The sequence below is a fragment of the Homarus americanus genome, unplaced genomic scaffold (genome assembly GCF_018991925.1).
Source record: "Homarus americanus isolate GMGI-L3 unplaced genomic scaffold, GMGI_Hamer_2.0 scaffold56009, whole genome shotgun sequence".
NCBI classification, from domain to species: domain Eukaryota; kingdom Metazoa; phylum Arthropoda; class Malacostraca; order Decapoda; family Nephropidae; genus Homarus; species Homarus americanus.
In genome coordinates this window covers 5651221-5723309 of record NW_024739542.1, presented here as the reverse complement: position 1 = coordinate 5723309, position 72089 = coordinate 5651221, and the positions used below count along the sequence as shown (strand labels likewise).

Genomic DNA, 72089 nt, shown 5'->3' with positions numbered 1-72089 from the left:
GCCAAATGCCACATACACACACAGATCAGTCGGCAACACTTAGTTTTCTTTGTCAACTTTTACAGGCTCGAGAACTCGACTGGAAAAAGTTATTGCCTGTGGTCATGTCCTAATATAGTTAAAACAAAAACAAAAACAGGAATCAACCACTCAAAACAGTCATGCGTAAATAAAAGCTTTTAAATTCACATCAGATTTTAACTAAAAGCATTGGTGCTTCATGGTCCTACAAAATCCCAAACCAAAGTGTAGTGTTATGTTGACGACAAATTTTGCTCAGCTGGTTTTATTGTTTTTTAAGTTTTGTGTATCCTTCCGAGTATATTTCGTCGTGTTTATCAATAGTGATATATTTTCTGTGTTTCTCGTGTCTTGAAGGACAGAAAGCCGTGAATAGCAATTCAATGCGTATTTCTTACAGACGGTAATCAGTTACCACAGTATTATTTGTTCAACTAAATCTCTCTCTTTATGCAAACCCATGTCTGTCTCTATCTCTGTCGCTCCAACAGTATGTGTGTGTGGTTGACTGTCATGATGAAACGGATATACATTTTTTAAAAGGTCTCTCTCTCTCTCTCTCTCTCTCTCTCTCTCTCTCTCTCTCTCTCCAGAGTTTGACTGGACTGTCGATACAGAGTTCACTCAACTTATTTCAATATTGCACCGAATTTTGTGAGATGAATAGTTGCCGCAACGTGAGAGAGGGAGAGAGTTTTTACTCATTTGGCGATGTAGTTGAGAACAAGGGGAGGGAGAGAGGCAGGAATGGCAGACAGGCAGACAAAAAGACAGACAAAGACACAAATACAGACAGACGGATAGACAGACAGAGATAGACAGATAAAAATAGACAGTCAGACAGAAAGACAGACAGAGAGGAAAAGTAGGAGAGGGAGAGAGAGTTGAAAAGCAGGAGAGAGAGAGAGAAAGACACTTAGGTAACACGGTATAGAAAGTGAGAGAAAGAAAAGAAAGGACAGAAAATCTAACACAGTCAAAGTGTAAATCTTGGACATTTTTCTTTTTCTGAATGATACTTAAAAGTTTCTTAAGTTGTCTCCAAAATTTTCACCTGAGTGTGTTTCTTTAACCAAGACGTCTTATAGTCGTCCATAAGTGTCTCAAGATGTGAGTCTCTCTATCTCTCTCTCTCTCTCTCTCTCTCTGGAAACATTAATTTATAATACTGAAGGCTTGCGACTTAAGAAATGGTGTTGCCACTAGCACCTGAGAGCCAGTATAGATAAACAAATGGATGGATGAATGGTTAGATAAAGAGGCTGGTACTGTATACTGTACATCGATTGGATGGTATTAAATAATTAGTTTTAAGATCACTGTCCCACACAGAGCAGAGATAATATAATATAACTTAAGTCATTTGAAATATTAACCTATTTAATCCACATATCTTAAACTATTTTTTTTTTTATTAGAGAATTTTACTCATAAGAAAAACTTTTTATATCCATACGCCATACAGTCACTCCACCCGACAGGAAGAGGACTCTCCAATTGAGATGTCTGATTGGCTTGTCTCTCAGCTATTGCGCTTTAACAAAATATAAAATACGAAAATAAATTCTTTAGAGAAGTATTTTTCCATAAGCAAGAATCCGTCCTGTACAAAAACTCGAATTATATGATGGTCATTATTTTGTTTTAATCTAGAGCGCTAGGGGGACTAAATATTAGACAACAAAACGGTTTGATGAAAATGAACAAGTTGTCAGAAAAAGCAAACTAATGATTACCAGTACAGAGTAGGTCTCCAGCTGTAGTGTGTTCCAGATAATATTCTATGCCTTATCGACCCTTGCTGTACCGTACCTAAATGCCTGGAGATAGTTACACTCGCTATCAAATCTACCCTTGAAACATTTCTTGGTGGTGGAGTGTCCTGGCGTATCAGCTACGGGCCTTTTTTTTTCTCCACACTAACCAGAGAATGGTAGGCTACTAATTCTACTTCCATAGTAATAGATTCTTGATTTTCCACTGTAGTATGATCATATCTTTACTTACACCACCTACGGTACATACAAGCTCAGAGTCACATCGTTCTCACTGTGTTTCTCTGTTTCCTGAGGAGTGTTTCTCAACCCTACGACGATTCCAAGTCAGCGTGTTTGTTTTATATACATGATCGTGGTGCTGAGAATATCGCCATTGGGTTCAGGGTTTAATGTTGTTTCACATGCTCGCCGACCATTAGTGATTATTTAAGAGCGTCATTTAATTCTCGCACCGTACTAACTTGTGTCCGCCAGATGCCACTGATTAAGTATTGTATCTCCGCGTTGTGTTGTACTATAGTGATCGTATATATGTTTGTTACTGATGGTGTCATACCTGGGAATGTTTGTTGTTTTAAATGTTTACCACCTGTGTGTTTGTGTGTGTTGCTGATGGTGTTAAGGAGGATATATTTGATGTTTAAATGTTTAATATGTGATTATTTGTTTATGTTCAAGTATTTGTGTTATTAACGGAGAGCTGTAGATGTTGTTTAATGTTTGAATTTGTGTTTATTTACGTTTTTTTTTATTCATGGTATCATGCAGGAGATGTTTAGTGTTTGAATACATAATGTGTGTTTTTTGTTCATGTGTGTTAATGGTGTCATGCAAGGATATTTATTTGTTGAATATTTCACACGTGTTCAAGATCTTGTGTTTGTTATTTATTCGGTTAACGCCAGACGATTTTATTCAACAGGGGTCAAATGTATAAACCCCTTCACATGTTATTATTTCCCACATGTTTCTTATTGCTTCGAACATTTCATAATGTTTACTTTTTTTTAAATGTGAAGAAGAATGTACAATACTTGGCTATGTTATCTTATGGAGAAAACCTTAATATTAGAAATAAAACCTCGCCATTAGCATTCTAGGGATCACCTGTAGATTAGACACTCCAGGTTAGCTTAAGTTTGCGTTAGGTACATACATACATACATACATACATACATACATACATACATACATACATACATACATACAGTACATACAGTACATACATACATACTAAAAGAGTCACATACAAATATAAATACACATGCATGTTAACGTACAGAAATACACTCATACAAACATACTAAAATAAATAAATACAAACATACAGACACACAACCATCCCCTCATTCTGTATTCATAGGTTAGGGGGCCATGCGGATTTCTCACTTGCCTGTAAAACGTGTCGCGTCCTTGGAGGGTCTGCCATAACATATTTAAAGGTATTTCAGCATTTTTTAGGTTTTTGGAGTAGAATGGTACTGGAGCAGAGGTTTTGGAGTTAGTGGTATTGGAGCAGAGGTTTTGGAGTTAGTGGTATTGGAGCAGAGGTTTTGGAGTTAGTGGTATTGAAGCAGAGGTTTTGGAGTTAGTGGTATTGGAGCAGAGGTTTTGGAGTTAGTGGTACTGAAGCAGAGGTTTTGGAGTTAGTGGTACTGAAGCAGAGGTTTTGGAGTTAGTGGTACTGAAGCAGAGGTTTTGGAGTTAGTGGTATTGGAGCAGAGTATAAAACAAAGAAAAGCGACACCATTGCAGTAATTAAGGGAAATGATCCCTTAATGACCCACATATTTAATTACTCAATTCTGTACCGTAATATTAACAGTATTCCTCCTAGCTATAGTTAAGTGAGCCCCCCCCCCCACCTTGGTCACAAAAAAAAACATCCATTTTCTTCAATAGCTTCCAGTAAATATTTTCCGACGTCGCTAGATGGCGTCAATAATACCTTGCTCATGACATCACCGCCATTCGTGTGTTAAACTGCCTGAGTTTCACGTCTTCTTATCAGGGAATTCTCGACTTTACGGAGACTAACGAGCCATTGGGACCCTCCGCGGGCGCACTTGGAATGGTTCCAAACCATTTTAAACGAAATATAAGATTTCAACCAGACACCCAACATTTAGATTATGTCCTTCGTGTGAAATAGAATATCAGAGGCAACCATGAGCGGGAGAGAGGCCGAAGGAGAAAGAGAGCCGAGGGGGGAGAAAGTGAGGGGCTGAGGGGAGGAAGTGAGGTGCTAGAGGGAGAAAGAGGTGTTAGAGGGAGAAAGTGAGGTGCTAAAGGGAGAAAGTGAGGTGCTAGAGGGAGAAAGAGGTGTTAGAGGGAGAAAGTGAGGTGCTAAAGGGAGAAAGTGTGGTGATAGAGGGAGGAATTTTGGGGAGTGGGGTGCTCGTAAGTAAAAGTGGTGTGATGTAAACAAGAGTTATTGATGTTGTTGTTTTAATCGAGTCATATTTGAGGTTCAGAGATGATTGTGGTGTATCTATGAACCTAAGAATAAGTGTTATGAATACTTAAACATGTGCTTCAGTTCAGGTTTAATTCATGGGGAAATACATAACACTTCCGAAAATAAATAAATAAATAAATAAACATATATATATATATATATATATATATATATATATATATATATATATATATATATATATATATATATATATATATATATATATATATATATATATATATATATATATATATATATATAATAATAAAAAGTTTTCATGCACATTTAAGACTTGGGGTTGAATGTTGGCTCGATACTTTTTTAGATACACACACACACAATAAATGTCTTTTTTAGACATACTGTACACGCATGCAAGAACTCATATAACTTTGTAAGCACCGTTCATTAGGTCATAGTTTATTTACGAGAAAAAATTTTAAACTAATACAAACTACTGTTTTGATTCGGTGAAATTAAACAAAAATTAGTAGCATAAATTACCTTAATTAAGATACTATAAATTAGTTCTCATTCTTGTGTAAAAGGGTTGTGGATGACCTGATAAAACTTGTTCACATGCTTTTTTTGTTCTTTTTTTTTGTAGAGAAGAAATATAAAACTAGAATTAAGTTTCCTTGTAAACAGAGGTCAAGTTTATGGTCTGGAAGATATTGGCTGCCAGTAAAATTTTACTTCAGTCAGCTTACGGACTCATGTTTATAAACCTTTCAATTTTGGTGCAAATATTATTGTGACCACCACGAGACAGGTGATTAAATCTGTTTGTTAATACACATGTGTTATTGATGGTGCCATGTAAGTCGAGTGGAAACAACGCCCGCCTTTTGTTCTGGGAGTTGGTAGTTCGATTCACGGGCACTCCTAGTTCACCCAGCTGTAAATGGGTACCAAAGATTACAAATTGGGGAAGTGCATGCGATCAAGAGCAGTACCGGCCAACCATGCCTATGGAACCCACTTTCAGTTTTCAATGCAACTAATTTTTATGAGCTTATCCAGTACAGATGTAAGGAGCTTTGGTCATATGGTGTCGTCTAAGTGCACTCTACTTTAAATTAATAATAAGTCATAATAAGTCATATTAATTTTGTGTAATTTGGCTGTAAAAGAAACCATTCCTCTATATGTTACCTCTAACTCTGGTGAACACTCTGGATCATTATAACAGAAACTATATTTGCAGGGTAAAACCTCTTTCATGACTAATAATGAACTTTAATCAGAAAGTACTTGACGTTGATTGAATACTTCCTGGATAACCTGTAAATGACTCCTCGCACTGTAATTATTTTTTTACCGCCCTCCCCCCACTTCTCATGTAGGTGACTGTCGGTAAGAAGATAAGAGTTAATGTGCCTTTTTTACACTTGTTTAATGCATTATTTGAAGAGCTTACCAAGAAGCTTTGTTAATTTATTATCTCCGTCTTCCTGATGTCAATTAATATACAATTTTATTCTGGTACGCTTCCTTTCTGTCTCTGTTCCTTTCTTTATTAACCCTTCCTCACTCGTTTCTCTCCATCCATCCTATCCTATCCTATCCTATCCCATCCCATCCCATCCCATCCCATTCCATCCTATCCCATCCCCACGGGCTGTCATGGTCTCGGTCTTCCCCTTCCATCTCGTAGCATTTTGCGTGAACTCCCAGGCGTTATATAGGCAAAGTTCCTGACGCTCTTGGCTAACAAACTCCCATTGAATAAATTAGTTCAACTTTCTCCCCGGATTAGCGGGTGATTCTCCGGGAATTTACGGACCTTTCATCGGGGGGGGGGGGGGAGATGCCTGGGGTTGGGTGCAGACCTCTTGTGGTTAAAGGGGAGGCGAGGCTGGAATATTCGTAAAGATGTAATGTCATGGGGTACCGCAAAGGGGTTAGTAGTGTCGTGAGGTAGTTTCATCGGGTACAGAATTGATACTCTATGATATACAGCACAAGAAAGAAAAGGAAAGAAGAGGAAGAGAAGGAAGAAGCGGAGGAGAAAGACGAGAAAGGAAATGAAAATAAGGAGTAGGAGAGGAGGATGAAGAAAAAGAGAAGAAAGATTGAGAGAAAGAAGAATGGAAGGAGGAGAGGAGGTTAGAATAGATCATTGTTTACTAGTGCTATGCCCAAAATAACCCCCCACCCATCCCTTCCCTCACCGCCACCTCTGCCATGGGGAGAAATTCCACACACCACTACCTGGTTTAGTAAAAGTTACCAACCAGTAATTTTGTCTTTATTAAGAACTGTATCCAATTTGCACTATCTGTTAACTACTGGAGTAAATATGAAAAATAATATGAACTTCACAGATATCGTTCTTTATTCTTGTGTGTGTGTGTGTGTAAATTTATGTTTAGATTATTTCATGTTTGGGAGAAGTTAAGATAAATTAGACTACGTAATGGAAGGTTAGGTTAACTTGGTTAGGTTAGATTAGGATCACTTCCTGTTTGGAGATTAGACCATTCACTTTATGAGTCGTTGCTGTAGTGAGTTCTGAGTTCACGGTGGAGGAAAAAAGACTATGTGCAGTGACAACAGGTAGTAAAGTGACCACAACCTCAACAGTGACAACAGGTAGTAAAGTGACCACAACCTCAACAGTAACAACAGGTAGTAAAGTGATCACAACCTCAACAGTGACAACAGGTAGTAAACAACCTCAAGAGTGACAACAGGTAAAGTGACCACAACCTCAACAGTAACAACAGGTAGTAAAGTAATCACAACCTCAACAGTGACAACAGGTAGTAAAGTGATCACAACCTCAACAGTGACAACAGGTAAAGTGATCACAACCTCAACAGTAACAACAGGTAGTAAAGTGATCACAACCTCAACAACAGGTAGTAAAGTGATCACAACCTCAACAGTGACAACAGGTAAAGTGATCACAACCTCAACAGTGACAACAGGTAGTAAAGTGATCACAACCTCAACAGTGACAACAGGTAGTAAAGTGATCACAACCTCAACAACAGGTAGTAAAGTGATCACAACCTCAACAACAGGTAGTAAAGTGATCACAACCTCAACAGTGACAACAGGTAGTAAAGTGATCACAACCTCAACAGTAACAACAGGTAGTAAAGTGACCACAACCTCAACAACAGGTAATAAAGTGATCACAACCTCAACAGTGACAACAGGTAGTAAAGTGATCACAACCTCAACAGTAACAACAGGTAGTAAAGTGACCACAACCTCAACAACAGGTAGTAAAGTAATCACAACCTCAACAGTGACAACAGGTAGTAAAGTGATCACAACCTCAACAGTAACAACAGGTAGTAAAGTGACCACAACCTCAACAACAGGTAATAAAGTGATCACAACCTCAACAGGTAATAGTGATCACAACCTCAACAGTAACAACAGGTAGTAATGTGATCACAACCTCAACAGTGACAACAGGTAGTAAAGTAATCACAACCTCAACAGTGACAACAGGTAGTAAAGTGATCACAACCTCAACAGTAACAACAGGTAGTAAGTAACCACAACCACAACAGTGACAACAGGTAATAAAGTGATCACAACCTCAACAGTAACAACAGGTAGTAAAGTGACCACAACCTCAACAGTAACAACAGGTAGTAAAGTGACCACAACCTCAACAGTAACAACAGGTAGTAAAGTGATCACAACCTCAACAGTAACAACAGGTAGTAAAGTGATCACAACCTCAACAGTAACAACAGGTAGTAAACAACTTCAACAAATCATGAGAGTAACCTAACCTAACCTGACTCATCCTAATCCACATTGGGTCTTAGCTTTGCCTGACTTAACTATTGTAACCACACTTTAGCCTAACTTAAGCAACATTAACCCGACCTATTCACACTTAACCATCCTGAACCTCTAACCGATCCTGACCGAGATCACATTAACCTAACCGAATCAAAATATAAAGTTCACACCGACAACTTACTTTTGATTTTTGATTTTTTTTTTAATGTAGGTGTCCCTGTGTGTCTGTTTTTATTAATGTTATGTTTTTTAAATTTATGTTTTACTTATTTCCCTTAAGTTTGGTATAATGAATTAGAGATGGAACGAATAATTATTCATATAATATGCAGTTACAGTAAAGCGCAGACTCGCATCAGTACTTCAAGAGTTTAAAGAAATCATGAAATCCAGGAAAAATGTAACATTTGGTATCAAAGGACAAAAACATTCGACGGGTTGAGTTCATGAAAATTTGTGCCTCCATTTGTGTGTCTCGAGAATTTTAGGTCAATGGTTCATTTTTATTCTCGCAAAGTTGGTAATTAATGTATTTAAGTGGATTAGAAGCTCGATTCTTATAGCAGAGTGAGTAAACAACAGTCTGGGAAAGCTACAGGAAGCGGATAATTAGCAGGTAAAATCAGGTGAAATTATCTCAGTCATTAGCATGGCTAATCAGCCGAATTACAACTTTTTTTTATCCCAGGTCCCTAAACAGCGTACTGGGGAACACCTGCGGTGAAATTTTAAATGGAACCGACTTAGATAAAAAAAAAATGGCAGCCAGAACACAAGGAATTTTGTATATACATTTTATACATTTCGGTGGTTTTAATTACAGGTTGACTAACATGTAAATGTGATAAACAAAGTATATGTAATGAACGTGAGAGGGAGGTGAAGTTATGCCAAAGGTCGCTTAGGAAGATTGTGTACTGCACCTCAACTGTGGCTTATTATTATAATTATTATTACTATTATTATTATTATTATTATTATTATTATTATTAATATTATTATTACAATAAATACCAACAATATTTGAACATCACCAACAAAGTTTTCTTATGATTTTAAGTTATATTACAGACAAATATAGTATTATTATTATTAACAACTAGAGATACTATTATTATAACAGAGGCAGGAGTGTTGACCGACTCCCTGCAGGCACCAGCTGTCAAGCCAAATCACTTCACAGTTAATTACATTCTCCGTCAATATTCCGCTGCCGTGCTCCGTCCTTACTTCTCTCCAGGGGCGGATCCAGGGATATCAAAAGAGGGGGTCCAACAAGTTGTGGGTGGGGTAACATGGCGAGCACAGGGAACCCACCCAGCAAAGGGGGGCTTTGGATGGGCGCTGAGCCCTTCTCCCCTAAAAAAATTTGAAATCTGACCAATATCATAAGCATTTTGAAGCCATGTGCGCTTGATATTAAGAGGTATTCTGGGGTCGACAGTAATTACTTTATACTATGCAAAAACGCCTGATTACAATACTGCATTAACGAGGTACAGTACTTGTTGCCAACGATATAATTTCACTTTTTCCCGCGTTCATTTGCCAACAAACAATGCGGAACCACCCAAACATACACATCGCTCTAATTGGTTGAAATGTGTGTGTTGGGACCCTTGTGGAAGCACTATTTATTACAAGGGGGGGGGCAGCACTTATTTTACGTTTATGTAATTAAGGACCAGTGCAGTATTCATAAATCACCATTTAATATCACAGATGAATAAGTCCAATACACGTGGACTGTATCAGGTATACTCTAACAATTATAGATATTGTGCAGTCAGCCCAAAGAGTCCGTGTTCTAGGCAATTAGAATGAACGGCTGAAACGAACCCTGTGAGTCCTCTGGTTCAAATTTTGATTTTCAACCCATAGATGGAACTTCTTACAACACGAGTTAAACAACACGGCGCCTATACTATTTCCACGCTAACATGACCCTTGTAGTGGACGTCTCCCCTACAAACTGCGTAGCAGCCCACCACCTGCTATCACATTCCAACGTGCCGTTGCCTAGCAACGAAACTATTCACCGGCGACTTCTCGGGTTTTCCCAACATGACTCATAGCGGCTGCTGGGTATATAAGCTCTGTCTCTCCAGTGACCTGGGCGGGCTCACTAACTCCATATAAAAAAAAAAAAAAAAAAAAAAAAAAAAAAAAAATAATAATAATAATAATAATAATAATAATAATAATAATGTGATTACCCTCCCAGCTACATCAGCCAGGAAGAAGTAATTGAACCACCTCCTGCCTCAATATACACATAAAACATTAATAGAGAATAAAGATGAGAGTGACCAACCAGCTCCACTAAGAACCTGGCAGGCCTCTCCATACAGTGTACCTTTAGACTAACACAACTAACACTTAACTAACACCTCAAAAAAAAAAATAAATAAAAATGTGACTACCCTCCCAGTTACACAAGGACCTGGGCGGGCTCACTAACTCCAACAATAATAAAAATAATAATAATAAGCAGCATTATATAAATAAACCAATATTAATACAAAGGTCTGACGACCTAAGGGAGCAGAACAAAGACAAAACACCAATAAGAAAGATGAAGCGATCTGGTTGAGCCCAGATTCTTTCTACTCCTACTGTATTTCAGTTTCACCACTTTTCCTTCAACCCCTAATAATCTTCTTTCACCTCTTAACTAAAGACTTCGTATCATATCGAGATTCATTCTGACCATTCTTCTTGAACAAGCAACACCTCCTCCTCCGCCGCTGCCTGGCAGCCCTCGCATCTCCTCGCCTGCCTGGCGGCCCTCGCTCCCGCCAGCGAGCATGGCGACCCACCAGCTGTCCTTCTCTGAGCTTCCTCACCAACCAACTCTCATTCTGCCCATTTTCCTGAACAAGCAACACCTCCTCCAGCAAGCTCCTAGCTGTTAACATTTATTCAACCAGGAGGCCAGCAACAGGCAACATCTTCTCTAACGAAGCTCCTGCACATCTACCTCCTTCAACACGCTACTCACCAAACGTCTTCTACTGAGCAGCTCCCCACCACACGGCATCTCCAGCACCAGACTGTCTTCATATAACTTATATATTATACAAGGAAACCACAGAGTTTCCTTCCAACCTGAGTGCTAGACAACATTAATATCTCGATACCCCTACACCCTCGTCTATAGCTACAAATAGCTGATTGGTTCATAGGAAATGTTCGTGTAGCTGTCCATTTATTGAAACTAAATGTGTTCACATTTGGTAAGCAGATCAGCTATTCTCTGGAGTGCAAATAATTTTAAGGCATTAGTACATCAGAGAGGATGTTAGAAAATTTTAAATATTTATCATAAAAGGTCGAAGTCGAAGATGAAATTTTCTTTCGAATGAAGTCTTTTCCTTATATCTTGTTTTGTATCAAAGTAAACAGAAACAAATGATGCAAAACATACAGCACAATATGTAATGAAATACAATTTGTACAGATGGATGTATCCCAAATCATCTATATAACTGATAAAACTATTTAACTATGCGCAGTCAGTCGGGGGGGGGAGTTATAGGCTCAGGGGAACAGCCACATCGAAGGGATAATCAGCAGACAGCATTAGAATACTATGACAAATTAATTACACCTCTTCCATCATTCGCCGAGATTTTCATTCATTTGCACCAATTTCTTGATACTTAATGACCAAGGAAACTACTAAAAAAAGTGGGGGTTTTTTGTGTGTGTATTGTCTGATGTTTCAAGCGAATCTGACCTTAATTTCCCTCGCAAATGAGCCAATATAGAGATATAATTCCCCCTCCCCCAGTTACCAACAACGTTGGTTGCACAAAGTGGACAGGGCTTTGAAGTAGAGGGAAACTTGGGAGGGGGGGTGGGGGGGTTAAAAATACGCAAAAAAAAATATAAAATAAAAATGACGGAGCAAAACCAAAAGAAATTTCCTAACCAAAGAAATCAGATGGTCCTGACCTAACTTCCGTTGTGTAAAAAAATTACCTTAATTAACAGATGCCAGAGGATGAAGTGTTGCTACTTATAGGAGGAAGTGGTGGAGTATAGTCTTGTCGTCGTTGTATTCTGCTTGGACCATGTACAGAGAGAAATATTATAGGTAATGTTCCTTCTCATTGCTGGCAGGAAGCACCCAACTTATGATATCCTTCCACAATCGTTCTATATTTTGCGTATGAACGTCTGTAGCACTTCACAGAGGTTGGCAGAATACCATGGACCTTAAAAATGTCAATAGCAGCGGCTACACTTTCAAATAAACGATGAATGCAGAGAGAAGCCATCTTCCAACTAGCCAAATTCAACTCTGAGCATGCGCAGGAGTATCAATCACGTGATACCGACAGCAACGCTGATTGGTTAGACATGTCACTTACGGTGATTGGCAAAGACTATAATTATATGAAAGATTGGAAAACTCGAGCTTTTGGTGTCCGCGTTAGTTACGGGCCTCTGAGGCAGATGGCGTTGGTATAGCCTCTTTGTTTAACGAATACGTGACCTTCGGTGGCCCCACTTGGCCCCACCCGTGTTCCTGTGCGGGACATCCAAAGAAACATCCTACTTTGATATTTCATCGATTCCCTCGGCATGAGGAACAGTTAAGTGTATATATAATGCATAATTAATTCAATAGCTTTCGTACGAATTTTCCTATCTTTCATAATTGGTGATTGGTGCGTGAGTTATATGGAAGTCACCCATTTGAGGTGAGCTCGGGAAACGAAGCAGCTTTTCATGTTCAGGAGAACTTCTCTACGGAAGGATGAAAGCTAAGGCAGACGGACGTCTTGAAAGGGATAAGTCCTGCGGGTGAATGGCGGTCATGCAGGGTGCGCCTAATGCTCCACCAGTTCAGAAACGTTCTGAACTGCGCACGTTTGTAACTTTTCTCATTTAGTAATGGAGAGCAAAGGGTCGCCTGGAGTGTACCAAGGGACGAGTGGTAGGTAAAATCTTGCTCAACTTTGGTAAACGAAATGTTTTTTCATGATACTTGGTCGAGCTGGAGGCGAAACAAGTTTTGTTTGTCTGAAATGCACAGTGTCCTCGCCGGTACCTTCTGGCCGAGTTGATTTTATTGTTTCATCTTTTTTTTTCTTTTTTTTTTTTAAATAAGTATAGTTTTTCAAATAATAGACAGAAACAAATCCTCAGTCAGTTTATGTTTCTCATCAGGTGAATGACGTAAGTACAGACATGCGATGTAGAATGTTTCAACTTGGTGTTTTAACTAGGATAATGTAATGTGGTAGTGTACACCGGTAATGGGTGAGAAGCCAGGAGAGTTGGACACCTTGGGAACGAGGAAAGTTGAGACAGTGATCACGACGACGACCCGTACCACAAGAAACCTCACATGTTTTGTCTTGCTGTGGCTTTTCTTCTTTCTTCTTCCCTCTTAACCAGATTTTTTTCCTTTGGCAAGACTCGAAAGTTTTTCGTACAATTTCATTACCTAAGTCTTACAGCTTCGCCTCTCTCTCTCTCTCTCTCTCTCTCTCTTGACGTTTCTTTTATTTCTCTGTCTACCCTTCCTCTTCCCTTATCCCCTTCCTTAACTCTCCAGCCTCACCCATTTTCCATTTTTCACCATCTTTACCCATTGCTCCTCTCCTTCCCGTTCCCCTTAATCCCTACTCTTCAATTTTTCCTTAGCTGCTCCTCCTAGGCGTCTTACAGATACCACAATATTTTCAAGGCTGTGTCGCATTTTCTTCATCTGTTATGATGTGTGTGTGTGCAGTAGTAGGGTACAGTGGTAAGGGGACAGTAAGGGTACAGTGGTAGAGGGCAATAAGGGTACAGTGGTAAGGGGACAGTAAGGGTACAGTGGTAGAGGGCAATAAGGGTACAGTGGTAAGGGGACAGTAAGGGTACAGTGGTAGAGGGCAATAGGGGTACAGTGGTAAGGGGACAGTAAGGGTACAGTGGTAGAGGGCAATAAGGGTACAGTGGTAAGGGGACAGTAAGGGTCGCGTATTAAACTCAGGGTGACAATGTTGATGAGAGAATTGTTAAACCTCATTTTTTGCCACGCTCATAATGCTTCACTTACCACATAGCGACTACTGTCATCACTAATGCCTGTGACGACTCAACCATACAGTCTGGAAATTAAAATCATGTCTTTTTTAGGGTTCATTTCACATTGACACGACAGTGAGGCGTCAAAAAAAATAAAGTAGAGAATGAGAGAAAATGTGTTGGCTAGCCTTAAATTCCAGGAGTAACTATGCAATACTTATCATACTTATACAGATGAGGGCTTATCACACAGGGGAGGACTTACCATACAGGTGAGGGCTGATCATTCAGGTGAGGAGTGATTGCATCCTTCCTTCAATTCTTTGGTCTCTCTCTCTCTCTCTCTCTCTCTCTCTTCTACCATTCACATCTGTCTAATACGTGTTATAACCATTTTTTTTATCCTGTTCTCAGTATAACCATACAGCCTAAGCAAACCTGATGGGCACTCTTGTCATCTCAATATATTTCCTCTTTCTTTCTTTCTTTCTGAACCGTAATTTTCTATTTGTTTCTATACTAGATAACAAAAGTGGTGTACTGTACCCGTGTTCAGCTCATCCTCTTCCTCATCGGCACCATGCATCTTCTTGGGAACCTGAGGAGCCTCTTTCACCATCCTTCTTGTGACCTTGTTAGTGACCTCAACCTGTAATAAAGCTGTACTGTACAGTCGCCCACATATATTCGTATACACCACAAAGATTATACTGCGCCCTAATTGGTCTGGTAACACTGATCAAAGAAAACACATCACAAGATGAATGAGAGAGAACGAGAACAACAGGAAGAGCAGGAATAACTCCAATATCTCATGTGTTGTCATCTTGAAGTGAACGAGTGTGGAGAATGCAATGGCCGTCCTGGTCGCTATAGCAAACAGTGTAACTAACGTGAGATATGCAGGTTCTTCATCTGCTCCTCCTCCTCCTCTTTAACGTCTCTGTTTCAGGGTCCACAACGAGGATAATGACAACAAACAATGCATGACTTAACCTCCACATATTATGATGCCTGCGGGTATTGTTTCAATCCTTGGAAGTTCCAAGTTGGAACCATTGTGTTATTTACCAAGAACATGTATATACTGTATGTATCTTCAGTGTTAACCATACTCTCTTCAATCTCAAAGGGGTATATTGGCTAACAAGGGTATATTGAAGACTGAGTATACCCTTATTTCTATCAGACTATTCCGTTAAATTTATTCTCGAAAGAAAACGAACCCCTTCATATAACAGGGATGCCTTAAATAGAGTTACTGTATTTGATGTTGATAAAATCACGCGGGAAAAGGGTAACAACGGAGCACCTTAGCTTTCGTCTTTATTCGAGACATCTACATGAAATTGATGTATAATATGATGTATAAACTAATAAATGCATTTTAGATCATCATAATAGAGTACCAATATATTTCAGCTTCTTCACAGAGGAATATTTGCTTCTTAACAACGGAGCACCTTAGCTTTCGTCTTTATTCGAGACATCTACATGAAATTGATGTATAATATGATGTATAAACTAATAAATGCATTTTAGATCATCATAATAGAGTACCAATATATTTCAGCTTCTTCACAGAGGAATATTTGCTTCTTAAAATGGTATACTGTATTAACCTCAACTTTCAACAGGGTATGTGAAACCTTTCGGTATTATAAACGTTATTAAACACACCAAGAAGATAATATATCATATAGCTTTTTGAGTTATGTGCAGCACGGTCTTGTATATAGCCACTTCCACATTTTAATTCATCAACCAATACAAATTAAGATGCATCTCTATCTGCTGACTCCATGTGTGGATATCAACCAGTAGCTGGTAAATTATTTCGTATATATTTCGTCACTAAGGTTTTCAACTTAAATACAAATTTACATAACATTTCAGTAAAATTTGTTCCGTATAATAACTGAGGAGATTGCAAAAGCGACAATCGGCCGTGGAGTGAATACCTAGTTGGCCCTGGAGTGAGTGCCTAGTTGGCCCTAGATTGGGTGCCTAGTTGACCCTGGGGTGAGTGCCTAGTTGGCCTTGGATTGGGTTCCTAGTTCGCCCTGTAGTGAGTGCCTAGTTGGCCCTGGAGTGAGTGCCTGGCTGGTCCTGGAGTGAGTGCCTAGTTGGCCCTGGAATGAGTGCCTGGCTGGCCCTGGAGTAAGTGCCTAGTTGGCCCTGGATTGGGTGCCTAGTTGGCCCTGGAGAGTGTGCCTAGTTGGCCCTGGAGTGAGTGCCTAGTTGGCCCTGGATTGGGTGCCTAGTTGGCCCTGGAGTGTGTGCCTAGTTGGCCCTGGAGTGAGTGCCTAGTTGGCCCTGGATTGGGTGCCTAGTTGGCCCTGGAGTGAGTGCCTAGTTGACCTTGGAGTGAGTGCCTGGTTGGCCCTGAGGGGGCAGAAATTGAGTATGAATAGTGTGAGGGGTTAGAGGTGTTTAATTATTTGTTCCAGACCATTAAGTAAGGAAAAAGAGAGTGCCTCAGCTCCACCTGGTTCATCCCTTGCAGAGAACCAAGTCATTCTCTGTAATGTACATTGAAATCCCCTAGGTACAGGAGCTCGGTGTTGGGGTGTGTGGATAACAACAACTTATGGCGAGAAGTGAGAAACATACGTGCTAGGACCCCTCATAACAACATACGTGCTGGGAACTTCATAACAACAGACGTGCTGGGACCTTCATAACATATGTGCTGGGACATTTGAGCTAGCAGGGCGGCAGAGCTAGTAGGGTAAGGTCTAATTCTTCCTACTTCTGCAAGGCCATCCAGATGTTTACGTCTGTATGTGTGTCTGGCAAATAGCCAAGTGAGCCAGTCGGGGAAAGAGGCCTGCTAGAGGGTGCGTTTCCTAGTGATGGGTGTGTTATGATAGAATTCGATACTGAAGTGGTCGTCGAGGGTGATAATCATCTCGAGGTTATAATAGTTCTCGAGACTGATGGACTTTTAAAAGATAAGGCTGTCCTTGATGTTTATATCTATCTATCTCACAAATGAAGTAGTAGCTTGTTGTGGGGTGATGTCTCTCGGGGATGAGGTTATTGATTCACATACTGTAGTTTTTGCGCATTCCTTCTCTCCTCTCCCCTCCCTCCCATCCACCCTATACCTTCCCTCCCTGTCCCCTACCTCTCTTTCATTCCGTCTGTTCAAACAAAAAAACCTTGACAACTCGGCTCCATAGTACCTAAGAAACATGGGTTGGCAACTCACCTGGTCAACCTTGAAACCGTTCCTCAACTGAGAAGTAATAGCCGACTAGTGTGTGCTGAACCAGTGTTAGCATCAAGCTTCTGTGTGACTTCTCCAACGTGTTTCAAATAGAGGTGAAATGTTTATATGTGAATTCTTCCTCATCACTTCCCCCTTTGTTGTAATGATGTTATTACTGCGTGTAGATTATTAGTGTCTTTAAGCGCGTAACTTGGTCAGCAATTACACTATTCCATCATCAATTAAAAATGATGAGACATAAAACACTAGAGGTTAAGTACATATTTTGGTTCACTGATTGGCGAATTTTCGAAGCTTTCTCACTGTGAGTCTCTACTGTATGTGTAAGCTGATCTAGCATGATTTTAGTGCTACGCACACATACATGCCCGTTCTGTAACACACACACACAAACACACACTGATAACTGTAACACCCTATACCAGTCACAGTTTCTAATGTGATTTATTTTATCTTTAAATCGTGTTCAATGCTCGGACGATATTATTCAACGACACAGAGAAGAACAATAAGATCATAAGAATGTAGGAAACTGCAGCGGGTCTATTGGCCCATACTGGGCAGTCCCGTTTACACCCAATCCCTACCGCTCATATATCCATCCCACCTATATTTGAAGCTATCCAGCGTGTTCGAGTTAATGATGCTGTTTGGTAGGAGGGAAGGGCGAGTGGAGAGCGATGACGGGAGGGAGTGTGGGGGTATGAGATATTGGTTCACACTCAGGATGGGATGGAGAAAGGAAACTCACAATGTGCTCACTGTATATGTTACCGCCACAGTAAGATAAGCTAGAAGAGAGAGAGAAAGAGAGGGATAACCATAATGAGATATGAGGTAAGAGATATAGTGTTGACAACGAATTTGCTGACCAATCTGCTGAGGTGTTTCAATACGAAAACATATTGCCCTCGCCTCCGGGCTGAGATTGCCCTCGAGGGTAGTCTACTGATTTCTACAGGCCAGACAACACGTTGGTTCAGACCACTAGACCCTAAAACGTGAGTGATCGTGAAGCAATAGAATCTGCTAAGAAACTCTAAATAACTTTAATAAGTATATTTGTGTACTGTAATTTGATCATATTATACCAATTGTCTCCTGTATCAATAGTTATAACATGCGAGTTATATTTAAGATGTTAACAGGCTATGTATTGTATATTGATTGTATTATTCATATGATGTGTCCTGAGATAACAGCATTTGTTATATGAGAAATGTTCTTTAACAGGTTTTGACCGAATTATATGGTACGCGTCAACGTTGAGGGTTTATTTCTCCAGCAACAAACCAATAACGCTCCTATGAGCGTTAACAGTATACATATTGTATTGGGTGTACAATGCAGCTGGTTGCTGGGTAGGTAGCATGGTAATAAGCGTTGAGTCGAGAGAGCTGGGTGGTGAGGGTGCCCAGAGTGAGGGAGCGGCAGCCGCACGGGCTGGCGCGGAGGGAGGAGGTGTTGCTTGCTGGTGGCACTGGGTAGAAAAGAGGCTGGTCACAGCGGTGTCAGGCCTTATAAGGCGGGGGTAGGCGTGGGTAGATAGTTGACCCCCGCCCCGTGGGCGGCGCTGGAGGCGTAGGCTGGGGAATTCGAGAAGGTTCGGTGCTTGTAGGGGAGGAATCCACTACAGGAGAATGGGATGGGAGTGGGGGAGGGGCCACGGGAATCATCCAACCAATGGTGACAATCGTAGCCTAGTAATTTCTCTCTCTCTCTCACCTCCCTCTCCTTCATCTTGGAGTAGAATTTGAAGAAATGAAAGCCACCTTCTACTTCAAGCTCATGTGGGTAGCCACTTGAGCGTTTGTCATAATTTACATGTATTTTGAAATGTGTATACTGTATATGTATTGTACAGTTTGTGTAAATAGATGTGTGGTGATGGTGATGACGATTACAGCGGCAGTGGCGGCAAGGTGGAGATGCTTGTGCTGGTGGTGGTTGTGATGGCAGTGTTCATGGTGGGGATGGTAATATTAGCGTAGTGGTGTGTGGTGTGGTGAAAACTTTCACCAATGCAGTCTACGTTCCATCCTCATAGTTCGCTGGGAAGACAAGAGAACAAATACCAGTATTCTCGTTGACACCAACTGTAGGAGCATCGAGGCTACCATTATCCATAAACAACTACACTGAACTGGCCATGTTACCCGCATGGACGACAATAGACTAACAATGCAGCTACTTTACAGTCACCTAATGAATGGTAAACGTAACGCTGGCGGACAACTGAAAAGGTATAAGGATATTCTTAGCTCGATTGCATACAGAGGCAGACAAGCACCCGCGCCGGAAAGACGCTGCTCACAAGTTCAACTTCTGTTGACGGACCTGCCAGTCCCGTATCGGCCTTTCGAGTCGCCTCAGCGCTCACCAACCAAGGTGACATTGTCATACTCGATTGCAGGTGACAGCAAAGTAGTGTAGTGTAGTTGGGAATAAAACTATGTTAGTTTTACTTGGTGTGTTACTTCTATATTCATATGATTATTTTTGTGATATGTTCAATGGCGTGTTGTTGTTGTGGTGGTTTTGATACAGGCTGGTGGTGATAATTGCTTTATTTTTAACACTTTTATTTACATTTTGCAGGCACAATATGATAGATAGCAGCGGAACGAAGATGATGGTGGTGGTGGCGGTGCTGGCGGTGGTAAAGAGCACAGTGCACTCAGCCACATGCGACAATATCAAGGTCCTGGCTAAGTGTGACAAAGACGAAGGGCCGAAGGAACCGGTGGACGGTCAGGTGGTGTACCTTGGACATGAGAATGGTGATGGCTACTGGGTTTACCCAAGATGTAAGACGTGATGTTCTGCTTATTGATGCACTATAGCCTTACCATAAGGACACATCCACACTGTATATACACAAAAATATCATCACACTTATACTTGTATTAACTGAACTCACATGAAGATGCACAGGCATGAACGTCAACTATGTACACAAATATTTCTGATGCCAATTAACCTTAACAATTATTGAGTTCATTGGTGACACTTGGTCAAAAAAAAGAAGCCTTTAATGCCCTGGGAGATTTACTCCAAAGGGGAATCATTATCAAGTTAAGGATAAGATTGATGAAATGCTATATGTTTTATCAGTATTAATGTATGTATCAGAAACGTTAACACTCGACTGATTCAACGAGATTTCTGAAGACATTTGAGGGTGTGTTACAGAAGAGTGTTGAGAGTAAGTTCTATGGATAAAAAAAAATAAAAAGGTGATAACCTTGCCGTTGGAAAAAGAGAATAACTTTCTACACAGAATTAGGAAGAGTACGTATTTTGGTAACATATAATTAGAGCAGAAGGGGCTTTAGCAGAAGTACTGATGCATATAAGTGAAGGCGAGGAGACTAGAGGAAAGCAAAGTTGGAGAGGATGGACGAGATTAATGGGATGAATGAGTCATTGAGAAACACTAGGGATTGGTCGGAATGGCGGGCCATGGTTCGGCCCTCAGACACGTGTAAGGTATTCCGATTGATTGATTAAGTGGTAAGGTTGATAAGGAGAGCTGTGCCATCGGCCGTTCCGTCCTATAGGCGGCTGCCCCCCGTGGGTAACTGGGAGAATAATGACTGGCTCCTCCATTCCATTGACTATAGGCTGAGTATATATTGCACATGCGCTGACGTCTACCCTCGTAGGATAAACGGAAGCGCATCATTATCATTAGTAGTAGTCGAGGATATTTAATTTTAAGGTAATGAAATGGCGAAGGTGTAGCTATCTGAAGGGGCTGGAGGCCACGTTAAAAAATAAATAAAATAAAAAAACAATAGCAGTGATTACACAGAGGTATACTTCTTATATTTAGTTTTGTAAAAGATACACTGAAAAATGTGAAAAATTAACGCAAGGGAGATGATCCAAAAGACAGGAGAGACAGTTTATGTATCTAGCGTTTATTTTACTAAGTGCTGACCTTACTCTTTCAACAGTTAGCGGTTATGTGTGGAACTGGGAATACCCGACCAAGGACATCACTGATCCTGAAGCCGAGTGGGCCAAGTGGATCTGGCATGACTGCGGCACCGACCTTGTGTGTCTGGAGTCTGTTAAATACCCGAATAACTATCTCTACACCCACAATTTCGTGGGTTACTCTTATTCATCATCTCCGAAAACCGAAGACTGGACAAAACTGAAGATCAGCCAAAAGTCTTATACCTCAAGGGGAATCCACATGTTCCTGAGCGACCAAAGGTGGATTGACGACGGTTACGACCAAGGCATATATGTATATGTTTACATCCCTCCGAGATGTTTTGGCTATAAGATAGCCGACGAACTCTATAACTATCATAATGATAAAGCAGAGTTGAAATACGAGTACTCACGTGGACTGACTCGATCTGATAAGAAAACCATAACTGTCACTTTAGAAAGTAAAATATCAGTAGGAACTGAGGTCACCAATGGCATTATCTCGGCTGCTCTGTCTATTGAAAATTCCCTCACCACCAGTTGGGCGCATGAAACACTAGCCTCAGAGACGACTTTACAGAAGACTACTACAACTGTTAATGTTCAGCCGAACACAAAACTGGTGGTGTGGCAGAAGGTGGCGACCTATGGGCCTTATGAATGGTATTCGTCGAGCGCAAGGTTCTTATGCTCGGAACCCGTTTGAAGTGAATGACAATAGTAATGGCCTGACCGGAACGAGGTAATTACAGACACTACTGTAGATCAAAGAGTTCGGGTATACAAAACTTCATCCAGTGGTTCCCAAACATTATAGATGTAAGCAATGTGGTTTCTGGAAAAGTACTCCATTAGTTTAAAAAATAAATAACTTGAATAATTGCACAAAAAAGAACAAAATATAATGAAATTTAAGACGAGAACTTAACCAGTCATGCGTACAAAAAAATACTTTCACTGAAGAATACAGTAATTAGTAATTTTCCACCAAACACAAAAATGAAAGCTAACACAACACACCCACAATGGAATGTAATAATGCTTCCAAAGATAAGACTCATCCACACGTCCTTTCACAGTAGCGTTCTACGCTATGGCCGGGCACAAACCATTCTAAAATGAAGAGTCCAGGCTTCCGTAAAACAGAGTTGATTAATTATCAATTGATTTGATAGACTGGGCAAACACAGCTGCACCAGACGCAAACACCATAAGTAGTCACTGACAAATTAAAGACAAAAATAAGAAATAGATAATAACAGGTATACAGAAAAAAAAAATATCTCACAGGGGTCTGCTAACTTCCGTGGTTTGTGGTTCAGGGGGAGAGGCGAACGGACTTTAGTAATTGTACAAATGTCCTTTAAACTTGCTCATACTGCAATGAACGGGGAGGATTTGCATTCTTTTGCAACTTAGGTTTGTTTTTAACTTGCTAATTAATCTTGAGCTTTGTTCTTTTTTTTTAGACTAAAACGTTGAAGACATTACAACACGGCCAGTCTGTGCCATGCGAGATTTATTGCAACGTCTATTAAGGTTTCCAGACCAACCACAGCAAGTTAGACTACAAAAACAGTACTCTCCAGGTCACGATTAATTTTCTTAATTGTCACACTGGTAATGACCGAGGACATGAAGTTCCGAGTGTGACGTGGCCCAATTGTGGCGTGGCCCAAGTGTGATGTGGCCCGATAGTGACGTGATCCGAGAGTGACGTGGCTTGAGTGAAACATGGTCCAAGCGTGATGTTGCTCGATTATCATGACCTACAGTAAGTGCCATGTGGCCTAAGTGTGACGTGGTACGAATGAGACGTATCTGGAATGTGACGCGGTCCGATTGTGACGTGGCCCGAGTGTGACGTGGCCCAAATGTGACGTGGTCCAAATATGGCATGATTTGAGTGTAGCATGTAACATAGCTCGAGTATGACATGGCCAAAATGTGACTTGGCCCAAGTGTAGCGTGGCCCGAGTGTGAAGTGGCCCAAGTGTGAGATGGCCAGAATGTGATGTGGCCCGGTGTGTGATGTGGCCAGTGTGACATGGCCGAAGTATGGCGAGGCCCGAGTGTGACGTGACCCGAGTGTGACGTGACCCGAGTGTGACGTGGCCTGAGTGTGACGTTCGAGTGTGACATGGCCCTTCATCCCTTTTTGCTATAGCAATATAATCATTTCAGTCAATTTCGTTGGCCCAGGCACAGTGGGTGGTGTTAATGATACCCAGGACTTCAAATAGCGTGGGGAACAGACTGTCAAGACGTACTGTACATCTCTCTGACGGTCTAAAATTAACAAATAACACAACGATCATTACCTGCTAACAGCAAACAGACTGGAACGATCCTGTAAATATCTTCCGTGGTGGAGGGATGATATATAAAAAATATCGTTTAACTGTAATTAGCGTCCCGAACTTTGTTGTCATGGGTTGCATTAGGCTTACCCCTAATACCCCAGCAACCAACTCCAAAGTTTGTTTTACTAGAGATAAGGCACCCGGCGAGTCATGACTGCGACATATATTTTCCATTAGTGGTATGTTAGCCAGTCTATAGGGGGAGGCCAGTGAGACAGTGTTGTACTGCTCATCGCCTCACGCCCCAAAACCTCATTCTAAGTAGTATCCCCTAGGCCATGGGTTAGTTAAGATGTCGTCCCCATCCTCTCCCTCCTGAAGGGTATGGGATACCACACAGAGTCCTCCACCGCCACCCTGTCCTGTGGACCGTCGTCAACACGAGATTAAGAGTGTTAACCTAGGTTCGTTATCCCCGTGAAAATATCAGGTGTGGATGCCTGGTTGCAACAAGAGCAATCCAGGCTGGCCTATCAAACGTACAGTAAATGGTTAATCAATTCACGCTTACAGAGTTCTCCTGCGCGACACCCGTCTACAGTGACCGTGATCGACACGAGACTAAGTGTGTTAACCTAGGTTTGTTATCCCGTGGAAATATCACGTGTAGAAGCCTGGTTGCAACTAAAGCAATCCAGGCTGGCCTCTTACACCTAAATGGTTAATTCAAGTAACTCTTACCAGTTCTCCTTGCCGCGACAACTGTCTATAGTGACTGTCAGTGATGCGAGACTGTGTGGTAACCCAAGAGTACTTCTTTTTGTTGTTATTCCCCGTGAAAGAAGTGAAACCTGGTTGCAACAAGAGCAATCCAGGCTGGCAGTAAATGTATCACTTGAATAATTAAGGCTCCGTTAAGTCATACCCATAGTAGAGTAATCACATGTGTCCCCAAGTTGAAAATTCCCTCTTTTAGAAGATTAATTTTATTACAGCGTGAACGTGAGTGACTCATATATCCATGCAAATTGTAAATCATTGTATGGAAGCTTGCCAAATAAATGTAAGTGCAATTATCTGCCCGTATCTGTGATCCTATCTTATTATTACTAAAGGTAATGACTGATTGGTTACGAAAAAGTATAACCAATAACTTAGATGGATGTTGGAAATTAATGGAACTCATTAAATCATCATTAGTCAAGTATAAATCATGGAATGTCGGGTGGTGGAGTGAATTTCTAAGTAGATACACCATAATCTCCTGTAAGAAACCAGTGTGAACGTATCAAACTCTACGGTAAGAAATATAAGAAACACCACATATTATAATCTTTATATAATATAATCCACTCTTACACCACTACGATATCAAAACTATGACATTCTTCTTTACTTACTCATTAAAATCTTATATCTATCTATATAGTGGGGGTTTTTTATTCTCTACAACCATTTGACATTTTGCATGTGTACATTGTCACGCACATATTTATATTTAGCGGTTGCTGATTGTATTTAAAAAAATTGTAAGCTTTTTCATTTTTTAGATGTTAACTTCATGCAGCCTACTCACTTATTGCTGAAAGCAACACTAGATATCATCTTTTTATTGAAGCCTAAAAGTTAAAAAATCTTCAAGTCCTAACACTCGACAGCTGATCTGTCATAACCAGATGGTCCTATTCCTACTGTTCAGTTTCAAAAGTTAAACGTCGCTGGGTGCCTTGTCACCAGGTTCTGACAAGGATGCTGCAGCAGAAGCTACAAAGTTGTCAAACAAGCTACAGTTTTTCAGGTTTGTTGTTGATCTTCAATTTGCAAATCAAGTTCTTCGTACTTCCAATAGTCTAGCAGATAAATTTCAGTCACAAATATTCTAATTTCTTAAGCATGTTCTCTCACTGAGTCAACCAGGAATGTACAGTATTACTGAGCATGAAAAATGATAACGTTTTCTTAAGTGTGTTTGATAACTCTGCTAAGTCATTTAACATTTAAGCTGAGGTATAAGGTTAATGATGACAAGCCACAATCATTGCTGCAACTTGCTTTATTAAGTATTTTCCATAAATCGTAATACAGATTCTAGTTCCAAATCATAAAATGAACGAAACGTGGACAGATCAAAGGTAAACCTCATAAATTAGCTCTGGGTTTATAATGTATGAAAAATAAACAAAGAAATTGGTAAAAGAACCCGTGTTCAGAGTTATCATGTGTTATTAAGGAAATGTTATCATCTTGTCTAAGGATGATCACAAAACAGTTTTATTCCTGAAGGTGCAATGAAACAAACAAACAAACTAGCTAGAATGCAACTTTTTTATAGTTAAGATTATATTGTAATTTTCTTTAACTGGTTTGTGATCAGTATTTTAGAAAGCTTCAAACAATAACTTTCAGTCTTCACTCATCATTTTCTAAGAACACTATTACATCAGCAGCGGTAACATCGGTCGTAAGAATGCCGTGGTATACTTTAAAATTCCTACCGGTTCTTCGCGCTGAGCCAAACTGGCTATAGCATGTTGTGAATTACTACGTCTGTGTTTTATAAATGGGGCTAATCCCCGCTAACAAATTATGTACGAATGGTGAAGAATTAGAATCAGTTTCTATAGATGTTGTTTATGATAGGGAGAGGGAGAAGGAGATTTTAGGCAGTACCCATAGTCCTCAGCTTGCGAAGTAAGTGGGACTGTGAGCGGGTCCTTCTTGGAGCAGTGTCGTGGGTCCTTCTTGGAGCAGTGTCGCTGGAGATGGGTGACTCTGACACGCCTGCAACAAAAAACACAAGAGAATTTGTCAGTAAAATGTAGCTGGTCTCACCCATAAATAGATCCCCAAAGGCAACACGGTTAGTTCTGAAATGATGGGTCCTAATGGTAACCATATTTATTTTCGATCTATGATTCAGTTAGTACATATAACTCTTCGCATGAGCTCTACAAACAAGACCTAGAGAAGAATTTATCGATTTAACTGACAGGCTAGCAGAATTAGGTACGTTGGAGTAATCTAAAGCTTTTCATTACTAAGTTTTTTCTTTATATTCTGATTTTGCAATTAATATTAACAATTAAGTGTTGATCAAGAATGATATCTGAAGCCGGTGAAATAGAAATTAGCACATGAAGACACATTCATAACGTATATGGCTTAATGTGAAAAACGATCAGCGACGCCCAACTTTATCACCACACGAGCTTCTTTTTATTTGGCCCAGTTGCAAGTTTGGAGTGAACAGAGATGTGTGGATCAAGTGTTTACGCTACAGAGCACAAGAGCAAAGTTCTGGAGAAGCGTAAAAGTTGGGCATAATATTCTTGGATCTAGAACAAATAATAAAACAACTAGAAAAGGAATATGGGAAGTATGTAGATACATAGGATCTTTGAGTAATAACTATATGTTGCTCAGTTTTTATAAGGAGAGTGAAGCAAGGTTCGAACTATGTCAAGACTTTCTATTGTAGTCAAGAATGTTTACCGACAATGGGATGAAAAGGAGTTTGGAAGTGTGCTTGCCAGGAGAGATAAAGCAGTTAATGTGAAAAAGACAAACTGATGAAAATTATCAATGTCAATTAGACATAATGGAAGCAGAGTGGAGGTATGGGGAAGAGGATGTGTTATTATATGGAACAGTGAGTCAACTTAACCACAAAGTAGTAATGGGTGGCTTAAGAAATGTTTGGAGAGAAAAAACTGCATCGCAACAGTAATAATGTGGTCCTGCTGGAGTCGTTCAGTTTATATTTTAATGCATGAAATGTGTATAAGGGTGCAGCGGCCGGGTGGATTTAGTGTTGGTCTCCTGTTATGGGGGTCCTTGGTTAAATCATGGCACTCAACCAGTTCATTTAGCTGTAAGATAGTACCTAATTTTACAGAGGGAGGAATAAAAGTGGTCAAGTGTGTGTGTGGGTGTGTTTTCTTTTAAAGCACGATACTGTATATCCAAGACCACAATATTCACAACTTGTAAAACACAAAATTTAGCGGAATGGTTTTAGATTATAGAAAATGGATGACGTATTTTTTTTCTCATTCAACGAATAAACGTTTTCCAAGAACCATTAACAGATACTGACCACAGTTCTCCTCGTCACTACCTCCAAAGCAGTCATAGTAGCCGTCGCAGCGATACTGTTCTGGGATACAGTCACCGTCGGTACAGATGAAGTCAGTCGGGTCGCAGGCTGTAGGACGGAAAGATGCAGTATATTTTATGGGCTTTCACTAAACATTTTCTTAAGCTCGTAGTTCTCTAAAAAGGTCCTCATTTGATTTTATGAATACAGACGAAAGAGGGAAAGGACAGGTGTATGAATTTATCAAAAGATGACTTGACACAAACACTAATAAGGATCAGTATTGCATTTTTTTTCTTACATAAAGATGAAAACGCCACACACTGATTAATTGGAAAGTAAAGTAAACGTGGTTGAAATCTTGTTGAAAATTTTTCTAGAGGTACAACTCTATTGAAGTTTTAAGACTTTAGAGGTTAAGATATTTTTTAAAGGGCGTTGTTAAGAAGAAAACAAGATTGATTTCATTGAAAGTATTTGTGAAGAAGGAACTGGAATTTAAAGATTTTATAAAGGGTGCATGAAACACTGACTTTGTTGACGACTTGCCAGGGGAGGGAATGAGTTTATGTTGAAAGGTAGACAACATAAATTTGGTGATAATGTTGTTTCAAATGAAAGAGGTACACGGTTTAAGTAATTGTTTTTACTATTACTGACTACGTGTTGCCTATCAGCCCCATGACCAATTTTTATCTACCAGCCCCCTGACTAATTGTTATCTACTAGCCCCCTGACTAATTGTTATCAACCATCCCCCTGATCAGCTGTATCAACAAGTCCCAGACTAACTGTATCTACCAGCCCCCAGACTAACTGTATCTACCAGCCCTCAGACTAACTGTATCTACCAGCCCCTTAACTAAGCATTATCTATCACCCCCCTTACTAATTGTTATCTACCAGCCCCCTGATTAACTGTACCTACAGGCCCCAGACTAACTGTATCTACCAGCCCCTTAACTAAGCATTATCTATCACCCCCCTTACTAATTGTTATCTACCAGCCCCCTGATTAACTATACCTACATGCCCCAACTAACTGTATCTACCAGCCCCTTAACTAAGTGTTATCTACCAGCCCCCAGATTAACTGTTATTTACCAGCCCTGACAGTTATCTATCAGCCCTTGACAACTTACGACAGAACTTCTCGTCCTCTCCCCGAATACAGTTCTCGTAGTCGTCACAGAGATAAATGTCGGGTATACAGAGGTCGTTCTGGCAGTGATAACCTTCCTTACATTCCTCTGTAAGTGAAGGACATGGGTTAAGGTTACAGGAATGATAAGAGTCTTAAAATAATGATACTGATATGAGTTACAGCTGAAGGCGATGACGATGAGTTAAGATTACGGTTTGAAATGGGTTACAGGTCCAGTTAAGTCATGAGATACAGATACAGTTAAGTCGTGAGTTACAGAGACAGTTAAAGTAGAAGACATAACGTTTTAGTGTGAGTTACAGCTTCAGTGTGTGTTAACAAATGCCCTCAAAGCTGCACCAAAGCAGAGGTCTTTTTTTTCTGACAATAAAAGTGCCAAGGCACCTTTTAAGTGTTTATTTAAAAAAAGTCTATTACTGCAGTGTGTTTATGAGTCTAACTTATGAATTAACATTTAAAATGTCAATGACTGTTTATTACGAGAAAAGGAAAATAACCAATTAATTGTTTATGAGTACGATGATATAATTATATACTGTATATATATATATATATATATATATATATATATATATATATATATATATATATATATATATATATATATATATATATATATATATATATATATATATATATATATATATATATATATACTTCCTACTCCTCTCCCACTTGACACACAAGGGGAGGACGGACGAGGAGGATACTTAACACTTTAACACAACTGAACCAGCACTTAGCACACTTGTACACATACACCCTTCAAGAGTAACACTTACGACACTCCTGTTCGTCGTCCGCCATGTAGCAGTCTACGATGCCATCACATACAAACTGCTCGTCAATACAGAGGCCGTCGAAGCACTGGTACTGCTCCGGTTCACACACAGGTGCGGTGGTGTAAGCTGTCACGATAATCTAAGTCACTCACATTATATTTAATATGACACACATTGTCTCGGGATTAAATTAAGTTTAATATATTAAAACATTACACCAAGGGAGTTTTATCTTGACCAAATCAAGTTTATCATATGACACATTTTAGTGTAAAGGGAAGAGGTGAGAGTAGGAGTGAAGGAAGGAGAGAAAGGAAGGTATGAACGTGACAGCTGATTCAAGTGAAGGGAAAAGGACAAAGTGACAGTGAAAATAAGACACGAAGACGTAATGTATATACAGTTCATCATAAATCACAATTCAATAGTAATGTACAATAAATCAGGAGCCAATCCACAAAGTTCATACCATAAGTATTCCTCGCAACTTAATGTGAAATAGTAGTATCCACCTGCTCAACTTCGACCAAAATTCTGACATAAAGACTACAATGTAACCATAATTACACTGATACTTCATCTTAAGTATATATGCTCACTAAATAGAAGAAAAAAAATGATTAATAAGGTTCCGAAGATACACTGTTAACATTATGCTTTGAGGAACATTGACGGCTGGCTGGTGGGGAGTAAACTGTTGTGGTAGTGTGATGAAGAGAACAATGTTACTGTACAGTGATGATGGGAACTTATCTGAAAACAACATTTGGTCAGTGTATCAAACCTTGTATTTATTCTCACGCCCTTTGTATCAAATACCTGAATGTGGGAGAAGAGATTAAGATCTGAACTTACTGCAGTTAGCTTCGTCGTCAGAGTTAGGGCAGTCTCCTAAGCCATCACATACGTAGTGCTCCACGATACAGAATTCGCTCGACGGGCACTTGAAAAACCCGTCACGGCAGTACTCTGTAAGGTTCAACTGGTTTTAGGAAACTAGACAACCTGAGATAGAGCTCATCTTGTGTTAAAGGACCTAGAAACCTCAAAGAAAAGGGTTTACCGGGTGTCTAAGTTCGTGTAAACCTTTGAGGAAGTATTCAACTGTTGCTTAAGAATGTATAATTAAATAAGAGGGTTCGACTGGTGTTTCAGGATATGGAAGTTTCAAAGCTGGTTAGGTCCGGCAAACACTACACGTGGGCACAACAGATGTAAGTGAGGGACAACAAATGTAAGTGAGGCACTACAGATGTAAGTGAGGCACTACAGATGGAAGTGAGGGACAACAGATGTAAGTGAGGCACTACAGATGTAAGTGAGGCACTACAGATGGAAGTGAGGGACAACAGATGTAAGTGAAGCACTACAGATGTAAGTGAGGCACTACAGATTTACGTAAGTGAGGCACTACAGATGGAAGTGAGGCACTACAGATGTAAGTAAGGCACTACAGATGGAAGTGAGGCACAACAGATGTAAGTAAGGCACTACAGATGGAAGTGAGGCACAACAGATGTAAGTGAGGCACTACAGATGGAAGTGAGGCACAACAGATGGAAGTGAGGCACAACAGATGGAAGTGAGGCACTACTGGAAGTGAGGGACTGAGGCACAACAGATGGAAGTGAGGCACTACAGATGGAAGTGAGGCACAACAGATGTAAGTGAGGCACTACAGAAGTAAGTGAGGCACAACAGAAGTGAGGCATAACAGAAGTAAATGAGGCACAACAGATGTAAGTGAGGCACAACAGAAGTAAGTGAGGCACAACAGAAGAAGTGAGTGAGGCACTACAGATGTAAGGAGGCACAACAGATGTAAGTGAGGGAAGTAAGTGAGGCAACAGAAGTGTAAGTAAGGCACAACAGATGGGTGAGGCACTACAGATGGAAGTGAGGCACAACAGATGTAAGTAAGGCACACAGATGGAAGTGAGGCACAACAGATGTAAGTGAGGACAGAAGAAGTGAGGCACAGTGAGGTAACACAACAGACAGATGTGAGGACAACAGATGTAAGTGAGGCACAACAGATGTAAGTGAGGCACAACAGATGTAAGTGAGGGACAACAGATGTAAGAGGCACAACAGAAGTAAGTGAGGCACAACAGGAGATGTAAGTGAGGCACAACAGATGGAAGTGAGGCACAACAGTAAGTAAGTGAGGCATAACAGATGGAAGTGAGGCACAGAGTGAGGCACCAGGCACAACAGATGGAAGTGAGGCACAACAGATGTAAGTGAGGCACTACAGATGTAAGTGAGGCACTACAGATGGAAGTGAGGCACTACAGATGTAAGTGAGGCACTACAGATGTAAGCGAGGCACAACAGAAGTAAGTGAGGCACAACAGATGTAAGTGAGGGACAACAGATGTAAGTGAGGCACAACAGAAGTAAGTGAGGGACAACAGATGTAAGCGAGGCACAACAGAAGTAAGTGAGGCACTACAGATGTAAGTGAGGCACTACAGATGTAAGCGAGGCACAACAGAAGTAAGTGAGGCACTACAGATGTAAGTGAGGCACTACAGATGTAAGCGAGGCACAACAGAAGTAAGTGAGGCACAACAGATGGAAGTGAGGCACAACAGATGTAAGTGAGGCACAACAGATGTAAGTGAGGGACAACAGATGTAAGTGAGGCACTACAGATGTGAGGCACTACAGATTTACGTAAGTGAGGCAAACCAGGAGAGAAGACGAGGGGTAATGCCTGCTACTGAAAGCCCTATCAAGATTCATTTGAAGAGACAATTGAAACAAGAATAAACCAAAAGAAAACTGAAAATCTACTACTATTACTACTACTACTTTTTTTCAAGTTGTGTCAGACGTGGCCTCCCTTAATAGCCACTGCATTCAAGCCTGAACGGTCTGCCCCTTCCTGTATCTTCAGTGCATTTTTCCACACCATCCCTCACGTTATTTTCTCGAACATGACAGCGTTTGGAGGGACATAGATACCTGGAACATGATACTTTCCTCCGCACTTGCAGGGGGATGTTTTTCCTTCAGCTGCTATCTTGGCAGCACACCACCGGATGATTACTCTGTGCGAGATCTTACCGCCGAGGACACTTTTCCCACACGCATCTTGCTACCAAACTTTATGACAGGGTCCTCAGTGACATGCTTTCTGTCTTCTGTAAAATTCACTCTCTCCTGCAGTGTTCTTGCTTCACTTAGAAGATCATCAAAAGCCCCGTTCTTCCAGAATGTCAGTCTTCATTGCTGCCACATTTTCCTTGCACTTACTCCTTGCGTGTGTTCTCTGGCAAAATATAGATTATTGACAGTATATGGAGAGCTATTGGGGCCAAGGAGCTGTCGTGAGTGTAATTGTGTGTAAAGGGAGTCATCTCCCTGATAATTTCTTTGGTGGCCTCACATTTAGGTGGTTCAAAGAGGTTAGCTGGGGACCACCGGACAACTTCTGAGAAGGTTTCTTTGACCCTCGTCTCTGCCTCTTCCCCCGACATGCCTTTCCAACGTGTTGACTGTGTGTCATTCACCTCATGTACAATATTTTCTGAATGGGTGGATTCATTATTACTACTACTATTATTACGACTACTACTAATACTACTACTATTACCACCACTAGTACTACTACCACTACTACTACTACTACTAGTACTACTACTACTAATAATAATAATAATAACACGTACTGCAGTGTGCTGTAAAATACAGGAGTATTAGATATCCTTTGCATTTGACCAACCAAAAGTAAACATAAAAAAATAATAATTGAAGTGATGAAACAGTGACTTAACTTACCACAATCAACCTGACGTAGCTTAATACAGTTAACCTAAATGTAAATAGTAGTGACGTTACTTACCACAGTCGACCTCATCGTCACCACTGACACAGTCAGGTTCACCGTCACACACATAACGGGTGGGGAGACACAGCTCTTCATCCTCACACTGGTACGCCGAGCACGGGAACTGGGCCTTGGCTGTACCCCGGCGAGATAAATATAGTGGTTAGTTGGTATTTGAGACACCAGGAAGCGACAAGCACTACCCAGCTCTTGGTGTCATGATGCATTTATTACTGGGTCTCAACAGCCAAAGTCTCTAAGCGTGTTGGATATAGAAAGGATATTGGAAGTTAGCCTGGGTATATATTCACGTCTGGGTATATATACTGTCATCGTTAACAGGGGTATATTGATGGCTGAGTATACCCTTATATTAAATTTATTCTCGAAAGAAAACGAACCCTTCACATACCACGGATGCCTTAAATAGATTTACTGTATTTGATGCATAATAATAAATTGTGTTGTATAATAATAAATTAATATTGTGAGTCCCTGTATTTCTTCATAGAGGAATATTTGCTTCTTAAAATGGTATACTGTATTAACCTCAACTTTCAACAGGGTATGTGAAACCTTTCGGTATTATAAACGTTATTAAACACACCAAGAAGATAATATATCATATAGCTTTTTGAGTTATGTGCAGCACGGTCTTGTATATAGCCACTTCCACATTTTAATTCATCAACCAATACAAATTAAGATGCATCTCTATCTGCTGACTCCATGTGTGGATATCAACCAGTAGCTGGTAAATTATTTCGTATATATTTCGTCACTAAGGTTTTCAACTTAAATACAAATTTACATAACATTTCAGTAACATTTGTTCCGTATAATAACTGAAGAGATTGCAAAAGCGACAATTGGCCCTGGAGAGGGTGCCTAGTTGGCCCTGGAGTGGATGCCGAGGTGGCCCAGGAGTGGATGCCTGAATGGCCTTGGAGTGGGTGCCTGGTTGGCCCTGGAGTGAGTGCCTGGTTGGCCCTGGAGTGGGTGCCTGTACTGCAGTAGGTATACACTATACACCTACATGTATGTTCGTTCTGATCTCAGTATGCATAGACCATTAGATTCATACTGGTGTGCGAAATATCAAACAAGTGTACGCTTATATTAACTAATAAACTGATTACCAAGAAGCTTAATACAGAGGTACTGCAGGTAAAGAAGCACAACAAACGAAGATAATATAAGTTGCTCACCAACAGCGGCCAGCAGCAGCACGAGACTCAACACCTTGTAGTTCATCTTGTCAAATGATTGAGACGTCTAGCTCTCCGAGTTTCTTTTATACAGGGGAGGCAGAGGGCGTCACCTGTCACCTGTCACTTGTCACCATGGCTGTTAACACAATATGCGACCCTCAAGACTTTTGGTGGTGCATATGTCCCTCTTATTCCCACTTCTTATCGTCTAGTCTGGTGTAATAGTTGCTTGAAAATATATATATATATATATATATATATATATATATATATATATATATATATATATATATATATATATATATATATATATATATATATATATATACATATATATATATATATATATATATATATATATATATATATATATATATATATATATATATATCTTGATAAAATCTTATCCACGTTTTCATGATATATATATATATATATATATATATATATATATATATATATATATATATATATATATATATATATTTTCACTCTATCCAAGGAATGATAATCGCCGAATGACTAACCGTTAAAATGCTTCATCTGTTAATGTTTTACTCCTAAATGGTGATATGAGAAATACATGTAACTAACTGCCTTTGGCGCCACGACACAAAGACGAGACACAACCAACACCAAGACTATTCTCCTTTCTAGTTAAACAAAAACTTGAGAATGAATCTTTAACAGCCGACAACATTATTCTTTTGATTCTGTTATTTTTTATTCTGGACTTTAGACTTGGTTTTCGAATTAATAAAAAACAGTGAGTTAAGAGTCTTTGATAATCCTTGATCATAATCTTATCTTTGGTTTGGATTTAAGTCAATTTGTAGGTGTTAGTGAGATAAGTTGGTGGCAGATGTTTCCTCTCACGGGAACTACTGTATGTGGTCTGCGGGTACTCCTCAACCACCACCACCACCACCACCGATTCACCACCACCAACACCACCTCATCACATCACCCTCATCACCACCAACACCTCACCACCACCACCGATACCTCTCCTCTACCATCTTACCACCACCATATTGCCACCACCTCCATCATCACATCTCAACCACCACTTCTCCACAACCACCATCTCCATCTCTCCACCACCAACACCATTACCAACACTCCACCGTTACCATTTCTCCACTACCACCTCTCCACTATCACCCCAACACCACCAGCATCACTAAATCTGCACCACCACTACTTCACCACCACTGAACCTATACTAATACTGCTTCTTGTTCAAAACTAATTACATATCTTTGCATCTACTGGTACTTTGTACGTTTCTTAAATAAACAATAAAGTGAACATCTCGATATGTTTCACCATCACCGCTCATTTATACGTTTATATACCGGTATACACTTGTAAACTACAATGATATTATATTGCGTTCAGGAAGCAATCAACATGGTGTGCGCAAAACCTAGAATACGGTTCATTATTTATATGATCTTTGACTGAAGAGTACACTTGGCTATCAGCACATGAACATATTTTACTTAGGGGATAAGGATGGAAGAACCTTGAGGTGACCTGGTAACTGTATTTATAAATATTACTTGATAATACGGCAGCTGTGGACTCCCAACCACTCTCACTGCACTGATGACAGAGATAAGGCGGTTATTGTAAGGCGTTTTCGATGCACGGAAAAGCTAACGCGTTAGCTATTCTGTATGCACAGGAGCTGCTTTTGATTTGTGTGCATGACATTTTAGCTAACACCTCGATCAGGTGTTTGCCATTTACAGGGCCCAAGCGGCACAAATAGCTAACAACCAATCAGCGATTTCTCCCGGTGAAAATACGCGGATCATGGCCGCTTAAAGAGAATATTTTGATTAATATTGAAGAGTTGGAGGCATGGAAGGCAATAGAAAACTGTGATATGATCATAAAAATAATTATATATACGGTAGAATAATGGATAAGTCCTAAAACAAAGCGTAACGCATACAAGAAATGAAAAGGATTGCGCCGAGTTGAAACCTTGTTTTGGCTCCACCCTTTTTACGTGGGTGGTCCGATTTCATTAGCCGTTGGTGACTTTGGTGTGACAAAATTGATAATTACTCAAATATGATTAAGACTTTAATATCATTACTTATAAGATACTTTAACCCTTTCAGAGCGTGTCACGCACTTGCCATTTTATTCTGGCTACCGCCAGGCGATTTTATTCAGCTTAGGGTAACCTCCCGCTGGGAAAGGGTTAAATAAGGGTGAACAGGTTCATTACAGTTCTGTAAGTGCAAAAATTAAGACTTACACGAACCTGAAATTCGTCGTATTACGTGCACAAATATGTGAACACAGCCGCCAGAGAATAACAGTAAAGCAGAGCGACTCTGGTTGTTTCTTGCGCTTTCCAAGTCCTTTACAAAGGGCCCGATTTTTTGTGTTATTCTTATTTATTGTTAGCAGATTAACTTTTTTTCCTTTTTGTCTTTTTTTTCATAATTTTCTATATATTTTCTTCACTATTTCTTTCCGTATTGTGTCCAAATAACAGTTCTCCTAATTTTATTGTTTTCTGAAGACTGTTGTACAACAGTTATTCCCAAGACACGGCACAATGTTGTATATTTTAATGACAGTCCGGGAAAGCTAACGCGTTAGCTATTCCGTGCATCTTAAAACTCCTTACAGTAAAACGCCTATAGTGTCGCCCTAGAACTGCACTCACATTTTCTGTGACTATTACGAGTTTCCCCTTAATACAGAGTAAGAAAACCTATATAATTGAATCAATGTGAAATTTGAACTCCATTTTGATTGCTTTTTGGGGTCTTAGCATCATTGATCCAATGAGATATGTTTAGCAATTAACAGTTACGAGAAAAACTGATTGTAAGAATCCCAATGAGTCCATACCGTACGCAAACTGATGACATCCGTGTCAAGTTTCTTTGGATCCCGTCACATATAGGAATAACTGCCTGTGACACTGTGGATCGGCTTGCCAAAGAAGCTACACAAGAAGAAGATACTGAAGCCACTCTCGCCCTCTCCCTGAATCAGCTCAAATCTCGCATACACGCCACACAACGAGAGGCATTCAACGAAAATTGGACACACCTGAAACAACGGGGTAGCGTCACACTATGCCACTATGACGCTGTAACCGGTGACGACAACCGCTACTACAAAGAATATCAATCCCTGACTCGATCTCAACAGCTTATATACATGAGACTGCGCCTAGGGTACAGGTACCTATGGGAGTACATTGGCAACCCTGAGCCTCACCGCACTGTTTGTAAACTTTGTGGCCAACCCGACTCTCACACCCTCTCTCACTACATCCTCACTTGCCCTAAGACCTCCTCCTACAGGTCCCCAGCCGTTACCAACGCCTCTTCCCTCCCAGACCAGATATCCCTCCTCCTAGTCACAGGCCTGGCATTTGACATTATTAGGGACCTGCCACTCTTTGCCATAAACAGATAAAATGTACCGGGAACTTTCTCCCCACACACTCATCATTCTCTCACTTTATGTAACTTGACAGAACCTATGACCCTTCAGGCTTTTACGCCCTTAATGTACGAGTCATAAAGGCAAGTATGAACTTTTCATACTTCCCTGTTGGGCGCTGTAAACGCTTCTGCGCTTCACCTTGCACAGGATGTAAGGGGGTGCCCAATAAACTAGCCCCCTCGGGGGCAAATCTGAAATCTGAATCATACCGTACGCTACAGCCTCTACAGGGGTTCGAGGTACAGTCTGGGTCCAAATTCTCAAAGGTTCGTCGATAAACAAAAAAAAACAAAAAACAGTATATTCAGTCAAGAAAAATTCGTCGCAGGAACCTTTTTGAATCCCCAACTCAGGATGAGTCTTATTTAATATGTAACTTTGAAACCCGTGTTACCAAAGCCGGCGTGCAACAACACATAATATTATTGGGAAGCAGTAAAACTTCAAGGTTGGACAGCACAAGTTGAGTTACTAACATATCAACGTGCATTATGTAATTCACAAAAAAATGCTTTGATATTTTAGGTTGTGCTATTCTACTAACCTTTATTGCAATCAGGTATTTTATACAAAAAATGTTGGTGTAATATGTAGAATAGTAATAAAATGTGGTATGTGAAGGTATGATTTTTTTTATTTTTTTAAAGATATTTAACGTAAGACTGACACAAGGTGTCGCAATCGGAAAAGTCCATAAAGAATTCTGTACGTACTGAATAGTACTGTAGTTCTCGATCTCCAACTGCGGGTACGTTTTTTGATAAGCCGTGTAATAAACTAAAGGGTTGGCGAGTCACACCTGTACACCCCCAACAACAAAAATCACCTTCCTTAATTTGTAATGCTTGGTATATCTATCTATCTATCTAAGTTAATGACGTTATTTGATAACTTGTTCCACTCATCCGCAACTCCATTTCAGGACCAATGTTTACCTATTTCCTTTCAAAATCTAAATTTCTCTAATTAACAACCAGTTACGGTATCTAGTGATATAATGGGTTTAGTACCTTATTTGTATCACCTTATTTAACCCTATCTTCTATTAATATCACATCGCCACCTCATTCTTTGCCTCACAGGAGTGAAAATTTTGTTTTCTTTATCTATCTCTATACAGCAAGTTCCTAACGTCCAGTAATAACTTAATCATGTATAACAATGTATGTAATATGCTTTTGATCACTTGTGTCTTGTTTAGCAGCTCGAATATAAGAATAACTTCCCAACAATAAAACAACAAAGTTCATGGACTTCACCCAACACGAGACGATTTATGTGAATAAGTAAGACGAAGCATACCTTAACGTGGAATTGCTCAGATTACATCTTTTTAGATCAGGTGTGCCTTCGTTAACTGGGAATTTATGGTACACCAATCAACACGTGAAATACTGTGCCTCAAATAAAACTCTCTTGTATAATTTTATTAAAAAACACGTTAGTGGGTGTGAAGGAGCAGGTGGCTGACTACAAGTGTTGTTATCATCCAAGTCGCATGTTGTAAGGGTGCCCACCACCCACACACCCTATATATTTTACGGTGGTGCGACTTAATTTACATTGTGATTCCAGGTGTTTTGTTACCTAGCTCAGCTATAATTACTCGGAATATTTTCACTTGAATATAATGTCTGTGGTTGTTAACTTAAACTAAGATATAATTATTATGTCCTTCACTTCAGTGATCTAAATAATATGTCCTGAATATAATACAATATAAATGTCCTGTACTACAACAACTACGAGAGGCATACACACAAACATATAGGCATAGAAGAAAATTTTTATTTACATACAATTTCAACACAAGAGCACAAGTGGACATGCAGTGAATAAACGTTTAAGACTGTTAGTTGTCAATAGGTTAGCATTACAGATAGTACTTATTGTTTCAGGATACAAACTGAATTCTCTATAACTAGTCTATATGAACCAACTAAGAAAACAAAGCACAGTGTAAGGTCGAGTCTAATGGATTGCATATTTAGGCTAAATCGTTACTCCGTCACCTTTACTTATCTTCAGTGACTGGGGGAATGTGAAGGTGCTGCCGCATGCCATCTGAATTTTTAAGAACACAACTCTGTACAGCACAAGGAAGCTATCAGAGTACGTGAAATATTATTGATATAGTAGCCAGCAGACTCAGAGGCTCGCCAATGAGGGAGGTGATATTGTACTTTATTGACATTACAACTCGAAATGAGAGTGTAAAGTAATCCATCAAAAAAAACAGTTTAGAGACCCTGCTTAAGAATCACGTGTTTTTTTAACAGACATGCAATTCAAAACATCCGATATATGTTTTAGCATATACTGTACAATACTACGGTCCCCATCACTGCGGACCCACCACTGATAATATCTCCACACTCCAATTTTTAACTCAGCAAAGCATGTACTAAACTGCCAGCCCAAGAAAAACTACAACACTTCTCTGTTTCTCTGAAGTATCTCAGTATATAAGAGCATTAATTACAATTAACATTTGTACTGAAAATTGCATTTTTTCTAGTTATCACTGACTTAAAAGTAGACTTTTGGAGTCATTAAATCACAAACTAAAACTAAATTATTAATGGCTGAGTTAAACTCATACTCCACAATAAAGTTTTTCTTAATCCCTTGTGTATGGTGTCCTCTCTATGTTGAATAAAGTTGTCTGGCGTTAGCATAATAAATATTAAAAGTGACGTCCCCTCAGTGAAAGGGTTAAATAGTAAGCCTCACAATCACGAGGGGGATTATTCCAAATATTTAGTGTAACTGAGACTGTCATCATCAGCTGTTCATTAGATTTTTTTCTTTCTTTTTTGAGACAAAAAATAGAGGGAAAACTATAAACTAATATTTTTAGTGATCTTCCTCCTGGCCAAGTGCTCAAGCTTGGTTAGGGTAGGAGAGAAAGGTGTGGAATGAAAGCTGTACTGTACGAGTTGATATTCCCTACATCACAATATTTGCAGACAAAATATTTTAACCTAAAATGTTTCGGGTCAACACCTATTGTGCTCATCCTGCTGAGCATATTAGAACACCTGAACCTTACACAAGCAGAAGTAACCCACCTCTTGTTGGTGAAGCGTCACAAAGCGACCCCTGGCTGCCACTGTAACACAAGAGAGATACAGTGTGCGTATATATATATATATATATATATATATATATATATATATATATATATATATATATATATATATATATATATATATATATATATATATATATATATATATATATATATATATATATATACAGTAGTACCCGATTTACGCGGTCAATTGAACCCACAGGGTACCGCGGAAAGTGAAAACCACTTTAAGTGAACAACAGAACATATGGGATTAATTCCAATAGAGACTGGCCCGACCCCCAAACTCCACTTTTTCCGACACAATACCTATGTTGTAGTAAAAATAACATCTAAATTTTATGATGGTATGCTCACACAATTAATATTTAAGAGAAATACAGTCGTCAGGTTAATGTCCATTCAAATAATGGACTCAAATCCCCCCCCTCTTCCCAGCTCACTAGCTCCTACCTCTCTGAGAAATGTTTGGGTGAAACCACTAGATTTTAACGTTTAGTAATAAATAATACCTCAGACTAAAGTTAGGATAATATAATTGACATTTCTGGATTCCTTGCAGGTCAGGGAATATTTTGAATGTAAACTTCATATATTTTGCACAAAAGATAAAATATTTGCTTTGTGTAAACCAAATTATTACATTAGATCTAAAATTTGTATGTCTAATACAAAATCCATGATGTTTATATTCAAAATGATCATCATATTGTAAGAATTCCAGCAATGTAAATTATATTCCGGCCGGGTAATTTGTATGAATTTTATGAGCTAAACCAAATATCCTCAGTAAATAAACAAAGAAATATTCTTCAAGGACATTATCTGTCAATTAAAATACCCCACCTCCGCCCTCCCTCCCTTCCTACCCCCCACCCGCCCTCTCTACCAGAGAAGCGATTGGGAGAAAATAGTATATTTACATTTTTAGTAATAAATAATAACCCAGACTAAAGTTAGGATAATATAATTGACATTTCTAGATTCCTTGCAGGTCAGGGAATATTTTGAATGTAAAGGTCATATATTTTGCACAAAAGATAAAATATTTGCTTTGTGTAAACCAAATTATTACATTTGATCTAAAATTTGTATGTCTAATGCAAAATCCATGATGTTTATATTCAAAATGATCATCATATTGTAAGAATTCCAGCAATGTAAATTATATTCTGGCCGGGTAATTTGTATGAATTTTATGAGCTAAAACATATATCTTCATTAAATAAACAAAGAAATATTCTTCAAGGACACTATCTGTCAATCAAAATACTCGGCCCTAGCTGGGTCAGTCCCTCCCTCCCTCTCCCCCACCCCCCACCTTCCCTCCCTATCAGAGAAGCTTTGGGAGAAAATAGTAATTTACATTTTTAGTAATAAATAATAACTCAGGACTAAAGTTAAGATAATATAATTGACATTTCTGGATTCCTTGCAGGTCAGGGAATATTTTGAATGTAAACTTCATATATGTTGCACAAAAGATAAAATACTTGCTTTGTGTAAACCAAATTATTACATTAGATCTAAAATTTGTATGTCTAATGCAAAATCCATGATGTTTATATTCAAAATGATCATCATATTGTAAGAATTCCAGCAATGTAAATTATATTCTGGCCAGGTAATTTGTATGAATTTTATGAGCTAAATAAAAAAAAAATTATACTTCACGCGTATATGAGTACTGTAGATGCACCGCGGAAAGTGAAAGTCCGGTTCTGGCAAGGTACCGCGTAAATGAGAAATCGCGGAAAGTGAAACCGGAAAGTGAAACTGTGTAAAGCGGGGTAATACTGTATATATATATATATATATATATTACTTTGTTGTAAATACGAGTGAAAAGCTGCATTACACTGACACTAGGACAAGCATCTGTACTCCCATCACAGTACTACTATACTTCAACTAAACACACAGTTTACATTTAGAATATTATATATTGTGTCCAATCCAGTGAAGCTGTTAATACCACGCAGTTTTTAGTTACTTAAGACTACAAATTGTTTAATTTTACTAATAGTATATTACTTAAAGAGTGTATATGTTACTTGTGTAGTAAGTGTTGCTCTGGTGATAATATAACTTAGAATACTACTTAAATTGTTTGAGAATTAAAGAACTAAATACTCCCAGAAGAAGCACCGAATATTTACTACCATCATACTGCAACACCTGATAGGGGCTTGGGGTGGCGGCACTCTTCACAGCCACTACAGGGTCGTAGTGTACGTCGCCGGTGTTGCCAACCTGTTGAGGTAATCTTTCAATTGCATACAACATTGAAACTAAGACTTTAAAGACTTTTAATATCCTAAACAGAGACATACGCATAACGCTTTAATACGGCATGACAGCCGTGGGCACTTGACTATCGAATACTGACAAGCTGACCGTTATGTAATATACTAGATGACAATTCAACATGTAATAAGCATTAAAGATCAGAAAAAAATAAAAAATAAAATAAATAAAACCAAATACACATATTCCAGTCACTATTAGTCAACGTGACTAATTAAGTACAGTATATGGGAAATAATTTATACAGTAAGTTTAGCCAATACTTACATGGATTTTGACAGTTTTGAAATATGTTTCTCTCACATCCGCAGATGCTGTGAGGAGTATGGAAGAGACGAGGTAGGTCTTTTCCAAGTCCACCCTTACCCATTCGCTTCCCTGGTTGGTGGTGCACGGGCAATATGTGAAGCTCTGCCAGCTGGTGGCATCATTGGTCTGTGCGTGTGTGAGACGAGAGAAAAAGAGAGAGAGAGTTAGTCTACATAATATGGCATGTGTACATTGCAAAATAGAGATAGAGCAACAATCAACAGTTCTACAAAAACTTTAAAAAGTCTGTTGTCAATAGTAAACATTTTAAAACAAAAGTTGTCAGAAGACGACGAAGATCGCCTGCAGGTGTACATTATGTGGACACAAAACTTAGTGGGCCATAAATTCTCTTTACACTTTGTTCAGGAAAGTTAACAATGAAAGCTGGCACGTTAGCATGAAATTATTCTTTGATATTTGTATATATCTGTTATCATTAGTTATATTTCTGAGGAATGTGTCTGTCCTGGAGTGGATTTACCTTGTATAAACAGACTGAGAAAGGAAAGTGAGAATATAGCCACAGGATTCTTGGTGTTGGATCAAGGAGAATTAAGAAGGTACTGTAATACAATACACTAACAAAACTGTTCCTGATGTTTCCGGGAAAATGAAAAGCATCCCCCACCTCTTTCTTTCTTTCTTGTCTCTATGCTCGTTTCTCTTTATTATATTTTTACCTTTTCCTTTTTTACATATTTCTTTCATCCTCTTATTTCACTCTCCACCACTTTTTTCTCTTTCTCACTCACGATTTCACTGAAGATGCCGATGTGGTCGGTGACCATAGAAGAGTAATCGACGTGTTTGTAGAGAGCCAAATCTTTAGGCAGCCTGGAGTAGCCTACTGTCCCTCGTCCACTCACGGCACACGCCACATTAGGCGTCAGCTTTAGTGTATAGAGTTTACACTGGCCATCTGAATAAGAGACATGGTAATTAAATCAAGGATGAACAAGATATCCATGGACAATAACATTAGAAACAGGCCTACAGTATGCCTAGGATACTCTAGGTAACAACTTAGACACATTACAAGTGCTGCTGTATCTAGAATGAACGAGATACTTTATCCCTTAAAAATATAAACACTAGATTTTTATATTTGAGATGAACTAATCACTAACTCAACAAAATGATACATAAAGCTAAGACCAGGAACAACTAGAAATATGTTGTAAGTGATGGGATACTAACACTTTACAACACTGGAAATATGAATCCCTAGCAGTATTAATATTATCATAAACTCTGTCATCTCCACAACACTTCCCTGGCCAGTAGAAGCCTCATCTCACAGGGAAATGAGAGTCATGACACAGATGCTTCTATAAGTTTATCCTGAAGAATGTTATTTAAGTCAAAGTATTAATGGTGAGATGTTAAAGGGAAGGAGTTAGTGGACAGGTGTCAAGGATGGCGTTGTTATTGGACAGGTGTTAAAGGGAAGAAGTTAGTGGTCAGGTGGCAAGAGGTACGTGTTATTGGTCAGGTGTCAAGGGGAGGTGTTAGTGGTCAGGTGTCAAGGGGAGGTGTTAGTGGTCAGGTGTCAAGAGGTACGTGTTATTGGTCAGGTGTCAAGGGGAAGGTGTTAGTAATCAGGTGTCAAGAGGTAGGTGTTAGTGGGCAGGTGTTAAAGGGAAGAAGTTAGTGGTCAGGTGGCAAGAGGTACGTGTTATTGGTCAGGTGTCAAGGGGAAGGTGTTAGTAATCAGGTGTCAAGAAGTAGGTGTTAGTGGTCAGGTGTCAAGAGGTAGGTGTTAGTGGTCAGGTGTCAAAAGGTAGGTGTTAGTGGTCCGATGTCAAAAGGCAGGAGGTCATGGTCGAACAAGTACACAGACCGGTGAAGGTGCAGAGAGTGCAGGAGGGGTCTTGAGCACAGCGGAAGGGACAGTAGATCTCTCTGGCATGGGTGAACTCCTTCGTCAGGTAGAGGGTGTTCGTGGTGGCACACGGAGCATCACCCCCGTCCACATAAACCTGCAGGAGGAACACACACACACTTAGTCAAACGTAGTCAGTGGCAAGTGAAAGAGGAAGGGGAAGAAGATCCAAACTCCCAAAGACTTTAGCATTATTGGTTTGCCCTATATGTTGGTGAGAAAGCGCAAGAGAGTCTCACTGTAAAGCTAATGACAACCTTTTCTCGTAACCCTAAAACTAAACGGGAGGGGGGACCCACCCCACCAGCTCTTCACCTCACCCGCTGCCTCTGTATGTCACCTGGCCCCAGTGACTATTATAACCTCTACTGAAGTTACGCCGGTGAACTATAGTAGAGGATGGATGAAAAAGAATTTGCTGAATATTAACAATCACACACTGAAGAATATATAATACCTCCTTTACATATTATAAAGTAATCACACTTGATCACATTGCCAAGAGACTGACTTTCCCAACATCGAGAAAGGACAGTGTACCCACAAGCATAGGGCGCCATCTGTTAGTAAACAAAGAGACCAATTTTGGTGGTAGACTCGAACCTGCAAGCTTCACTGTCACTAACGGGGAACTTTAGCCAAATTTCATTTCTTCATCATGGGTTTCTTTAACTGTATCTTGGTGAAGATGTAGGTGTAGGTGAGGGGTGATGCCTGCGTTTACCACTAAGCGTTGCCAATCCTCTTTCTCCCTGAGGTGTGAACCCTGAACTCGGGTGTGTAAATTCGAAGCATTCAAGCATTCACAGTGAGCGGGAGGGAGAGGGGAGGGCTGTGTCTGGGAGGTGTCTCTCTGTGGGGGGAAGACTGAAACCTCATAAACAAGTTGCTCTCTTTACCAACAGATGGCGCACTTCTCTGAGGAGTGTTTGGTGTATGTGCATGCGTGTGGGGCATTTTGGATAGTGTACATTACCTTGGTGAAGAAGGCGGTGTTGCCGAGGGAGAAGGAAGGGGTCGTGAGAAGTCCTAGTAGCAGCCATGAAACAAAGCTCCCCATCCTCCCATCAGCAGCTGCTCCAGACCTGATGCTGTACACACACACACACATCTGGCTGATACACGGGTTCTAAAATCCTCCCCGACTAAAAAAATCATAATACCACTGGCAGACATTTGCGAGTATTTCCTTCATTATAAATTTTGCGGTCTGTCACTGATCTAATTACAAGTCATAATATGATTAGTAACAAATCTACGTAAACATGAAGTGAAATATAATTAATTGAAAAACAGAGTTGTATCCGCATTTACAAAAAGAATATTGATAATTTAGAAATGCTGATTATTTATTACTGTGTTAATTACTGAATACTTATAGACTGTAGCGAAGAGCAGCTGGAATGTCATAATAAATAAATGATATATATATATATATATATATATATATATATATATATATATATATATATATATATATATATATATATATATATATATATATATATATATATATATATATATATATATATATTTATTTATTTATTTATATATATATATATATATATATATATATATATATATATATATATATATATATATATATATATATATGCTGATAACCACAATGAAAGAAGATGGATACCCAGTCATGTCTGTATCTTGGGGAATGAGGCAGCAGATGGCCTTGCCAAGACTGGCTGCAACAAGGCCACACCTGACTACGTTGTTCCTCGAACACTTTTACAGCTTAGAACCCAAATTCACCGCAAACAGAGAGAAGCTCGAGAAGCAGCCATCCCCTTGGACTCCCCGCCCACCTGGTACGATGTCCTCCGTAAGCTTCCTGACCTCTCGTATGTCTATGGGAAAGGGTCGCAGGGTCGCGGAAAGGGGACGTGATTGCTGCCCGTATTATCATTGGGTATGACTTTGCTTGGGAGATTGGTATCCCCGCATCCCCTGAGCAACACTCTTGTGCATTATGCAGAAGACCCAACAGCCGCACCCTTATCCACTACCTCCTAAGATGTCCCCACACACAACGCTTCCGTGACGCCTGCTGGACCACCACTCCACGACCCCCTGACGGAGACACGATGATCCTCTCCATACTGGCCAGATACTATGTAAATAACATTGATTATGTGTTGAAGGAATATCCTTCCTTCCTTAGGCTTTAGTAAGCCCCTTTATAATATTTATACTGTATATACTTGTCACACTTGCCAGATGCTTCTGGTGTCATTGTACAGGGGTACCTAGTGGCAGCACTAGGATCCCGCTTCCTCTATCAAGGAATAAACAATTGAAATTGGAAAAAAAATTGAAAGAAGAAAACACGAAGTTCCCAAGCGCTTTCGTGTAATTCACATCTACCTTGTGGTTATCAGCATATACCTGGATCACACGCACCCACAGTGATTTACTTGCATGTATATATATATATATATATATATATATATATATATATATATATATATATATATATATATATATATATATATATATATATATATATATATATATATATATATATATATATATATATATAAAATGTATTGTGGAAAAAATATATCAATGTAAACTCGATATTGCAACTGCTTTCATTAATGCCTTCGGGTACTGACACAGGACACAGAAAGATCTCGATATAATTGAACCACATTATCAACGTAATTTTTTAACAACAATTTATTGATGTAAATCAACACTTTGCAAACTCACCCCACAGTCAGTCCCTCACCTTCACAGTGGCAGGGTACTGGATTCAATTCATAAATGTGGTCGAGGACAAGGGTCGTTCTTCTTTAGTACTCGAGCCGACTGGTCTATAACTGTAAAATAAAATATTTTTACCCATAGTTGGCATAAAAAAGTTCATAAAAATACATAAAACTATCACATAAGGTACTGTTAAACACAGTATTACATGTATCAGTGACAGAAGACGCCCGCTGAGCCCACTGTGTTGTCACTAATACTTGAAGCAGGTGACGTGGATGGATTTGGTGCAGGTAGGAGGAAATGGTATGGGGGAGGAATACATAAGAACATAAAAATGGAGGAAACTGCAGCGGGCCTATTGGCACATACTGGGCAGTCCCGTTTACACCCAACCCCTACCGCTCATATATCCATCTAACCAATGTTTGAAGCTATCCAGCGTATTCGAGTTAATGCTGATGTTTGGTAACTTGTTCCACTCATCCACTACTATTTCCAAATCAATGTTCACTTATCTCGTTCCTAATTCTAAATTTTTCTAATTTAAACCATTGCTACGAGTTCGCTCCTGGTTGGATAGCTTGAATACCTTTGTTCTGTCACCTTGTTTATCCCTGACTAACATTTATCCACCTCGATGATATCGCCCCTCACTCTACTGTACGTCTCTCGAGGGAGAGCAAATTAAGATGCTTTAACCTGTCTCTGTACTCAAGGTTCCTAATGCCCGGGATTAGTCTTTTCATTCTCCTCTGAATTCTTTCTAGGGATTCTTGATCCATTCTGTAGTACGGTGACCAGGACTGAACTGCGTAATCCAAGCAGTCTCACAAGCACAAGATATAGTTTAAGGATAACCTCGCTAGTCTTGAACTAACACTCCTTTGTATTTCCCCTTGTTTCGAGCAAATACACATTGTTTACTTGGTTTAAGATTCCTACTTATCATTACTCCTAAACCTTTCTCACAGTAGGATTTTTTGTAACGTTTGTTCATCTGATATCTGGGTTCTCTGTTTACATCTCCTAGACTAAGTACTTTACATTTGTCTACATTAAATTTCATATGCCAGCTTTCAGACCATACGAAAAATTTGTTTTGCAGAGTCCTCGTCAGATGTAATTGCAAGCCCTATTTTAGTGTCATCAGCAAATTTACTTATGTTGCTGTCTACGCCTATATCTATGTCGTTTATGTATATAATAAATAATAATTTCCCAAGTACTTAGCCCTGGAATATTCCACTAGTGACGTTATCCCAATTGGATTTAGTGCCTTTAATGCTTACTCGCTGTTTCCTGTCCTGTAATCACGCCCTAATCCATTTTAGAATATCTCTCCCAATGCCATGAGCCCCCACTTTTCGTATTAGGCTTTCCTGGGGGACTCTGTCGAAGGCTTCCAGCAATTTGCCTACAATTGATGTTAAACTGATTGGACGGTAGTTAGAGGAGTGATCTATCTCCCTTCTTGAAAATCGGTATCACATTCGCTATCCAGGATTCTAGTACGACACCCGTTTTTAATGACGTTAAACATATTTACTAAGGGCATACTAAGCTCTTCCTTACAGTCCTTTAACACTCTGCTTACATTCCTTTAATACTCTGGCAAATATCTCATCGGGACCTGGTGACTTATTATGCTTTAGCCTGTCTATTTGCTTTCTAACATCGTTCCTAGTCACTATCTCGCTTAATCTATTTTCTTCTTCACTATCTTCTTCACTGTTGAAAAATATCTGTTCAGATTATTGCTCATTTCTCCGCCGTTATCAGTTAGCTCGCCGGTATCTGACTGTATTGGTCCAATCTTGTCTGAGTTTTAGTTTGATACATTTGAAAGAATCCCTTGGGGTTTGACTTCGCCTCCCTTGCCTCGAATGAGTTGGGGGTGATGTAGTGAGGATATGGTGACGAGTGAGGTGGGCGTGTTGTTGAGAGGAGAGGGTGAAGAATGAGGTGGGGGTGATTTAATGAGGAGAGGGTGACGAGTGAGGTGAGCATGAAGACAACACAAGCGACTGGAGTGTGTAAAAAAGCAAATCAACACGAAATGATTTGATATGTGCTCTGCGTACACTAAATCAATACTCACACAAAAAAGGCTTTCAATAAATACTGTATTGACATCACGAGAAATGCGAAAACAATATTACTTGATATATACGGTGTGAATGAAGAATTTGTCAAAATGTAAAAACAACATTTGCTATAATTATAATAAAGTGTCAAACGGGGGGATTAAAACACGAATAACTCAGGTAAACACAATTACTTCCATTAAGGTTCTTTGTTAAATTCAATACAGTTGGCGAGAGAACAGTGGTGCAGAGGTCTTAAAATAGTAATAAAAAAAATACAAAGACAGAGTGTGAAGCAGAACACTAAGTGAGGTAAATACTGTCGTGACGAGGCTTCAAGAAGCTAATGGAGACGAAATATTTATGGTCATCAATAATTATGTGCAACGAGACGGGTCACGAATGTTTAGCCAGAGAAAATTATTGGTAGGTCATGAAGGTGGAATGTGTTTCTGGCTGTGCGCTTTGTTATTCTGTCCCACATTATACCTGTACTGTATTCCTGATTTTCCTTCGAAGTCGACCGTGACAGCCTACACCAGGTTACAATGATAACACAACAGTGAATGAACAAGTCTATCTTTTCATGGTCTCAGTAATGTTTAACAATGAAGTGAGAGAACACTTGGACACATTAATAACGACAGACACACATAAACAATGAAAATAAAGCAGCAGTGATCAAAAAAAAAAATATTATCGCTTAATTTACCGATAAAACAAAAGACTCTCCCTTACAGAACCTTAAATCCGGTTGTCATTCATCACGGGGGCGATAGTGTGGGCCAGTAGCTGAGGGACAAATGGTAAGCCACTTAAAATAACCTCTATGCTAATATACAATTTGCCTGACATCAAATACCCAAAGAGGGTCTTCAACCTGATCCTGAAAAAATAAAGGTAATTAAGAATTTCCCAACTCCAGAATCCAAAACAAACCTCAGGTCATTCCTAGGTCTGGAACAAATGAGTAAAAATTTTATGAATCTAATAAATGATATATAAAGACAGATGCATCCTTAATTACCTGATTAAATAACATGATAGGTTTCTAAATGTATTATGTAAATGCATTACAAAAATTTGTATTTTTGTTGGGATGTAATACGGAGTGAACTGATGAAACAGTTGCTAAGTTTCTAAGAACACTGCAGATAAATGTTGTATAAAATTTGTTTTATTGGTCACATTTCCCCTTACATACTGTATTTGTGAAATTCATAGCTGTGGCATGAATATCTGTCGTGGTGAGGAGCGCAAGTGTATGAAGCTAGAACTAGTGATGTCACAGTGTGGGATTCCTTCGTCGTTTCCATGCGGTTGCGTTTTCAATCGCTACATTGACCGATTGAAATGTACTGCAAACGCATAACGCTAACGTTACCGCTAACCCAATCGTGCCAATGGAAACAACCGTGTACATTTCAATATGATCTATTTTTTGGCGCTAACGCTACCGCCTGAATGGAATCCTAGCTTTATTTTTGAACGCGGCGTGAAATGAAAAATTGTTACCAAACTTACGGTTGATTTTCGGGTGTAAATTATGTATGGTGGCATAAGACGAGTGTAATCTTTTAAAAAATATATGTAATTTTTATAGCATACAGCGAAGACGTGTAAATACCGTAAACCATAAATACAGAAATACTTGGCAACATAATTATGACAAACTTAAACTAAATCTATTGTACGTACCCAAGTCATTAAAAAAATGTTAACGCCTTCGTTCATGTCCTGAAGCGTCATGTATGATTTTATGCCTGCAACTTAAGGTTTTTAAGTTTACACTTATTTTGGATGAGGTTCATCACTTCTGTACCCATATATCAACTCTTTAAGCGCATTGGTAAGTGTTCGATCGTTCTTTACTTCCCTTCCGCCATTTTATGCTTCACAACTTCACTTCTACCTAACAGAAGGAAAATTGTTGCAGTCGTCGATATTCCAGTGTCCCGATATGTATGGTGGGAAGATTTTTTTTCATTGAGAATATAAGTTACAGCTACAGTGGCAAACAGTATTTGCCACTGTAGCTCAGGTGTGTCTGCGAGATACATCATACCCTGCTGTTAATAATGACGGCACCGAGTGTGAGCTCTTTCAAGAGAAGACTTGACCAATACTGGAGCGGGTTCTGGTACATTCAGGAGCCGGTGCATGCCCAGTACTTGCCAACAGTGCGTGACAGAGACGTGACCGATCGCCCAAGCGGCTAACAAGCCGATCAGTGGCGAAGAGGATAAAAGTAAAAAAAGTAAAAGTAATAATGTTATTACTCCGCTTCAACAACGAAGGTCTTGAAGCGCACAGCATGATGAATAAATACACTAGTCTAGTCCACAACGATATAAATTATGAGAGACTGAACTGTGTCCACTGTACACCATTACGTAAAGAACGCTTCGCGCCCTCCACCGAAATTAAACAAACCGTCTCAATTTAGCGTGAATTATGTAATTGAATATCCATTCTTCTAAGAAAAACTGTAGTATATATATATATATATATATATATATATATATATATATATATATATATATATATATATATATATATATATATATATATATATATATATATATATATATATATATATATATATATACATATATTTACCTGTATATACAATATTTGGCTATTACCTTTCTGCTGCTCACAAAGCAATATCCGTAGCACCGACGACGAGTCAACAATGCCTGGAACTACCGGACTGGCATGAGTCGCATGACGGTGACGCCAACTCCAACTCGTTGACTTTAGGTTGCCGAATCATGCGATTCCCCCCACAATACGTGAGAACTTTTTGTCGTAGTTGTTGGCTGGAATTATTTACGTAGCCTTACTAAGCCTACTTCCGTAACACACTATCTTCAATAATCTTGTGATCTTGAGGAATTGGTGTGTTCGTGTTCGTAATTATCACACCTCTACGGAATGGTATGTGGCACTGCCGTACAGTTTTATTAAACGCGGCCATAAATATTTTAGAAATTAGAACAGTAGATTTCCAAAATACAATATTTCTTTAAGTATACAATGAAAAGTTGTTTTTAGCAGTAACTAAGGTATAACGGCATACGCATTTTTTCTTAAGTTTATTTATATATACTTTATATAAGAAACCCATGCTTCTAGTGAGTGGACACTGTTATAGAAGAGTGGGAAGAAGAAAGAAAAAGAAAGACATAATAATGAAACAAGACCAAGAAGAGGAGCAGAACCAGAGGAGGAAGTACTAAGACAAGATAGTAATAGGAAGATCGTCCGTAGTGTAGGCACCTTACTTTTATTTTTTACGGGATTAGCCCACCAGGGCACAGGTCACATGACCCACATTAGGGCCAAGGGGCGAAATAATAATACTAATACTAATACTAATACTAATACTAATACTAATACTAATACTAATACTAATAATAATAATAATAATAATAATATAAAAATTAATATAAAAAATATAAAAAATATTAACTTAAAATTGAATAATAACAACACCCATAAAGAAATAAAAAAAAACCATTAGTGAGAAACGATATACAGTATGTATGTTTTGTAATTAATGTAAGAGAAACAATTGAGACCCTGCAATTGTGTGTAAATGAGGCAGAAAGTCAGATCAGCAACCTGAGACTTGGTCACGATATTTGTGATGTCATATGGCAGCAGGGTCTACCATTATGCTTCCAATATCTTGCCAGGCGGAAGTACCTTGTAGTGGATTTCTCCCCTACAAACGCTGTTTGTCGCTGCGTAGCCGACCCCACGAATACCACAGTGTGTGCCTCGTGGTCTAGGTCAACCAGCGCCGCCCTACATCACGGAGCGGGGGTCAACTACTAAGCCACGCCTACCCCCGCTATTTAAGACCTGACCTCGTGGTGACCTGCCTCTTTCTGCCGACACCAATCAGCCAGCAACACCACCTCCTTCGCCTGCCTGGCGGTCCTCGCTCCCGCCGGCGAGCATGGCGACCCACAAGCTGGTCCTCCTCTGAGCATCCTCACCAACCAGCTCTCTCTACATCACACTTGTAACCATGCTGACTTCCCAGCACCAAGCTGCATTGTACATCCAATACATGTATACATGAGAGCACATTGTGAGTTTCCTTTCTCCATCCCATCCTGAGTGTGAACCAAACATCATTAACCCCACAACCTCCTTGTTTGACAGCTACGTACTACCTACTACCTGTGTGCCTTCTACCTAAACTAGTACCCTGTACAATAAATCACTAACATCTATAACAGAGTGATGAGGATAATAAGGGTCCAGCACTTTTATTTATTGTGTCCTGGCCACCATTGCCTTAGAACTCGGAACAATTTACAGTCGCCCAAACAGGTGAAGGAAGGGAGTGTGTAGATGAAGGAAGGGGAGTGTGTAGGTGAAGGAAGGGGAGTGTGTAGGTGAATAGAGTATTGATATCTCAAACAGTGGCGTGCGAGCTAACCTAACCCAAGGGGGTTTTGTCTGGACCCCGTAAGTGTGCGTGTGTCTGTGTATGTGTTTTGGGTTTACATAACATTCCCACCAAGACTCACCTCACCCTTCGATATTCTTTCTTGAGGCATTACAAAATTATATTGCTCAAGTCCAAAGTTGGTGTAGTATACATTTTCATGTACCGAGTAATTTACCTCTGTACGTTAATTATTTTTACAATAGACAATTCCATTCCTGGGTGGAGGGGAGGGGGGTCCTCTGAGTGCCTAATTTTGTGAGTTAATGAAATGCATTCATTATCTAATGGTGTCATGATACTTTGTAAAAGTGTTCCCTAACCACACCGACAATACAGTGTCTAAAGTTGGTAGATTCAGTACAGTTAGTTGTCAATAAGATTCTGTACACCTTTGAGAAAGTGGCAAACTCTTGATGTCAAGTTTGGTTTGGTTAAATTAGATGAATTTATTTTATTCAGGTTTTCCTATACAGTAGTTCCTCATCAATCGCTGATGTTAGGTCCTGTAAACCCTGTAGTTGGCAAGACTAAAGGCTTATGGGAAATAGAGGCTTAGGTTCCACAGCTGTGGATAACACTAATCAAAGGCAAACCAAGTAACCTATTCCTTCACAATACCTTTGCCTCAAAACCAAAACTTTTCCTTCTTCTTGGAAGCATGCCTCAGTTCAGCCCATCCCGAAGAAGGGTGACCATTCCAATCCCTCTAACTATCGCCCCGTTGCCCTAACTTCAACCTTCTCTAAGATTTTCTAAACTATTTTAAACTCATTTTCTCCGTCACCTTGAACGCCTTTCTCTTTTGTTGGATCACCAGGTATGATTTTTGCCAGGCGAGATCTACTGGTGATCTGCTTTCTTACCACACCCACCTTAGGTCATCCTTTCTTAGGGATTATGGGGAAATTTTCGTCGTGGTCCTTTACATCTCCAAAGCATTTGACAGGGTATGGCATAAGTCTTTGTTTTCTATACTTCCCTCTTATGGTTTCTCTCCCCCACTTTGTTCTCTAATTTCAAGCTTCTTTCAGAACCGATCCATGGCAGTTGTTGTCGAAGGATCGATCTCTTGCTCTTTCACTACCAATAGTGGTGTCCCACAGGGTTCTGTTCTTTCACCTACTCTCTTTCTTTTTTTATCAATGATTTACTACACACTACGACTAATTCTATCCATTCTTACGCTGATGATTCTACTCTTCACTCTTCTTCACATTTTCCCTTCCCCCTAATTCTCAAACCAGATCTGTTTCTAGAGCTCATATCATTTCATCTATCAATGAGGATCTGTGCAGCATCTCCGAATGGGGACAGTAGAAACTTGGTTAAATTCAATTGTAATTAAACACAGTATTTACCAATTACACTTTCCAAATTAGATGATCTCCCACCAATCACATTTCAGGATGCAATCATTTTGCCAAATTCTAAAATAGATATGCTAAGCCTCACCATTTCCTCTAATATGTCATGGAAGCCACACATCCACAAAATTGCTAAAGCTGCCTCCCAAAAGCTGGGAATGCCTTACAGATTCCATAGCTACTTCACTCCTGAGCAGTTGCTTCTAGTTTATAAGGGATTCATTCGTCCTAACTTGGAGTACTGCTCTCATATCTGGGGTGGCTCTTCTTCTGTCTAACTGTTAGATAGGGTGGAATCAAAAGCATTTCGTCTTATTAACTTTACTCCTTTAGTTGATAATCTCTCTTCCCTTTCTCTTCGTTGCAATGTTGCTTCACTCTCTCTCTCTCTCTTACAGTAGGGATGGGATATATAGAGATTTTTTATAAAGATTTTTTTATTTCGCGACTCCCAAAATTATTAAAATTTTCCAATACTGTACGTATATAGCGATAAATTTATTTATTTCGCAAGGGAAATCAGGCAGGAAATACTTAAAATTTAACGCCATGGCAAACAAATACAGTGAACCCTCACTTTACACGGTTAATTCAGCCCACGGCGGCCCGCGTAAAGTGAGAAACGCGTAAAGTGAACAACATAACATATGGGATTAATTGAAATAGAGACCAGGCCGACCCCCAAACTCCACTTTTTCAGACACAATACCTACGTTGTAGTAAAAATAACTTCTTAATTTTATGATGGTATGCACACACAATTAATAATTAAGAGAAATATCAATAATATTAGGTTTTTTAACACTTACATTAGTAGAAAAGATGGCTGGGCACACGGGGATGGGGGGTTGGTTCTGAGGCAGAGGGCAGATTATTGGCCCTCACCTGTATCACTTGTATCAATTGTATCGCTATCCACCACAGAGGCTTGCAGGGCCTCTTTGTCAAACCCCTCAAAGTCCATATAAGTCCATATCCTCACTATAATTATCACTATCACTGACTTGGGCCGGCTGTGGTGGGTGGCGGGTGAAGAACTCGGTAATGTTTTGATGACTGGGCGACCTTGTGCGCACCCTGCTCGCGCCGCTCTCCGCGTAAAGGGGTACACGCACCGCGGAAAGTGAGCATTCCGGTTTCGGCAGGGTACCGCGTAAACGCGGAATATGGGACCGCATAAACCGAGGGTTGACTGTATGTTATTTGCTCATCAGAGGCACCACCGTGGCTGCTCACTCACGCATTCACGCTCGTCCCGGTCACCCGCACAGTCTTTCTGAGTGAGTGACGAGTAAGCAGCCGACTCTGCTGCAGATTACGACTTCTAAGGCGAGTGTAAATGGGTTGCTAGTGACGTGAAAAGTGAAATAAAGAGAATGGAAAGCTTAATGGAAAAGATTTAATACTGTAACTAATATTTTCGGTTTCTTCGTTTATGTAGGGGTGGGATTGCCAAGTGAGGGTGGCAGTGTGGCGTCTGTTGCCGAGTCTGGTGTTCCCGGGATGGTGCGACAGCTGCCGAGTCTGGTGTTCCTTGATATTGAAACAGTCTGTTGTTCCTGAGTCTAGTGTTCATTGGTGCTTTAGTTAGCAAGAAAATAAACTCGTTAAGTCAAGTTTAGTCACCTTTATTGGCCTCCAGAACCTAACCCTATTTTCCCCATTGATTACATGTAATTAAATATCGAGATTTAGTATATAGCGAACATCCTTTGACCCTATCTCGCGATATAGCCCGACCATGCTGTAGTACTGTACTGTACTTTAATAGGTAATGTTCGGTGGATTTGGTGTCCTGTGTACCGCCGGCAAGGCCGTAGGCTCGTAACACTCGTCTTGCCCACAGTGCCCATCATTTCTCTGTGGATGTCGGTCACAATAGAGTAACCCGTTAGAGTGCATCCTTCTTTCCTCACACAGCCAAACTGTAGAATGCTCTGCCTTCTTCTGTGTTTCCATACTCATACAATCTGTCTCGCTTCAAAAAGCAGGATTTCCGGCATCTTCGTCGTATAGATTAAAAATCTTTGTCTTTTTGATGTTAAAATTCCTTTTACTCTTATTTTTTCACACCCTACACCCCATTGTGGGTCGATGACCTGTGCCCAGGTGGGCACGTTAATGGAATCAATTTTTCCCAAAAGACATAGATAAAATATGGGAGTTAAGTTCCCAGCCTCCCTTTGCCCCATAAAATACATTACATATACATAAAGTCAATGGAATTTAAAAAAAAAATAGTATTATTATACTTCCAAAAAGATAAATAAACTAAATCATTTTGTATTGTACTCACTGATGGGCAGAGGTGGAGCAAGTGTGTGGTGGGTAGTGGAGAGGAGGAGGATGGCGCGTCACTAAGACCCGGAGGGTGGCTCCTCCTCCCGCTACAACTGAATGACTCCTGTGCATCCTTACACACATACAACTTGCCATATCAGTAGACCCCTACAACAGGACATCCACTCACACATATAATGTACTCTCTCACTCCAGTCATTCACTCGATAAGTTTCCCACCCTTGTAAGGGAAATAAAACAATTAATTTAAATGCGTCATGATTAAATAAAAATAAGCCATATATATACCGGTATATCCCAAGTGTTAAAGTACAGTACAGTACTGAACTACATTTACCATTTAAAATCTTAAACTACTTAACAATTCCCCTGAAAAAAAAAAACATCTACTGTAGTCTAAAAAGTGAGAAATTATTAAGATGATCATTTTATTTCTCAAATTGGGTTTAATTTCATATACCATATCACAATGATTGAATCTTCAACTATGGTATGTCACCTATGATGGCCAGAGGAGTTTACTCTTCACTGATCAACATAATATGGTGTAGGTTCTAATAAAACTGTTGAAATACTTGAACTGCTTTTCTATTCATGCATGAGAAGGTGTAAGTTGAAAACATAATACACCTCAAGAAAAAGAATATTCTACAATGAACTTAACCGAGATAAAAATTTCATAACAGGTCTACACAAACATGAGGACAACTTATAGTATGTTTTTTGCTTCAAGTGAAATGTCTTAATATGAAATGTACTTTAAAAACTGTACTGTATATGACAAAGTGAAAGCTGCTTCTTCACCAAATAATCTACCAAAATGTTCCTTTCTCTCATACGTTTACAGTACAGTGCATTACAAGAAATATAGTTCTTTCACTGCTCCATCCTTCTAATAACATTCTCCAACTTCTACAAATTATATCTGAAGACCTTTAGTATCCCTGCTACATCTCTTTCACAAAAATCCTGTCACCTCTCCCCTTAAACCATGAACCTCAAGATTCAGACTCGTGAAACTAAAGCATTTATGGACAGAATAATGCATCATATCTACTGCTTTGGGGTCATGACTTTGAATCTCAGTGTTCGTGGAATGGCAAGAGAGGCAACAGGACTTTTGTGGGTAACATGTAACTAATATACTGTACAGTATTTTCTTTTAGTAAATTTTTGGTGAAAGTTAACTTTCCTAAAAAATAGTTGTACTGTACAGTACCTTGGCATTATGCTATTATCCACACTTTTTAGTGTTACTATAGCGTGCAGTCTTCAAGATATTTAGGTTAGGTTAGGATGGTTGGATTGGGTTGGGTTGGGTTAAACTAATGATATCTTTGTAGACCAAATGCTAAAGTAGCACCTACTGTGATACAGTATGAATTAAATATTATCTTATGTTTGTGAGTTACTGATATACGGTAAACAAGTAATTACGGTTTGTTAATATTAAATCTAATATCCTTCATTTGCTCATGGAGGCTAACTTGACCACACAGGAAGCCAGAAGACTATATCCCAACTAAAAACATTCAAATTCTCCCACTCCTTTCTACTCTTACACCTTTTTCCATTTACTAGATTCAAAACAGGTTGATATTTGAAAATTTTTCTCCCAAGGTGTCAACTACCCGGTACTTGGCCATCTCAACATCCTCTAGTGGTGAAAATACCAACAATAACACAATTATACTTTAGTGAACACTTCTGCATTTGTCTGAGGTATCCATCAAGCATAGGGGGTCAACACTCATTTACACAGAGAAATAAGCAATCTATCATAAGTGAATCCAACACTGCTCATCTGGGGATAATTCTCTTATACATTGACAGTAACAAAATATATTATCCTAAAAAATTAACTTCATTTTTGTAACTGAAATTTATCAAATGGTAAAGTCAACAAAAGTTCATCTCTCGGTCCCAGGAAGTTCGTAGTTTTCCCTGGGAGCTTTTGACCGAGACACTATATAAGCTATGTAACTCAACAGTTTGATTTAGATTAATTTATTTTCTTATTGGTATATACTGTATGCAAAAACTGTACAAATGAGAATAAGTTTCTATAGTAAATTGGGGGTTACATTCACAGCCACAGCCAAAGTTCACTTTCTGGCTATGTCCTGAACTGTATTAAGTTTTCATGTATACACTAATAGCATTTCAATAACTAAATACAGTACAGTAGTAAAAAATTAATTGAAAGGGTTTTAGAGAGGAGTATACTCTACTCATCAATACTTTCTGTTGTTTTCTGCCTGAGAGGCTAATATTAGCTGAGTGTTGTGAACTACATGGTCTGTGAAGAAAGAGAGGTGTATAATTGTAAGGGTGATCATAAGGTAGTGGTAACGATATGAGGATTGGAGATGACAGCTGCCCTGGTGGGCTAAGAGTGAGTGTGTGATGGCAAGGATAATGGAGACTTAGTACCAATGGAGGTTGAAAAAGAAGTCTTGAAAAACTGTGTTAAGGTTGCCTGTTTTCCTGTAGACAGCTTCTCAATACACCTTCCTGTATGCAGAAACACTTCCAATCTGAAAACTTCTCTCAAGGTTAAGATCCATATCAATCCCTTCCTGGATTACTTGGTAAATGAGTACAAAGTAATATGCCAGTCTCTTCATCATCAGCTAGTCCTGTTAAGTAATTTTGTTCTGCTCAGCTACCTTCTCTTCCTCCAGCCATGTCATCTCTACCAAATCTTCTAGAGTCAATGTCTTCACATGATGGTTGAGCAGATCTACCACATCACCTTCCAGATCCTCAAACCCCACACTTTGACCAAGGTCAGTTGCTTGTACCATTTCTATACACATGTCACTAGGACAAACAAAATGACTGGGTTACCAAATAATGTAGGTATCTAAATAACTTAATATCTGATGGGTTTGTATTGCACAGAAATATTAATATATACTATACAATACAATAACAACATGTGCAGTATATAAGCAGAGTGGTGAGGCTGTGCATGTGTGTATCTGATGAACATAAACAAATTCTTACATACTGTATATTTAATGTAATTTCTGGTTGGTTGGTTGACATTGAACAAATTAATACAATCTAAGAATATGGTGTTGAAGGAGTTACCATAATATGCAAGTATGGGACCATTTATCCGGAATGCTTGGGACCTGGGGATTGCGAAATGTGTTTTTTTTTTTAAGGAATTTGGAGTGCCAGGCCTAAAGATTTACATAATTTGTTTCAGAACATAGGCCGTTTTTGGAGCGTTCCAGATACCGGGACGCCAGATAAATGGTTCCATACCTGTATAATTATTTGGGTGAATATGTTTTTCTACTAAGTATGGAATGAACAAAGACATTAATATTTTTTTACAAATGTACTATAGAAGATATAAACCTATGATCACTGAAGGTAGCTGGGTAAGTTACTGAGCTGTACAGTATTTCATATTTTAATGTTAAAAGTAAATTAAAGCTTCAGCAGTACAGCAAACCCTCCATAAAGTATTACTCAAACAAATGGTGTGATTTTTAGCCCAGTGAGTGTTACAGGCATCTTAGGTTGGGAGCAGTGAGGCTGTGAGAGAGGGAGTTGGCAAGGATTTGCAACTGAATGTGTGTGAACTTTAGCCAGGATAAACAAAATTTGGCGGTAAAAAGTAAACCCCATAAAGTACATGCAAATCTAGTTCTTTTGAAGTGGATATAAATGAGAGCAACCTGTACTTGTATTTTCAAAAAGGTTCAGCCTAGTGTATAGTGTGTTGTATCTACAGGACTATAGGACCCACTTTTACTTGAAGCTAATGTGGAAGAATAATGATGACCACCTTTCATTTAAGTGGTGTAAAGAAAACCAGCAGCATGGCGGTGCCAACAAACTGTGTTGCATCTTATGAAAATCTTGCACAGTACAGAAGAGAAAGTAAGAAAACAATAGATAAGTTGAAGCACAGAGAAACTATCAGTTATCGCACTCTTCAAAGCATAAATATTGCATAAAATGTGTAAAAGATCACTTAGAAATTAGTGGCAATAGAGCTAGGGAATAGAACAACACTACAGTATGCCTCTCCACCATGATATAGTAACAGAACCAAGTGACCCCAGACTCAGGCTTAAGACATATTTTGTAACCCTAAATTCGAGAAATTGTTTAAAATTACTGTGGCTTCTAGTTTTGGAGGTGTAAGGATTTTCTGACCACTGCTTATTGTCTTTCTTTTTTTTTATGCATGAACCAATTTAATATAAAACATTAGGAACTCTGTTGGTAACTTCACAGCTAAATATGAAGATGGTTTAAAGCCACTTTTTGTAGGTCTTTAGTACTGATGTCACACACTGAAGAGCCTTTGGAATTGATGTCTGAATAAATGCTAAGCTGGCTGCCTCCTGATGGTGACCTGCATTCTCCAACTGGTGTACTGCAGATTTCAACAAAGTCTTATCCCCAGCCTCCATCTAGTTTTTTGTAAAAGAAAAAAGAAAAAGTAAAGATATGAAATAGCAAATAAAACCAACAAAATTGTTACGTACCTTATTAAAACTATATATGTGTTATTACTGTAAGTCTAATAAGTATTCTATTGTGACCTTCCTATTGACCTCACACATGATGGAAGAAAACTTCTCCAGTAAAATTAGATAATTTTATAGTAAGAGGACATCTGATAACTTAAATAAAATGTATTAATAATAAATCTGCATGTGGATGGCATTCTGTTTATGTACAGCAAAGAAACTCCTTAAAATTGAAAGGGAATTTTCATGTGTTCAAAAAATAAAAGCCAAAGAATTAATGCTGACAAAATAAATGGGTTGGTACTTATGGCAAGAGAATTACAAAGTGAAATACCATTTGATGGTGAGAGGAAACAGAATTCTTTAAACATCATTATATGGGGAAACAGTTTTTACGAAGAAGAATGAATGTTTACAATAGAAAGTTAGAACATACCAAGTGAGCAACAAGTGGTCCATACAGTGGTGTGGGCAGCAACACAGGCACCAACTCACGTGAGATCACCCCGGAAAGTAAGTCTCCATCATAGTCAGATTCCTTCACCTGGAATGCAACAATGAATGCTTAAAACTTTTATAAATTATAAATGAAGCAATCAATATAAAATTACTGTACAACAAAACAGTAATTCAAATATTTCATACAATTCAAATATATTCTACACCAATAAATAACTGATACTGCTATTCAGTCTAGTGCAGACAATCGAAAGCAAATCACAGAGATATTTTAATCAGAGTATCGTAAATAGTCATGGGAAAAATCATGGTAAAAAGGAATGATTAAAGGCAATTTTTGGTGGGGGTGAAGTAAATAAATAAATTGAGAGAAGGTAGAGAATAAACGTAAGGGAGTGAAGACCACATGTACAAAATTATGGACTACGTACTGTATACAAGTATTGTTGTTTGGAAGTGAACTGTATTACTGTCTAGAGTGGCTTTGTGTCCCATTCAGTCAGGTTGATGGTTATATGTAGGTACCCTGTAGCTCACTTACCTCTTTAATAGATTCCATATTCTCTATCACAGCTGCATGAACTGCTGCATCATCAGAAAGCAGCGCCACCTTAGAACTACACTTAACAGCCACCCGTCCTAGAATTTGCAGTTTCTTCACCAACACAATGTGATTTTTACCAGGCAACTAAAAGATGAGAAATGCATAAATTTTAATGTAGTTATATTTGAATATGAAAAAAAATAAATTTTGTGAAAATTATATTCAGAATGTGAAGCAGGACAAGAATATATATCTTCAACAGTACAGACTTTAGAGGTGTGAGTATTTTATTGTTTAACCTTCATAAAAAAGTATCTTCAAGCACCACATAGCTATCATACATACATTAACTGAAACAGAATGGCATTATGTCAGGAGCACTTCAAACAGTCAAACTACAATTAGATGCTAATTAAAACACCCTCGACCACTTCTTAATAGTTGTGTTACACCTGAAAAATAATGACAGCTCACTGACCTGGTCAAGATGAAATGCCTCCTGAGATGCCTCCCAAATGATATCCAGTCCACCTAATGGCTTGTCTTCACTCATCTCCAAAATCTTGTTAAATACAGCAAGCCAAGGATTTGACAGCACATCCACATATTTCTGACATGAGGACCAAATTGCAAAGATAATATGTTTATATCAACAAATAAATGAAGAGCATTTCAAAGGATTTTCCAAAATATTTCTGAAAATACACTTAAAGTCTCTTTCTAGTGAGAAATGTACCTAAATGACCTTTTATGGCTTTTCCTGCTATGATGGAGGAAGTGTGTGCAGCTGCCACATGTAGTTACATTATTCTGAGGGACTCCATCACCATTACTGATGAAAATTCCTGTACTGTACTAGGAACAATAAATATTTTAACTCTACACTATTAAACAAGTACCCTTTGCTATACGAACATTAGCTCTAAGAATATTTGCTTTTAAGAATATTCTATTCTTACACCTCTTTCTTACTACAGTAGCACCCATAATTCAGCACCTACAGAGATTGAGAGGTGCTAGATAAAGAGATTGTCTGGTTAGTTGAACCTCACTCTTAGATCCCAACAAATCTTACAATGCAAATTCATGTCTCAGAAAAAATGGACGTCTTTAGCTTTTATTCCACTCTATATAAATGATGTGGCTTAGAAATACAGAAAATATAAAATAAAATAAAAATAAGAAAAATGTAGAACATGGGTGTACTGTATATGTGTGGTAACTGAATGCGTATGAGGCGGCGGGATTTAACTATGTTGCTGACTCGCCAGTCCAGCCACCTCGTATATTGTTACTTGTAATGAAACTACAGTTAAAGTCCAAAAATCCGGATGCCAGAAATCAGGACCACCCGAGAATCCGGACTTTTCAAAAACTCAATTTTTTTTTTAAATTTACCTGGCTTTTGTGTGTATGTGCGCATGCGTGAGCACCACAGCTGCACAGTGACAACAAGCAACCACACAGTCGCCACTTTAAAAAGAGCAATCAAACTGTGACAACGTACCGGGTATGTAATTTTGAGTCCTACTCTTTCCATTTACAGAGTACTGTACAAGCCCATAACAATGGCTCCTAAAGTAGATAAACTTCGTTGTGTGAAGAGAAGAGAAAGAAGAACACGTTGAAATTGAGTGACAAACTTGAAATAATTAAGAAACTAGAACGTGGTGTGAGCAATACTGTTCTAATGGAAACATATGACATTGGAAAGTCTACAATTTATGATATAAAAAAGGCAAAGAATAAAATTCTAGAATTCACAGCTTTTTCTTTAAAACTGCTCGTTTTGATAAATGAAGCATGCTATATTTGCTAATGAATAAACTATCAAAATGTACCTGTTCATCTCTTCTTTATTCCTCCTTAAATTTGAATTTTAAAAGTACTGCCTGAGAATCCGGAAAATCCGAAAATCCGGATCGACCCAATCCCCAAGCAGTCCGGATTTTTGGACTTCTACTGTACTGTATAAAAGTTGTGGAAAAGTCATTACAATACTCTGATGTGGCTTAGAAATAAAGAGTATAATATAAAACTATAAAATTAGAAAAATGAAGAGCATGGGTGTGTCTGTATGTGGAGGCGGTTGGCTATAACTGTGGCGTCACAACATATACACAGTGCGGTGTGGCAGTCACACATTTGTGAGTCAGCTGAATGACTGCCTAGCTTAACTGTGTCATGCTGCCCAGAGGATTGTTTAAGTATTTTATGATATGCTATGTATTGTATCAAATTTATTGTTTATCATAGAAATAAATATGGCAGCTCATCAACACTGAAACTACAATTGTAGCTGATTTTGGAGAAATTTTTATAATTAATTAATAAATTTTGGTGCCAGTTAGTTGAATCTGCCGGTTACCTGAACTCTGGATAACCAGGGTTCTACTGTATATGAAAGCTATTTTTGCTTAAAAATAATTAATGGTCCCTTAAGGTAATGTAGTACAAATTGAATTTTTAGATATAATATAGGAATTTTCTTGTCACTGGTAAACCGAACCGAATTTTTCCCATATATTATTTTATTCACCATGTGAATATTCAATTAACAAATGGTTTTCAAGGATCCTGACCCATTCGTCATATAGTGAGGGATATCTGTACCAATTCTGATTAATAAATGAAAGAAATAAATGTTTTTTTGATAAAAATTAATTAAAAAAATATAATGTACACAAGTTACTGTACATTTATCCCCCCAAAATGGAAGGCAGATTCAGCTGGACATGCCTCTTACCGCAAGAGGCTTGCAGTCACTCTGAATCTGAGTGCTTTGAAATTCCGTATTAAGCACATAATTGCGAGGGAGCAGCACCTTTTTCTAGCTTTTAAATCACCTTTAACTTTTAGTTCACTGATAAGGTTTTAGGCTTAACCTTCTCACCACCCTAACTGACACCAAACACTTTCTTAGGGGCCATGGTTATTGTCTAATTTTTAAAAAATAATGCAAATATATGTATGCTACATCAGCCTACAACATAATCACATTACTAGCAATGTCAAATAAGTTTCAAAATAAAGTTCAGCATGACTATATGGCAATAAAACATAATCTATGGAGAGAGAGAGAGAGCCTAAGTGATGCTATCGCGGGCTATGCTAATTTATGACTGAGCGTGTGACGTTTGTCCCTTTATTTACCAGTGTGGATGGATCACGAAGTATGTCCGCCTTGTTCCCTTGAAATTTTGGCTTATGGCGGACATGTTTTCTTATGACAAATTATGTCCTACTTTTACTGTACAAACACAAGGAAATTATCCATATACTGTACCTCTGGACTGAATGGTGGCCAAAGTTTGAGTAGTTCTACCAGAGCTTGTGCTTGTTGTATGGAAGTAGTGTGGGTTATGAGTGTGGTTAGAAGAGCACCCCTTGTGTCACTGGAAGCCAGCTGTTCTTGTTCCACTGTCAGATTTAGGTCCTCCAGCCAGGCACCGGCCACCACTCCTCCGGTACGCATAACTCGCACCAGTTGCAGATCTTCTTCATTTAGAGATAAATGCTAGGAACAGGCAAAAAGCAAATCAGAAATAATATGGTACTGTTACAGCATAATTTTTTTTGTATCATTGCTAAGGTGTACAATACAAAAAGAACTAAACTATGACTGAACCCTTGATATCAAATTGTCATGCTTTACTTCAACATTATCTCACCTTTTCTGCCACAGTCAGCACCTTAACCTTGGTATTAAGAAGCACAGAAGAATCCTCACACAAGCTGCGTATTTCTTCAAGTACCTCCTCCTCTGCTAATAGTTCTCCACCATCCTCTAAGTAGTCATGCACTTGACTGAGGACGTGGTCTAAAATTTTCAGTGGGTCACAACCTTCTGTTATCACATTAACCTGAAGGTAGAAAAAAAAAAAACAATGGAGGACCGAGACAAAATCCAATGCCTTCATTGAGAGAAGAGAATCCAAAGCTATTAGCTCTCAAAGTTCCAGTAATGAACACAAGTTTTAAGTTTCCATTAACAAACTCTCTTAGTGCACTGTAACTTCTTCATTTCAGTCCTGGGAACAACATAATTAATCATAATAAAGTCTAATGTACATAAAAAAAAATGAGGTAGTTGTACTAGTGATATATGGACTGACAAAACAAAAGGTACAACACACCTGTGTATCATGACCCTTCCAGTGAGACAAGAGGAGCCTGAGGGTGTCCATTATGACATCTTCAGGTGTGGTGGTGGAGTCATCTGGGTACACACTCAGCACCTCCCGCAGCATCGCCATACTTGACCCCTCCAGTAGCACCGAACATGACAGTTCACGCAGCAGAGACTCACTGCTGCCAGTCTGGGCAAACTGTATAAATAATAAAAAAATAAAATAAAATAAAAAATACTGTATTAAGGTTTTTCTTTCATGTTCTCTATATCTTTTGATCTACTACCCTAACTTTCCCTTTTATGTTCCATTTACATACAGTATATACATCTCGACAGTCTCACTAATACTACTTTGTCTAATAAAATGTCAGACTTGTTTGCATTCATCATGAAATTTAGCTGTATAGATACTAGCTTAGGGGTTAATTAACACAGGTTTAGTTTATCCGATAATATGTAAATTTATACTTCCTCCATTCTCTTTACTTGGTAAGACTGGGGGTATAGTGGCCAAATTGGAACATTTGGCACCAGTCACCACAACATTGTTCTTCAGATTTAACTGTTACTTCTCTCATGACAAGAGCTGTCCAAGGTTCAAATATTACACAGGTGATTATGATGGGATGAGGGAAATTTATTGGCATGACTCATGTGAAACAAGAATGAACAGTGAGACCTCAGATATCTTGAATGCATAGGGAATTGAGTGTGCCGGATAATCGTTTTTTTTCTGGATGCTCTTATAAATACGCATCTCAATTTCAAGAACATGCCTGTCTTGGCATGCTGGATGGATGAGGCGATGATAGCGGTTACACCAGCACAAACATTCAAGTAAGCGGAACTATAATGGCGGCGCCCAGTGTGTTTGGACAACATGAAGGATGCGCACAGTGCCTCTAGTGGCCAGAAATGGAACCATGGGCAAAGTGACACTAAATTCAAACCAATTTTCTTAATTTTGTTATTTGTGATTACATATTACATTTTGCAAATTGACCCCACCAAAAAAATGCAGGTGGCTTCAGAGTTCTGGATGATTAAATGCCGGATATCTGAGGTTATAATGTATATACCCAAGACCAAGCGCATGGGCTCCAGGAATACAAGGAGACCATTACACATGAACCATGTACAAAGTTAAGAAAAAATCTCAGAAGTTCAAGAGATAGGTAATGACAAATGATGAGCAGGACAAGAGAATGTATGTCAAATCTAGAAACCAAGCAATGCCATAGTGCAGAAGGGCTGTAAAACAGTTCCAGAGGTAGAGTGGAAATGAGGTAAAGTCAAACCCAAAATCTTTCTATTATTATGCAAAATCAAAATTAAAAACACGTGTGGGCGTATTGGATCTAAGGTTTGAAGATGGTAGTTACACAGACTGAGATTAAGACAAAGCAGAGGCATTAAACAAATTCCTTTCCTAGCATTCACAAAAGATGATGTGAGCAATCTTCTGTATTTAATTAAAGACAGTTCAACACATCACCGATGTATAATGTGTTCTCAAAAAAGTGTATAAGAAACAAACTGTCAAAGCTAAGGTTCATAAGAGCCCTTGCCCTGACATGGTGCATCCCAGAGTGCTAAGAAAATTGTACAATGAGCTTGCTGACCCCCTTACGATCCTGTTCTGTAGATGTCTGGATGAGCAAAAGGTCCCCAGTGACTGGAAACTGGCTTATGTTAGTCCACGAATAATAATAGGCCAGTGAGCCTGACCAGCATACAGTGAGTTCTGCTATAACGCGTGTTTTGACAACGCGAATTGGCTCTTACGCGATTTATGAATAGAGGAACGATATTTGTATAACGCGAACACTTGTTTGCTGTAACGCGATTTTTGCTTACTATTTCTCCAATTTTGTGGTATTAACTGTGAATATGGTAAAGAAGAATATCTCCAAGAAACGTTCTGGTGATTGCATTCCCAGTGATGATCGTAAAAGAAAGGCTATAACCCTTGAAGAGAAGCTCGATGTTATCTACCTCAAAATCACCCTTCTCCCCCATCAAGTTATATTCATATTTTATCAAGGTAAAGTGTTACATTTACTGTATGATTTCATTATTAGATATGAATGTAACATTCATTTAGATTGTGCTATCCTTTGTGTTAGGCTAACTAATAAATTTTTTCGATTTCGAGTAGTAATCTGCACCTAACCCTATTTTCTCCATAAGCCCTGTTATTTCTATTACGCGAATTTCTATAACACGATGTTTTACAAGAACACAACTATCGCGTTATAGCAGAACTGACTGTAGTGTGTAAAGTTCTAGAGAGCATTATACGAGATGCCAAGATGTAACATCTACTATGAAACAACTTTGTAAAGGACTGCCAACATGGCTTTATGCTGGGATGCTCCTGCTTGGTGCAATTATTCAAGATGCTAGATGTTTGGACTCAGATTCTGGAACATGGTGGCAATATTGACAATATATATATCTGGACTTTGCCAAGGCTTTCAACAGCGTACCCCATGAAAGGCTGAGAATTAAACTGGAAGAGTACGGGATTCAGGGAAGTGTCCTAGCGTGGATCAGAGACTTTCTTCACGGCCACAAGCAGTGTGTGTGGTACGGCAGTGTACAGGGCCCATTGATGTTTGTTTTTTGTTTCATAAATTAAATGCCAAAAGCTATGCAATCCTCCATACAAATGTTTGCAAATGATGCAAAGTTATTCAGAGATGTTAAGAAACAAACGGACTGTGAAGTTCTGTGTCAGCTTCAAGAGTGATCGAAGGATTGGCTAAGATTCAATATTGTGAAGTGTAAGAGGATGCACTTAGGGCATACCAACAGTAAGGAGGCATATCACATGTCCCAACAGGATGAAGAAACAGTATTAACAGAGACTGAATGTGAAAAGTACCTTCTGTAGGTGTGTACGTTGATGAAGAACTGAAGTTCTCGGGACATTGTGAGAAGATGAATTAAGCAATTAAGTTGGTAGGTCTTATAAAAAAAGTCATTCAGATACCTAGACTGTCTGTCCCTCATAATGCTCTTCAAGAGTGAGGTGCTTCCCTGTTTGGAGTACAATACTGTCACCCCATCTGGTCCTTGAAATATGCTAGATAAAGACTGTCACCTCAGTTACCCAGAAAGATTAGTGTCTGCAGTTGCCCTACTTATACTATAGGCAGGCAAGGGGTGACTTAATTGAAATTTATAAACATCTCACAGGCCATTAATCAGTACCCACTCACTCGGGGTCACAGCTCAAGGTTGAAGAAGCCACGAGTTCAGAAAATTGCCAGGGTAAACTTTTTCAGAGTGGAAACTGTAAACTCTTGGAACCTTCTGTCAGAGAGTGTTGTGATGGCTCCAAGTGTGAGCTCATTCAAGACCAGACTTGACCAACACTGGTGCAGGTACAGATACATTCTGGAGCCAGTACTATACATGCCCAGTACTTGTGAATAGTGCGTAACAGAGATGTGACCAACTACCCAGGTGGCTAACAGGGCGATCAGTGGCAAAGATGATAAAGAAAGAAGATAAAGAATATAGTAAATACCAAAGATTAAATTCCAAATGATCCATAAACTAGGAGCACTCACCTTACTACCATAATTCTTAAGTAACTCATCATTAAAAGAACTTACCCTTGTGGCATAGCTCCTGAGCTGTTTGTCTTTACTCTTTTGCAGGTTCTGGAATGTACTAGAGCGCAGAAGGTCCAAATGTGTTCCCCACCGCTCAATTGTCCCTGACGCCTCCTGCCACCCACGACCATCATCAGCTAACTGTCAGTTGAGAAGAATGAAGTACAGAGTACCGATATT

The 72089-nt window shown here is 39.1% G+C and overlaps 4 protein-coding genes across 6 annotated transcripts in view; 1 reads left to right on the top strand and 3 right to left on the bottom strand.

Annotated features, from left to right (window-relative positions):
- The first annotated feature begins 17308 nt into the window (after positions 1-17308).
- LOC121874917 lies at positions 17309-24121 on the top strand. Its single transcript, XM_042379263.1, has 3 exons — positions 17309-17382; positions 19889-20097; positions 21250-24121. Exons 2-3 carry the CDS (start codon positions 19896-19898, stop codon positions 21939-21941), a joined length of 894 nt encoding a protein of 297 aa, XP_042235197.1. The 5' UTR covers positions 17309-17382; positions 19889-19895; the 3' UTR covers positions 21942-24121.
- Positions 24122-25572: 1451 nt separating this feature from the next.
- Positions 25573-34734, bottom strand: LOC121874916 (low-density lipoprotein receptor-like). The gene is made up of 7 exons (XM_042379262.1): positions 34625-34734; positions 33432-33551; positions 30437-30550; positions 29582-29707; positions 28777-28884; positions 27635-27742; positions 25573-26319 (listed from the first exon to the last, which is right to left on the bottom strand). The coding sequence occupies exons 1-7, from the start codon at positions 34668-34670 to the stop codon at positions 26198-26200; spliced, it is 744 nt and encodes a 247-aa protein (XP_042235196.1). The 5' UTR covers positions 34671-34734; the 3' UTR covers positions 25573-26197.
- Positions 34735-39932: 5198 nt separating this feature from the next.
- Positions 39933-53246, bottom strand: LOC121874915. Of its 3 annotated transcripts, XM_042379259.1 has the most exons (8): positions 53165-53246; positions 48455-48545; positions 46685-46799; positions 45667-45805; positions 44579-44745; positions 43782-43949; positions 43370-43460; positions 39933-41225 (listed from the first exon to the last, which is right to left on the bottom strand). In XM_042379259.1, exons 3-8 carry the CDS (start codon positions 46766-46768, stop codon positions 41146-41148), a joined length of 729 nt encoding a protein of 242 aa, XP_042235193.1. In that variant the 5' UTR covers positions 46769-46799; positions 48455-48545; positions 53165-53246; the 3' UTR covers positions 39933-41145. The 3 variants fall into 3 exon arrangements, with proteins under 3 accessions (XP_042235193.1, XP_042235194.1, XP_042235192.1); XM_042379260.1 differs by lacking the exon at positions 53165-53246 and having other exon boundaries at positions 48455-48829; XM_042379258.1 differs by lacking the exons at positions 48455-48545; positions 53165-53246 and having other exon boundaries at positions 46685-47072.
- Positions 53247-58897: 5651 nt separating this feature from the next.
- The window catches only part of LOC121874821 (neuroblastoma-amplified sequence-like), a 157081-nt gene continuing 143889 nt past the window's right edge, over positions 58898-72089 (bottom strand). Inside the window, exons 34-41 of the mRNA XM_042379106.1 lie at positions 71910-72050; positions 68291-68482; positions 67826-68017; positions 67441-67671; positions 64633-64764; positions 64152-64298; positions 63588-63695; positions 58898-63091 (exon numbers count right to left, since the gene is read on the bottom strand). Of these exons, the coding sequence (XP_042235040.1) occupies positions 62930-63091; positions 63588-63695; positions 64152-64298; positions 64633-64764; positions 67441-67671; positions 67826-68017; positions 68291-68482; positions 71910-72050 (1305 nt within the window). The 3' untranslated portion in view covers positions 58898-62929. The remainder of the gene's footprint in view (positions 63092-63587; positions 63696-64151; positions 64299-64632; positions 64765-67440; positions 67672-67825; positions 68018-68290; positions 68483-71909; positions 72051-72089) is intronic.

Excerpts from the sequence above, each read along its gene's own strand:
- LOC121874917 (XM_042379263.1), top strand. The coding sequence starts at position 19,896 with ATGATAGATAGCAGCGGAACGAAGATGATGGTGGTGGTGGCGGTGCTG. Across the intron at positions 20,098-21,249 it reads CTACTGGGTTTACCCAAGAT|TTAGCGGTTATGTGTGGAAC; the intron begins GTAAGACGTGAT and ends CTCTTTCAACAG.
- LOC121874916 (XM_042379262.1), bottom strand. The coding sequence starts at position 34,670 with ATGAACTACAAGGTGTTGAGTCTCGTGCTGCTGCTGGCCGCTGTTG. Across the intron at positions 30,551-33,431 it reads TGACGATGAGGTCGACTGTG|AGTACTGCCGTGACGGGTTT; the intron begins GTAAGTAACGTC and ends TGAACCTTACAG. Across the intron at positions 27,743-28,776 it reads AGAGGACGAGAAGTTCTGTC|CCTGCGACCCGACTGACTTC; the intron begins GTAAGTTGTCAA and ends TCCGTCCTACAG.
- LOC121874915 (XM_042379258.1), bottom strand. The coding sequence starts at position 46,819 with ATGTGTGTGTGTGTGTACAGCATCAGGTCTGGAGCAGCTGCTGATGGG. Across the intron at positions 44,746-45,666 it reads CACTCTCTGCACCTTCACCG|ATGGCCAGTGTAAACTCTAT; the intron begins GTCTGTGTACTT and ends TCTCTTATTCAG. Across the intron at positions 41,226-43,369 it reads TCAGGTGTTGCAGTATGATG|TGGCAGCCAGGGGTCGCTTT; the intron begins GTAGTAAATATT and ends CTTGTGTTACAG.